Here is a 72,089-nt window from a genome sequence, read left to right as displayed (position 1 = left end):
AATATTCTGGAAGTTTTCGAATCTATGGATTTTTTTCCAACTAGTCGATCTATCACTGACAATCTTTCTCTTCTTAGTTCAGTGGCATAACTTTGAGTGGCATCGACACTTTCTTCGTATCCCATTCCTTTCTTTTTGCGAATTCGACGCTCTGTGCTGATTCCTATATCAGAGCAAATTTCTGTTGAGCACGCCAACACATTTTCTTTTATTTTTCTCGCAATTTTGAAGTAAAGAAACATTCAAGGCTGATAATTTAAAGGGACATTGTTGTAGGTCCAGTTCTATCGTTTCGAGGAACTTTTGAGTGACATTAATTTCACGAAGTATATCACTCCAAAGACCAAGAAATGTCACAAGAGAAAATGACAGCATCGCCTGAAGAATTAAACTGCATCACACCTCCTAGTTACGTTTTCTACATCTCTTATGAAACGTTCAATTGCAGAGATGACTTCCGGGAATTTGATGTGAATAACTTTCACTGCATCTGATCAACTACTCCATCTTGTTTCACATGCCCCTTTGATAGTTACACAAGTTATCTCAACCAAGATATACACCGAGGAGTTGAGGCTGAGAAAATGAACGGTCCAATGTGCCAAAAAATTTAATTTAATGTGCAAACACAAAAGCTGCATGCACAGCTGCTAAATTTAGAGAATGATTGTTGCATGGCACAAATACAATATTTGAGTTAACTTCCCTGATCCGTATTTGAACACCAGATCGATGACCTGCCATTATTGCAGCATTATTAAATGCTTGTCCACGACGTTAATGTCATCGTAAGAATCATTGATGTTATTTGCTCAGGATTTTTGCCTTTCATCTCAATAAAACGAAAAAAGGATTCTTATACTTTTACAACATTGTCAGTTATCTTAACATAACGTAACCCTGACTCGATTGGTCTATTTGAGAAATGTTTGGAGTACTATCAAAAATAATGCAGTAGTATTTACTCTTTTTCACTTCATCAATAACCTTTTTTTCTCATTTGATCTCCCCGGAGGTTCACAAATTATTTTGAATTAGTGGTGAGAGATAGGAAGATGCATATCTAGAAATTCTTACTTTAACCAAATGTTAACGCAGCACTGGGTAGTATTTTCCTATCAGTTGAACAAGCTCCAGAAAATTTCCTTTATTTCCATTTTCCTCCCCAACTCGAGCATGTTCTCTATGGCCTTGTAACGCTAGATTTTGCTAAGCAAAAAATATAATTATGTCCAATAATCTACTAAGAATTTGCTTCCATTTTTCTGTTGCATTTTTAACTAGAATTTGGTGTTTGGCATCCATTGTCTTGCCTTTGAAAAGGTGAATTTCTAGCTCTTTCCACTAAGTTAACGTATTCTCATGTACAAGACAAGATTCATGTACTCGAATCTTAGAGTTCAATTTCCACCAAGATTTGAAATCATCCGTAGATCAAAACTTGGAGTTTTCAATTTGAAAACAGCTTTCCACAAAAGCAATACACGGGTTTTTTCGATGGAGAGTATATCATCCAGGTTCTCAAGTTTTTTTCCGCTTTGTAAAGTTCGAACAAACATTTTCTTGAGAGGCTTCTAGTTCCCCCGTTCAGTTTTGATATTTGTCCTGTACATACAATTTCATTGAGTTCAAAGTCAATATTTTGCACAGGCCTTCGATCCTTGTATAAGCATTTCCCGAATACTGTAATTACCTATTAAAAGCCACATCCCAATATCTTTCAAATTAATATTAGAGGTTTTTTGTTTAGTAATTTGTTGTGAATCAGCTTCATCAACGTTATGATCATATTCTATCTTCTTTTCAAGTTGCACTTCACCAACTTCAACTCCATGAATTTCTTCAATATCATATTCACGAACTTCTGCAGTAATATTAGTTTCGTCTGCATGGGCAGGTCTGATAAATTTAAGTATGGCTCCTTTATTCCGCCTTTTTTGTTCTCTCGTTTTTCTCTTTCTTCGGAGTGCTGCACGGCTCTCCGTGTTAGTTCACTTCATCTGTGAAGGGGTAATAAGATATGCTCTAGTAATTTATTGGTGATAACTAAGAATAAATTTAATAAATACACGAAGTTTTATTAGATAAATAATTGAAAATACCTATAATTATTCAAATCTGTCAATTAACTATTGATTAAACAATAATAAAATAGGTTTAATAAGTAAATAGTTTAATATGATCAACAGTTGTACCTAACAAATATTCTTCGGCTGTCTGCCACCGTTGGTTAAATAAAAACCCCAACCTCAACTAATCTATTTTATAATCCCACACAATGATACACCGTTGATCCTGATCCTAGCTTAGTTATAGACGGAGAATTAATACGATTTACAATTTGTTGGTTAGAGGATAAAAGAAGACTAAATAAAAGAATAACTAAAAGGTATAGAATGAAGAACGTGAACAAGCTCACCAAAAGTATATAGCACCAAAAATATCGAATGTTTTTTTAGATGAAACTACAAATATAAACGTTTAAAGAATAAATATTCACGATGTACAAGGTATAATGATAGTGCATTGGAATTATTGACAATTAAATAATTACACAGTAGTTCAAATACCGAGATTTGAGAAATGCAAAAAAATAATGAAATACTAGAAAAATGAGAAAAAAATATATTATATAATAATACATTGGGTCCCCAAAATGCCACCACAAAAAAAATTGTGCCACCCAGTGTGACCCCCTCCCCCCAGTTGTGCTACTGGTCTCAGTATCTTTTATAATCAGTGTTACTTAATAACCAATTTTTATCAGGTTCAGTTAACCTTAAAAACTGCAGCTCCTAAGGACATTGTAACATTTTTAAATTAATATAAATTATAGTACTCACAGCAATAGATATGTTTATCATACTATCGCAATATTGAGAAAAAGTATTCCAGCTTGCTTTTATGTTATTTCCACACAATCTTATCGTATATCTATATACATATCAAATATATTTCATTTGTTCTCAAACTATCTGTTATGTCTACCAAAGAAGCCATATAAATATTTCTGGACAATGGATACTTCTGTAGTAATGCAGCTGTTTTTCAAGAATGCACATTGTAGCCAATCAAAATTTGTTAATTCCTTAACTGTAGATAGAGGGAAAAGTAACTCCTGTATTACAAGTCCAAATAGAGACCAAAGTCTTTGTGATTGAGTGAAACAAGTCATTACATACAAATCCAAGTTCTAAATTATATTTTATTCATAACAGTTCGAGTCTTCAGATGATTTCTTTTGAGATTGTTTCAAGTCTTTAATTATTTATTTGTTAAATTTGAGTTTGAAAGCTTTTCTGGAGTTATGGAGAGTAAAAATAGAAAATTACTGCTTAAGGTCAATTCAGGAATATATATCTGATGTGCAAACTTTTTAAACGTAGGGTTAAATTGATTAATATCAAATATACTTTGTAGTGATTTTTTTTCGGCCTTTACTTGTGGCAGTAATTTAATTTAAAAATACATTATGACAAACCTAAAAAATACATAAAAACCAAGGTTACTAGAAATACAAGCTTATACCATAACGCGTGAACCACTGATATTTGACTTCCACCACGTATTTAATATTGATGCATAATAGATGAGTGGTTGCGTATTTTGTCAAAATCAGTTTTTCATGCCCAACAGTCGGTACGATACATTAAATTGAAAATTCTGGCAATAGTGACATCATAAACTATGAGTGATAACATGTTTTGTCAATATCTGCCTGTCTTGCCCAGCAGTTGGTACAATGCATCAAATTGAAAATTCTAGCAAGCCCGATGACATGATAGTCTAACCTTTTATTTTTTTTTTACCCTTGATTAAAACATAATTATATAAAAAAATGACAAACAAAAGTTCAAAAGTTAGGGAAGCAAAAATTCATTACAAAAATACAGCATAAAATAATCTCAAATAAAATACCTCCAAATACTTAATAAAACACGAGTATAATGTTATGCAATAGATAATATTCCAGTAGTGTCCATTTTCCCTTGCATTCTCATAGTTTAAAACACATACTGGGTATTTGCAAAAATAGCAATGATCTTCCCATGACCTGTGGCATTAAAAAAAAGTTAAAAAATCTTCCTTATCTAGTTTACATTCGAAGGTATTCCTTGCAAAATTTTAACTCTCATATATACGTTATTTGAAATCAAACATTCCCAGAAAAAATGGACTGTGGTTTCTAATGTTCCGCATAAAAGGCACTCCCCTCTCTTGTCTCTATAAAATTTGGCTCCCACCTCAAAAGTTCCAGTAAGTTTTCTATATATGGACCATTTCTCTACAAACGTTAACAAAAAGTTTATAAGAGTATTGACACATACACAAATGTCCCTTTTGATTATCCACCGCTTCAAATATTCCTAAAAAACCTCTAAATTTGAAGTTTGGGAGCACTTTCTAAGGAAGGACACCGGTACTATTGAATTCTTCATTCTGAAGTGAACAATTCAGCACTCTGCACTTTTTTTCCCCACGGAAGATGGAGCAATAATAGCTTAGTGCAATTTTGATTAGTAAGAGTTGGATACATTGCAGTATCAGCAGTAATACCCAAACCTTTACTCTTCACATCCAGTGGATAAATACATTCAATTACTGGCATCTCCCACCCTAATTTTTTTTCAAAGTTTTTGATGATTTCCTTCGAGCCTTGACAAAATAAATTTTTTCTTGATGAATAGACTTAGTTTCTTCAAGTGTTTTGCCATTTCGACACAAGGATCCGTAAAGTAATGAGCACCCCACGCCATTAGAAATTTTCTGAAATGTTCACTCCATAAATGGCCTCTGGGCCAAAGTTGTTTGATCTAGTAAAGACTCTTCAAACACAGTCATAACGATGACTAAATGCCCACCATATTTTCTGGAATCATGTAGTCTTTTTTAAATACAGCCATAAGTATCTGAGTGAATAAGGGTTACACGTAATAGATGGACTACCTTTGAAATAATATAAGTATTCCATACTATTAATATATCCTACATATTTAATTGTAACGATTTCAAAAAGATGTTGGTTTTCTACAGTTTAGATAAAATGTCTTTCAGATTAATTTCAATATTATTCTCCCTAATCCATGAGCCAAGTAATTTTATTTTGGATGTCTTAAAACTAAGTCATTATTTCTTCAAAAGGATTCAGTAAAGATTTAAAACAATGGGAGCTAAGGGATCCTTAGAAAATTCAAAGGTGAAACCAGAGGGTACAGGTGCCTAATTTTATTGAATTTTTTATTTAATCTATGTTCATATGACATTCAATGATATCTTCTAAGCCTTTGTTTTTTCTAATTACATATGTTTCATCTGCAATACTGTCAAAGTTTTGATCTTTATTGCACCTTAGGATATCACAAAAGTTGGCATTTTGAGCACTACATCTTGTACATGTGTTTAATAGCGTACAATCAAAGCAATCGTAAATATTAAAATAAAAGGATTTTATTTCTTCAGTCATTTCTCCTGTTATTGTTAAAATTGATTTATTTGTAGTCTTCTTCTTTTTAAGAATCCATCATTATAGTCTTGATTTAGAAAGGTCATCAATTTAATTCATTTTGAGTGTTACTTAATTGAATAGGTCAGCTTCTCGGTACAATGGTTGAAGTTGATATTTTCTTTTGTATTCCTTTATATTTTCATTTTCGATATTTTCAAGGATATCAATCCTTTGAAGTTGTTATCCGGCCTGTTTGGCCCGAGCTTGCCCTAGACTCGTTTTATTCGTTCAAGCATATGTTGAACTTCAGTAAAAACGTTCCTTCTATTTTTGATCAGACATTTTGCTGTTTCGATTATGTCTATGATTTTTCAGTCAATTTCAGGTTGAATTCAGTTTCCATGGCCTTTTATTTTAACATTTTATAGAGAGACATATCCATATAAATCTATGAACCCCTATGATCAGAGAGTTTAGTGTCAATTATTTTATATAATTTAAGTGACACACCCGGAGAACCTATAAATAGAAACATATTTATTCAAAAGGACAAATGTCTAGATAGCTTATCGGTCGAGAAAAAGGTGTGTCTATTATCATTCATTGTTTCCATAGTGGGATAAAAATCATAGAAAGTTATTGAAGAAAGACATGCAGTTGCACGGGGGAAGAGGTTTTTTTTGTTCAGATGTTCGAGTCCCTACCAGGTTTCAGTTTTATGTTAAAATCACACTCAAAATTGTTGGTCTGTGTGCTATGAAAGGTAAATAGTTGTATTATCAAATTCAGAGTCATCTTTATTAGGCCCATTTATGCCTAGAACATCAAAAGGAGTGTCGAAAATGTTACACTTGCCCATGATAAGATTTCCGTCTAGATATCGATAGATATAAAACTTTGGTATTTAGCTCTTTGTAATTAACAATGAAACACCTCGTTTCGGGTTGAAGAAGTCCTTGTTGAACGAAAATAAGAATAAGTAGTAATCAGGTAAACATAAGTGTTTCTCTAAGCAGCATCTTGTGTCGGACAATATGATAATTTCAGGAAGATCAAGAAAACTCAGTAGCCTAGGCATCTTTTTTTTTTCTCCAGACTCAGTAACGAATTAAATTTTTAAAAATAAGAAGGATATCATGAATGTTTTGAGGGTTTTTTAAGTTAACCATCGCTGTCAGTTTCTATACGTATTTCAGAAGCAGGTCTTTTTGTATTAGATCCTGACCTAGAGCTTAATGGTAGTATGTTGTCCTTAGATATGTCGTAGGGAGATTTTTGGGATTATCTAGAGCTAGTGGACTACTATACTTGCTTTTAGCAGGTATCTACGCTAAACCAGCTTTCATCTGATCTTCAAAGACAGATTCACCCAATTTGTTAGGGGTAAATCTTTCCATTCTTGTTGATACTAAGGTCTTACTTTGGTTTACATACTCTTCATTTGGGTATTTGCATCTTTTACAGTGTTAATACTTTGATTTGCGTCAGAAGTCTCCTAGCCAACTTTTTTTTGCCATTGACTTTGCTTTAAATTATACTAAAATGATTCCCCTCTAGAGGCTCCACCGTTATCTTTGATTGGAAAGAGCCAGTAATCTGAGGAATGTCAGACTCTAGTTCGCCCTCTCTATCAGTCTAAGTTGTAATACTTACTTTATTAATACTCTTATTTTTAAAACTACAGTCCCAACAAGTTGATCATCACGCAAAGATGACAGCTTTTGCAGGAGAACGGATGATACTCAAAAATCTGGAGCCTTTTATTAGTACAATTACTTTGAGCGTGGCCGAACTAAAAACATCTTTGATATTGTTGGCGTACTCCATTAAACCTTAAGCTAACCAGGCAATCTCCCACAGATATTATTTGTGGTACATTTACAATTCACCTCGAAAGTGAAGTTGGACATCCTCCACAAAGACTTGTAATTCTCTAATTTATTTTCTGAATTATGTAAATATATTTATTATAAATATCTGTATTATTTATACTCGGGTATGTTTTAATAGATTTATATCAGAGAAATGTATGTCATTACTTTTATTGTATCTCCCAATCTTTCTTCTGAAAAGAAGCAGAAAAAAGGACCCAAAATAATTTTTTAGTTGGGCAATTCTTCCCAAGTATTGAATTATTATTCAATATATATATATATATATTGATAATTGATCTGTTCAAGGAAGTCTATAGCTAAGAGGAAGGGACCTGTTCATTATTCTTTTTTCCTTCAATCCCAATGCAGGGGAAAAATTGGCGTGATATTAATGCCCGTATTATGTTTTATACAATACATAAGCAGTGTTGCCAGCTTACCTGATTTCCAGCTAGATATAGCCAATTTTTGACTTGTCTACCTGAAAAAAATATAATCTACCTGATGGCTGGAAATCCTAGCTGATTTTTTATAATAATTTAGTCGATTTTCGGTCTACAAATAATCAAAAGAAGACGTTTCCGCATTTATGCATATTCTCTATGAATGTCATTTAGCACAGTTGGCTGTTTCGCACGTAAGTTCTAATACAATGCCCAGGAACCTAGAACTTCCGGTTAGCGAAACCTTTAACTCGTTTGCAACATCTTTCTCATAACAGCAGGCTTAAATGTTAATTTATTTAAACTAATAAATGATGGACATGAATCTCTGAAAATTGTGCAAGCAAGCCAGGCAAGATGTGTATCTATAGTTTCTGCTGTACAAAGAGTTAATGGTCAATGGATGGAGCAAAAAGCTAATTTTAGTAATATCAAATCAACGGAAAGGTGTTGCATATCGAAAATATTCAACTCTTTATACTGTGATGAATATAATAATGGTTATTTCTTATTTTTGAAATTTGTACGAATGATGTCGAAAGAGTCAACAAGATATTTGTGTCCAATGAGAGTGATCCTACAAAATTGCTTGAAGACTTGACTCTTTCGGTTGAGAATTTGGTAAATAGAGTTAGTTATACGTCCTTCCAACCAGCATTGCGTTGATCCTTTCACCTGTAATCTGGAAGAATAGCTTGTTTCTAAATTGTACTTCAGATATGAAGCTGAAAATTTCCTCTCTATTATGACCTCTTACTTGTCGGAGGATCGAGATATGAATACTTTGTCTGGCGTTAAAATGCAATAGTACCCTTATTAAATCCATTAGATATACCTTACGAGGACATAACAAAAATAGAAATACAATGGTATAATATAACCCTTATCAATAGGTTAGAAACTAAAGACACAGTAAAATTCTGGTCGTCTAATCTAGTAATCTATATCCTTTTGCTTAGCCTAACTCTGTTGTTTTAACAATACTGCGTTTGCCTAGTTCCAAATGCTGAAGTTGAAAGGGTATTCAGCCAAATGAATTTAATAATAACCAAGTTAAGGGATAAAATGGATCCAGAAACAGTAAATACACTCCTTCATATTATAAGATGTGATAATAGATTTATAACAAAATAAATGTTTTTTCTTGAATCCAGCTGATTTTAGAAGTACATCAAGCTGATTTCGCATAAACCGACCCAGCAACACTGTACATAAGAAGGGAGTTCTGTTTACATGATATATTCAATAAAATTAATGACCGTAATTTGGTCGTAGTTTTGTGACTATTTATAGGATACAATGGTAAATCATTGCTCTGTTGTTGGCTTCAAAAGGGGGCTACCTCCTATAAGGATCTCTTCTACTTGGAGACTTTGAATGTTATTCTTCTTTACATCGATTTTCCCAGAATAAGCTAACAAGAAATGTCTGGAGCAAGGCTGTTTCAATTAAAAAGTTAGACACTAACTACATATTCAAGGATTTGCTCTCTTGATTTTAGATCGGACGATTTCATTAATAGGAAAACAAACGATAGGGCTGGACTGGTGGTCATCCATAGAGAAGCGAATGTAATTAAGTACGGAATATACCATTTATATCAATCACCATTTATAGCAAACTTCAGTTGCTCCAAGGCAAACTTGTATTTGTCCTTGGATGCATATGCTTCATAATTACACATAAATTCAATTTTTGAAATATTATCCAGTGAGTCTTGGAGCAACTGAAGTTTGCTATGAATGGTGATTGATATAAATGGTATATTCCGTACTTAATTACTTTCGCTTCTCTATAGATGGCTACCAGTCCAGCTCTATCGTTTGTTTCAGGAGAGTTTTCTACCATAAGCTGGAACTGAAATTATTTATACATGAATATTGTATATCATTTAACTATTTCTAATCATTTTTTCAGACGCTGGAGGAAGTTTTCATTTAGTTTAACTGTGGAAGAAGGGTTTACTGAACATACAAAATTATTTTTAAAAGAGATAATTAAGAATCTATGCTCTAAAGATCGAATAACAAATCTCATATTTGATAAAGTATATAGTTATCGTCACTGTGAGTATTCAAATGGAAAGTTTTTCGGAAATGGACAAATACTGAGTTAAATGTCTTTTACACCGCTCTGAGATCGTAATTATCTCATTATTAACTTAATATACATACAAATATCCACCCACGAATCGATCTCCTGTCACGCATGCACATGGGTATTCAGACGGGTATAGCACGTACTTTTCAGAGTCAAATTCCCAATGTTTCGAGTCCAATATGAGTCCAAGTCATGATACCTCTGAGGCATGATAAAAAATAAGAAAATTACTAGGATGAAGTGATTTTAAGAAGTAAAATAGTATAAGAATCGACTTCTGAACTTCTCCTTTTTTGGTCTTGAGTAAAAAAAGATGACCCTTCCTCTAATATGGTATTACCTTGCTAACACAAAAATACCCTCGGAATTTTGTTGTCATCTGTCGAATCCCTCCTCTCGCTTGATACGTTTTGGATATGTATAATTTTGGATAAATAAACGAAGTAATCAGTTATTCTATACACATGCTCCGTTTCCAAAAGAACAGGAATACAATTCCTTGTTAATCCCTCGTCGTTAATAATATTGCAGTTAAAGTAAGAAATCCGTTATTATGGAAAATAACTAGCTAATGTGCATAATAATTGAAAAAGACCGTGTATGTGCATAATAACTAGATAATAGGCATAATAACTGAAAAAGACCGTTAATGTGCATAATAACTGAAAAAGATCGTTAATGTGCAAAATCATTATAATCATAAACTTCACATTATCTTCCAAAAGTTGATGCTCGGCTCATGAGATATGTAGCATGTCCACAGGGGTTGATTAAAAGTAAGCACTGTTCGTCAATTCATATATTATGATAAGGGACACCATCCACTGTATCCCCCGGTTGATATCCCGGCCGACGGGCTGTGTTGTGCGGCAACATGACTAACAAACGTGCTGTGATCTACCGCCAATTCATGTAATATAATCAGAAACGGCATCCACTATAGCCACAGTTTATATCCCGGCCCACAGATTGTGTTGCGTGGCAATGTAACTAACATACGGGCTGTAACCTACCGCCAACTCATTTAATATCATCAGAAGCGGCATCAACTATAGGTGCACTTCATATCCCGGCCCACGGGTTGTTTTGCATGCAAACGAGATAAACAAACGGGTTGTAACCCACCGCAAATTCATATAATTTCATCAAAAACGGCATCAACTATGGCCACAGTTCATATCCCAGCCCATGGGTTGTCTTGCATTCTAACGCAACTAACAAATGTGTTGTAACCCACAGCTAATTCATGTAATATCATCAGAAATGGCATCCACTATAGCCGGCTGATATTGCAAACCACGGGAGGTTTTGCGTGCCAGCACAACTAACAAACGGGCAGTAACACACCACCAAGTCCAAACGTGTTTATAACTGAAAACCTAAGTGACCATTTTTAAAGAATAATTCTCTGCTGATATCAACGGTTGAAATTGGAATATCGTGCAATTTGTAGAAAAAATGCTAAATTTGGACCATAGATATACTCGTAAAAAAAAAAACCTGTTCTTATGGTTTTGAACCGAGAACCGTTGATAGCCTAGTGTTATGAGGCAAGTACCAATCACTGGTAAAGTAAGATGGTAAGTAAATAAGTCCTTCTTTTTGTGGTATTTGGATACATCAAGGCTCAAATGCGATGATTGTTTCGGCCCCCTTGCATCTTCAAAAGATTTTCCTTCAGTTACTTTCACTGAATCTGGTTACAACAATTCCAAAGTCGAACTTCTTTACCAAATAAATAGAGGAGGTCTCTCTACTCTCTTAAGGTCTTCTGTTTTTCTTTAATAATAAAAATTTATATTGTGTCATCTTATAATGAAAAAACTGAAAAATCAAAATTGTAGTCTTTCCACTAACATTTAGGAATACTATTCTTAGTTATTTGTTCGGAAAAAATTACGTCTTCGATCATTACTGAGGTCATAATTGTCCATCTAATCATTCCTTTAAAAGCTTAGTTAATCACTGCTCCATTCAATTACTAAATATTATGGCTAAAAATTATTCAAGAAAACTTAATGATGATATCAATATTTAAAGGTCTGCTGTAAAATGCAAAAAAAAGATTGTACAAAAACTAAAAAATAATAAAACTATCTTCTAATCAATAAAGTTTATACTAATATAAAATACTTATTTATTTATGTTTATTGTTTTATTCTACAGAGGGAACGAAACAAATAATAATCATGTTAAATTACATAAAAGGTTGATTGTACTCATAAATAAATTATTGTTAACTTCTGAAAAAGAAAATATTTCACCCATCCTGTAACGTGAAAAAAAGCGTGATTCTTCCATGTGTCTAGAATTCTTTGGTGAAGCCTATCCTCTCCAGTGACATGACCTCTCGTTGTGAGGTGAATCATCAATTTTTTAACTTCTATGATTTGAATTATGTATCATCATTTATAATGTTAACCTTTGCAGGTGGATTTAACGATTATACATTTATTTTAAACTATCAGGACCATCTTACAAAATTTGTATGTCTACATCCATTGAAAAGGAAAACTGAAAAAGAAGTTGCCCACAATCTGGTAGATATACTCTGCGACAAAGGAGCTCCACGGATCTTGTAATCGGACAATGGGCGAAAATTTTCTAAAAAGTAAAATGTTATAAATATACTTTCTTTATTGCTACATTGAATCTCATTTCTATAGCTACTTAAGGAGATTCTGAAAAAGTACCCTGAGTGCATATTAGTCCATGGAAAACCTAGGTACTCATAGTTCCAAGGCTCAGTAGAAAGTATACAATGTATGGACAAAAGCCTCAAATGAGAATTGTGACTTCAAACTTGCCCAATGATGATCTAGAGTATATAGAAAACTGAGGAACAATTTGGTAAATCCCTAGGAATTGAAGTGATTGACAATGAAACAGAATAAATATTTACAATTTCTGTAAATGATCATGCATGTGTGATATGCACGGAGAGATGTGTAAATCTCGATTCAAGTCATATGTGCTTGAAACCTTATCATTCATCCGTCTTATGTTGAAATTTGGACGAAAGGGGTGAAATTATATGTCGTCTTTGCGATAGAAAATATTGTATACAGAGAACATGAAAGAATCTTTGAACAAACGCTTCAACCCTGCAGTTGTTGGTGACACAGTCATGGTACCAATTGATTTAGTTGACTACGGCAGATCCGAATTTAGTAATATTAAAGCGGTTGTAATGGAGGAAGACGTCAATGGTATCTACAAATTAGGCACAAAACACGGTGTACTTAAATCTTGCTTTACACAAAATAAATTTACTACCTGCGAGGATAAGTTTGATTCGTGCAATTTGTTACCTCTTGAAAAGGAAGGTTTTCAAATGCAATTGCTCTGGAAAATGCCACCAAAATCATTGTAACTGTAAAAAAATCTTACAATATGTAAGTCTCGATGTTAATGTTCTATTTCATGTGAAAATAATAATTAATCGGATTTTTTAAAATGTAAATTATAAATTTATACATCATTGTCCTAATATTAGTTATATTTTTGGAGATAAAAAAACCTTTAGCCCGATTGTTAGTCGTGCTGGCACGCAAAACATCCCATGGGTTGTGATATCAACCAGGGCTAAAGAGGATGCCGTTTCTGATTATATTACATTAATTGGTCGTGGGTTCCAACCCGTTTGTTACTCGTGCTGGCACGCAAGACAACCCGTGGGCCGAGATATTAACTGCAGCTATAGTTGATAGCGTCTCTGATGGTATTACATGAATTGGCGGTATATTACAACCCGTTTGTTAGTCTCGTTTGCACGCAACACAACCCGTGGGCCGTGATATGAACTGCAGCTTTAGTTGATGCCGTTTCCTTATGATACTACATGAGTATGCGGTAGATTACAGCCCCTTTATTAGTCACGTTGCAACATAGCCCATGGGCCGAGATATCAACCAGGGTTAAGGTGGATGGCGTCCCTTATCATAATAGATGAATTGACTAAGTTTTTTATGGTTAATCGAATCTCATAAGAATCGGTTATTTTGTAACATTGAAAATAAAAGATACTGAGAGGTCATGAAGCGAAAATTATTTTTAAAAAAGAGTGAATAAGTATTCAATTTGCGAAAATAACGAAAAGAAGCAAGGAATTAGCTGGTTATGAGCATGCCTCACCAACTGAAATAGATTATATTAATGATATCAAAATTCGATTTAAAGTTCAAATACCGTACGATCGAATTGCTTGAATTTGTATATAATATATTAATATAAAAATTTTAACAAATATCATTCATATTAATAACCTGTTGGACAGTTTTTCAGTGTTTTAATATTGTATTTGGTTTTTTTTTAAATCCATCTTTGAAGTAAAAAACTTATAGTGCGTTTTTCTCTCTTTCATTTACAAAATTTCAACCTTCTTTTATGTTATCGCCACAAATATAATATGTATATTTTAATATTACGCAATATATATATAATTTATTTTAATAAGTGTGAAGAAGTAATATGACGGTGAATTTCTAAGAGTAATAAGATATATATAGCAGTTGGTATGATTGACTTATTTGACTAACTACCATATGATTTTGGAATTTTTTTCTCTTTTCTTGCTAATTATAGACTTTTTTGATCTGTTATGTCATAATATATTCGCAAGACGTCGCTTTTCTATGACGTCACTCATTTATTTATTTTACGTAGTACATAGTATTAATAAGTTTGAATACGTGCATAATTTTTTCTTATCTTAAATATTTTATATTTATATATTATTATAAAGCAAATTTGAAACAAACTACTCCAAAATAATGGGTAATTGTAGTTTTCGAGAATGCAAAAATAGAATTGAGTCAAATTTCCAGGTAATAGGTTACTTCGTATAAAACATATTCGTATAAGGACAGTTCGTATATATTAATTTTTGTATAAGGACATTTCGTATAAAACCATTTCGTATAAATTTATGAGGAAACAGGACATAGACTTTATAAATTGTCATTTCATACCCCAAATGTTGGGTGTGCTTTCCGTTACCGGCGATACTTAAGTAACTACTAAGAGCTCCTTACAGCCCCCCAATTGTACCCCGAATGTTGCGGCTATTTTCGGGTACCGCTGTGTCCAGAAGGGGGCGTAACCCCCTGCTGATACTTGAACAAACTACTAAGACCCCCCCCCATTGTACCCCAAAGGTTAGGGGTGTTTTTGGGTACCGCCGGGTTCCAAAATGGGATGCAACCCACCGCTAAAACTTGAAGAAACTACTCAAAGCCTTTCACAACCTCCCCAATTGTACCCCCGAATGTTAGGGGTGTTTCAGGTACGCTGGGTCCCAAAACGGTATGCAACCCACCGCTGATACTTGAAGAAACTACTAAGAGCCCTTCACATTCCCCCCTGTCCAATTGTACCCCGAATATATAGGAGGAACATATAGCGGATTATAATTTAAAGCAAATAAGAACTCGAAAACACCACCAAACATTCGGGGTACAATTGGGGGATTGTAAGGGCGCATAATTGTTTTCAAGTTTTGGCGGTAAGTTGCATCCTGTTTTGGGATCCGGTGGTACCCGAAAACACATCTAACATTGTGCATTCTGATTGGCTGAGCAGAGTGAAGTCACTCAGATGTTGTATTCACTCAGAAGTGAAAACAATAACATTGATATAACAACGTGAGTTGAGAATTTATCAAGGTGATGGATGATATAACTCTCTTCAATATCATGGTCTGGTCATGGGATACCGACTCTCAAGGCAAGATCCCAAAAACAAGTGTTTCACTCGGAGAATCTCAGCTTCTTTAATAGAAAGATGGTTAATTGTGCAGACTTCTAATCTGATTAATAATTGTCCCTATACATATATTCCTTCAGATCTACCAAGAAATCATCGTGTACTTCTACATATAAGAACTAAGGAGTTCCATAAAACAACAGAATAATGGACAAGATACCCAGTGAGGAACAGAGAGAGTTCTTGTCCTTCACCCACAGCTTATTTTTTGAAATTATTAAAAGTCAACTTTACTTCGTCGCCTACTCTAAGAAAACTATTTTATTTAAGGGTCATACAGTGTCCTGGATGTATATAGAGCACTTATCTCCTTCACATTTATATCAATTCCATTTATAAGTTGGACTTCGTGATATACAGTCTATACGGATCATTACATAAGCTGGACACTTCAAGCACACACCTGATTGCTTTATTACTACTGAGTAACTTGTCATTGGAAAACAAGTGGAACATGACTCTAGACTGGTAAAGATAATGTGCTTCTCTTTTCTTGATATTTTGGTCTGCAAAGCATATTCTATTCTGCTATTACACATAAATAGTTATTCGGAACTGTTAAGTGATTATGTGTTTTACAAAATAAATAACAAACCTCTTAGCTTCTGTAGAATTATGTTGAAATATCTTAATTTTATTGAAATTCCCAAAATTATTGAGCTGGGAATCCTTCTTTTAACAGCCAAATTGCTTGCCAGTTGTCATTATATTAGAATATTACTCTGGTAATGATCTAGGATCTCAAAAAAAATAAATAGATTATTAAATGTTTTCCATACTAAATAATTTTAAGTTGTTTTCCTCAAAAGAATATTTAAAATATAGCAAAATAATAATACGATTTTTTAGTATTGATTGAAAAAATAATAAAGTGTCAACAACATTCTTCCAAATTTACATTCCCTATTTATGAGTTCTCCGTTATTTTATTTTTTTATCATATTGATTAATTCAGTTTTATTTTGGATATGCAAATGCTATTGTGTCATTGTGATTGTTGTCAGGCGAGTAGAAATTTCAAAATCCTTCCTACTATTAGTTGTATAACGATTATTCGTCTGTATTACAAACTATTGCAAGCAATATGAAAGTGGAAAATCTTTAGAAAATTTGATTTCCCGAGTATTATTAAAAATATTTACTACAATATGTCACTCTTTCTGGAGAGTAAAGGAACAATCACAAGGTAACAGAGGCTTATTCAATGCATCATCTTCAGTTCTATTAGCAAGATAAACTCTTTATCAGCATAAATAACAAATTAAGATCTAGTTGTAATTTTATTTTTTCACATAAATGTTTTAAATTGAAAAAAAATATTATCAACCTATTTTTAATATATAATTGATTTCCTTGCTTTAATGGTTGTTTTTTATTATTATTATCAAACTATACCTAACACTGCAATAATGGTATATATGCCCTATCTAAACAAAATATTCACAAATGATTAGATAAGGTTGTTCAAACTTAGAACTACATGGCAACTAATGGTAATAGCTGTCTACCGTATTAAATACTTAATCGTAGAACGATGTACTGTTCACCTATTTTTTCATTATTGATACTTACAAGGTCATAGGATAAACAAAAAATTTAATTTTCCCTTTATATATTGCCAAGCCCAGTTTGTAAGTAGCAAATATTACATTTTGAGTTATATTCCTTGTCATCTTTGAGCAACATATAAATCCGTCCAGCGTTTTCTACAAATATGTGAGTCATTAAAATGGGCTTGCTTCCTTCTGTCAAATTACAAAACTCGTGTGTAAAACACCTTTATTATCCACCACCTTTATTATTATGCCTGTCTGTTTTGGTTGAGAATAAATTTAAAAAAAATTATTATAATTGTTGTGAATTGTTCACAGGCTTACAAAAATTAATTAAAATTCAACCAATTAACGTTCAGAACACTTATTAGGGGAAATCAAATCTACATTTTTGTGTTATTGAGGGGAATGAGTCAAGGACTTGTATAAATAAATCATTTTTTTGGGGAAAAAAACTTTCATCTCTTAAAGTATCCTCAGGAGGAGAAATTACTGAAGACCCAATTAAAATTTCTAAAAAAGCTTGATACTTGATACTTTTATACGAAATTATATGGTTGTCACGACTGCTATAAAAAAAATTCTGTAGTTTTTGTCTATATTGGAGATTACTGAAAGATACGGAAGGGTGGATACCACTTCTGTCCTATATCAGTGTCCCTACAAATGAAAATATATCATAAAACTTAAGACTCGCCTAATATTAGACAAGAAATTTTAATGTTCTTCCGAAAGAATTTCAAATCTCCAGGACCACCAGGATTTTCCCTTGAGTTTTTCGAAATTTTCGACAAGAAACTGGCGCCAATCCTTGAACGAGTTTTTAGCCACATTTTTCGAAAAGTTTAAGTACCTGATGTTATAAGTTCCGGATCTATAACAATGATTCTTAAAAAAAATAGAAGTGGTGATGATATTAAAAATCATCGTCCAATTTCTCTACTTAAAACATCTTATAAGATTCTTACGGCATAGTTAACCAGAGAGTGGTTACGACCTAAATTAAACATTTTACATGGTGGCCTCCTGGGTGTGATAAAGAAAAGTTTAAGGTCTCAGCAAGTCCACAATGAACAAAATGCTAACTCGGAAAAGGTGTTCTAGAAATTCCTCAATTTTTGTACGCAAGTTTCAATCATTCGGACTGACCAGAAGATCTTCACCGTGGAGCTTGCTTAAAACAGTCACAACGACGGGTTGCTGGGTCGGAGCATCGATAACATACTTATGTATAAAAAGCCGGACCTTCTAAGAAGACGCCCTGGAACTTTATTCCGGAGGGTGTGAAGGTCAATCCCCCTGTATAGCTGGACATGTTACAGTCCCGAGTACCTCCCCAGATCCACGAACTGCAATGGGAAGGGTTTTACTGTTTCCAGCAGGACGGAGCACCTGTTCTTCACATACTGCAAAGTATGTGTAATAGTGAAGCCAAACCACTTGTGAGCATTTTTGGAGCAAGGACATGTTCTCCCTTCTTCCTGAGGTGTTAACGTAATGGACTTCTCCATATAATCCATTCTTGAGAGGGAAGTTAGTGTTACTTTCTACTGCAACGTCGAGGACTTGCAAGCGACCATAGAGTCTGCATGGGATAACTTGTCGGAGGAGGTCATTGGTACGGCGTGTAAAACAGTTCTGAAGCCTCTGAGAGCTTTAGTTACCGCAAATGATGGCCATGTGGAATGAACTGGCACTCATTTTAGAGGAAATTTAATGGTAATTGCAACGAAGCAAAAATATGTTTTCGAGACATAAATATTAGTGTACTTTCTTGGCAGTTCAAGTTGTTCTAAGACATATGATTCACCCTATATATTGATCCGTCTAATAATATCCAAGGTAATGAAAGTGAACAAAGGTCCACTGAGTTTTATAGTCTTAGCGAAACAAAAAAGGTCAGAGGTGATGAAAGAGTTCGCCATTGAGTTTTTCGTAGAAGTGTGCACAGTTACCATTTTTGGATACGTTCGGACTAACTTGCATTGTAGACAACCTGGTGTAATACATATCTTTCCCATGATTATATAGTAAAATAAACCAAACACTTTATTTAAGTTAAAATATCACGCTTCCTACTTAAAGCTGTGTTACTTATTATAATTTAGTATTTAGATGTTCATATATTGTTACTTGTATTTTGAATCTCTTTGAGTAATTGAGGGAGGAGAGTTTGCGATATTCTTAGTTGTTAATATATCACTGATAAATTATATTTTCTTTTCTAGGGACGACTGAGTATCGAATCTTCACATATTGAGGTAAAGAGAAAAAAAAATCCCGAACGCGTTGTTCAACGAGTTACATTGCTCCTAGTATTTTTTTACCCCTCATAATTAAAAGAACACATTTTATACAATTCTCCTCATATAAGGTATAGTAAAAAGAATACCATTATTTTTTTATTTTTGTCATTAATTTGAATGTTCCTTGGTATTCAAAACAGTGCTGACCTGACGTGACGGTCGGACTCGTCGATTTCCATGAATTTATCCCCTTTCTCTAAAAAGTGGTGCATCTTTGACATCAAAATTACCGTAACATAATGGAATACACCTCCCTACCAAGTGAGTATTAAGAATAAATATATGTATATTTAATTTATGTAGATAAATATTAAATTACTAAATAAATGAAATTGGTTGAATAATATAATTAATAGATTGTAACACAGATACAGCTTTATATAAAATAATAATCAATGAAGTAAAAAATAATTTGGTATAATAAAAAATGTTACTTGCTTAACAACATTCGTATAATATCTGATACTACAATGAATACTAGGATTCCTCCTCTGCTCGATATAGTGAAAATATTTGGGAGTCGTTTTTCAAAATTAGTTTTTCATGGAGTTCTTTGCTTTCATAAATGGTGTCATCCTCCAATCCTCGTTTGAGAAGTGCATAGATGTTGATTTTATAGACAACATTAATTTCAAAGTCGAAATTGAATTTATATTTAAGGGGCTCTTCTTCAGAAATCTCGATGATTCCTTCCATTGCTGCACCTTCCTCTCCTTTCCATTTGATTTTATATTTAGCCACATTTTCTGTCAGGGATGGATCGAAAAATATGGTCAATTTTTCATTTGAGGATATTCGAATGTTTGTAGGAGGGAGAGGTCTCGTGACAAAGGAAATTGTCGCTTTTGAACTTGTCACATCTTGATTAGATCTACTTGAAGTTATTACAGATGCTATAGCCGCAGTATACTGTCGACCGGTTCCAGTAATTTCAGGTAACTTACTGGCGTTGTATTGTAAGCGATCTCCAGGCATATCCGTAACAAAATGATAATTTATTTCTTCACAATCAATCCAGAGTCGGAATTTGATTGTATTTGGAGGAGATTCCCATTTCAAAACTGCAGATGTTGTTCCTGGCAAGGAATCAGTATGAAGATCCTTAGGGGGATTTGGAAGAGTTGTTAGCCATGCCTCATTTGATGCAGACTCTGTTTTTAAGTTTTCATACGAACAAAGTGCTTCTATTCGAAGTGTATAATCTAAACTTGGTGTTAGCCTAGCTATTTTAAATAATTTTTCACTTCTTTTCACTACTAATACACGGACAACTTTAGAATCAGAGAATCTCTCCAATGTTATTTGATAACCCTTTAGATGTGAGTGTCCTTCCTCAGAATGAACCCAACTTACTAAACAGGAATCCTCGTCAACGTTAGATACTAGCATCCCTTCAACTGATTGTGGCTTCGTGAGCAACGTGTCTTGAATATATTGCCGTGTATTAACATTACCAGTTTTAGTTCCTAACTCAATTCGATACAATTCTCCTGGATCCAACCCAAGAATAGTATAAGACGTTAATTTAAAGCTAAGATTTTCAATTTTACGCGTAGATCTCTGGAAATTTAACTGTCCAGAAGTATTTTCGTCAAATATTTGTCCTGGCAAGGGAGGGATATTCGGTTTTAACCAAGTAGCTCCAACGTAAATATCCTCGAGCTTTTCTTTGTCAATTCTTTCTAAAGCCAGTGTATACTTGGTAAATTCCCCTTTTGGTGGATCCCAAAATATTTCTGCTTGATCAGTGGATACACTTTTTACCATACCTGAGCGTGGCATTTCAGGTCCATATGGAGAAAGATTAGTAACAACTTTTTCACCCTTCATTCTGGACTTTCCAACCATGCATGCTATTGTCACAACATACTCGGTACGTCCTCCAGAAAGATCATAAAACCAAATGGAGTAGAAAACATCATCATTCGTTTCACTGTCATATGTGTTTGCCGGAATAGTACATGTATTTTGTACAGTCTCTGCTGGATAAATCGTAACTTCATAGCTTTCTATGTTGATTACTGAACTTCTTCTAAACAGCTTTTCTATGTCTGCCGATCGCCAAACGATTTTGAGTTTATCCTCTTCTAAAGTTAAGTCTGTGGTTGTGTCGATTTTAGGACGACAAGTTTCATAAAAATTCTCATCAGAATGAGTAAGAACACGAAGAGTGGATTCAATCCCACACGTATGTGCTAGGAAGTCGAATAAAAACAGAAAATCATTTCCGTTCTGATATCCATAAAATTCATTATTTCCGCCGCGATAACGTTTCTTTTTTTGAATGTTCAAATCATCAACACTTATCTTTCTTAATAAGCTCGATATACTTCTAAATCCGAGATACCAGATGACTGCTCCTAATGAACACACTCCATGAAGACCCAGAAGAACTACTTGAGCATATATTCCTATTATGAAAAACTTCATTTTTTTCCCTCGGCATTGAAAAAAAAATATTATGATCCGTTTCAACTAGGCCATTTATACCATCAACGCCTTTGAATAAGACAGAACAAGTCCTTGGAAGATCATCATCCGTGTATAATAAATAGAAAATATTGATAGATAAAAAAGCTATATCTAAGATGATTTCACAAAGATTTTTTGCTACATACACACGTCCAATGATTTTGCTTCTTTTTAAGGAGACACAAATTTCATTTCTTTGTCGTCTTCGAGAAATAACTTCAGTTGATGTTTTTGGATCGGTCAAATCTTCGGATACGTCAGGATCCTTGCCAAAAAGAGATTCTTCAACTATATTTATATAGAAACGCTCCACTTTTTGAGCAATCCTTGGTATTTTAAAAGAAAATTTTTCAACAATCACTAATATTAATGTTTGAATTAGTAGTATATAGGGCATATACTCCATGAATTTAGAATATACGGTTCGAATACATTTTTCATCATTGGAAACATAGGATAAAAGTCCCGCTGTACCTCCAGATGGATAAGGATCTATTCCTCCTAATGTCCCATTTTCAACACCAAGTATAACACAATTTAAATCCCCTGTTCCGAGAGTAGATAATAATCTCACAGATAAAAATATGGTACCCACAGTTATGAGAGCGTAGCTTATGTAGTCTTCTATTACATCAAATGTATGCTTAAACACTTTTTGCCATGGGGGATCCGTTAGCCACGATTGGGCAACACTTCCAAGGGATGCCATTTTTAATACAGATTCCGTTCACCTCTATCTGAAATAAGAATTACAAAAAAATAGATAAATATTTATTAAACCCTTAGTTATTATTACGAGTAAAATGACTATAAATCATACGAACTTATTTGTATTAATCAGATCCAGTTTCAGTGCAAACTCACTGTTTCGTCTATAACATTTGAGCATGTAAGGAACTTATCACATATACGGTAGTAATAGAAAAGTATTTGGTTTTATAGTAGTTCTTCACTCCTGAAGGGAAAAAATTATAATATAAATTTTTCTTATAACATGTTGTTTCATTTTTTTTTTTATACTTTTACAAAATATCTCCACCTGGTTAAACTTCTATCGTTTGATTTGATTTAATTTTTTTCAAAAAATAAAACTACTTATTGAAAAAAAATCTTTCATTTGTCGAAAAAAGAAATTAATAAAAGGCAAGGCCAAATTTATCTTTGCCATAGCCCTAGTTCTCGATTGAGGGCTCACCCCGGGTTTTTCAAAATTTAACAATATGTACTGGAAAGAAAAGGCTTTATTTCCATTTCCAAAGAGGAAAAAATAATACAAATAATTGAACTTCTCTAAAAAAATATTATTTAAAAAAGTTATTCAATAAAATATGTATATATCAGTTATTTAAAAGACTATTTGAAAAAATAAGAAGAGTAAATACAATAAATAATAATAATAATGAATAGGGTTCAGCACATTTATCTTTGCCCTAGTAATCATTTTATACATTTCCAAAAAAGTGTAAGATTGGTCCGAATATTGTCCATTTTAGATGAAGAGAGGGGTGTTGTTAATATTTTGATTAGCGATGGGACGATTAATTATTATCAGAATCAGAGAATTGAGTGCTTTTTCGGAAATCGGAATCGGTAAAATAATTTATTTTGTCCGATTCTTATGTATTATCGTTTATTACTGATATTTTTCTATTTTTTACTTTTTTAACAACCATTAGAATTTATGACTTAAGCCATATGATTTTATAAAATATCGTAATAAAATAATTTATGATAAAAAATGCTCAAAAACTGAGAAGAAACACACAAACTGAACTTGAAGAAACGTGTTCAAAATACATGTGAGTCTGTTCAGAAAATTTTATTTGAAGCGAATAAGTTTTGTAAATTTAATGCTTGTTGTCTCATAGAATGCAGGAAAGCTTGCCTTTGGAAAATATACATTGTAATTTTTTGGTGTAAGATTACTTGCCTTAGAATACACTCACCGAACATAGGATTTGCAATTTATTGTATGAATTGTTATTCTTAGAAATTTATGACAAAATGTTATTATGTAACTGTTATTCAAAATATTAAAGAATCGGGAGTTTTTACTAGAATCATATAAGGATTGGAGTTTTTTTAAATCGTCCCATCACTTATTTTGTTTTTGACAATAATGGGGATAAAATATGAATAAATTGGGATTTTTTGATCAAGTTTTTTTCGTAGTAGGAATGTAGATATTCAATAAAACAACATTCCATAAAAAATTCTAACAGTTGATTGATATCTAGTCATTAAAAATTGACAATTTTTTTACTATTCATTCAAATGTCGACTTGTTAGTATACAAATGCTTATTTGTTTTTTTGTTTATGGTTATTTATAGTTTATTTTGATTCAAAGCATCATCTGATTAATCATTAAATAACTTTTGTTTCTCATAATTTGTTGCCTTCATCGTATCTCGTAACCTTTTTTTAAAAAAAGAAACAGAAGAAAAGGATCAGATGATAGTGGAATCATTTCAAATATAAAATTATTGATGAAAAGTGTTCTCATCTTAACAAGAGATAATTTGAATTCTACCAATCAACGTTCAAAACACTGATGGGGAAAAGATGTAAAAAAATAAACAGCTCATGAGAAAAACCGATGTATATTTTTAAGTTATTCAACTAACACCGTGCTCAGTCATGGAGCACGTCGTGACCTTTATTTTATCCTTCAATCTTTCTTAAAAAAGGCCTAAAATCATCAGGTACTTTGCTAAATACGTTAGTCATACTATCTGATATTTATCTCTTAAGTCTTCCCAGACTATCTTTGTCATATTATTTATCCAGAATTTTATCAATGAGTTATATGTTTTTTTATAATATTACATGAAAAGTATATCTTTACATTTGTATTTGGATATGATAGCCAAAATTTCTTTATTGTAATAATGTGATGGCCAATATATATACGACTAGGGATTAATAAGAAATTGTATTCATGTTCTTTCATGAACAGAGGATAAGTAGGTATAATACAGCTTATTACTTCGTTTATTTTTCAAAAAGAATAAATTATGAAATGGCTCTGACGTATCAATTGCAATAAGTGAATCGACAGCTGAGAAAAAAATACATAGGGCATTTTTGCGTTAGCAAGGTAACTCTGAGAGAACTCTAGATACCTGGAAGAAAGACCGTATTTCTCCTTTCCCAAGTTTTCTTTCATGATATATAGAAATGTGCCACAAGCAAAACTCGTAAATTAGTACTCAAGTTTTATCAAGTACACAAAAAAGACAGCGAAAACTCGGCTTGTGGCTCTAAAATGCGAGTATTTACTCGTAACTCGTCAAGAATTATGTTTCTGCCCTGCTTCTTTTTTTGAGAATATTAAAGCATGTAAATCCTCAAAACATGTCTTTTTATTCAGATTCCAAAAGTTTCCCGTCCACAAAAGGAAGAAATTACTTCATCCGAGTTGGTTAAGAATGCCAAGCCTATTCTTTCTTATGAGAAAAGGCAAAAACAATTTTCAAATGAAAAATTTACTATAATCACATAAAAACTATGATATTATTCACTGCAGAATTGGTTAGCCTGCTAAAAGTGTTAGTTAGTGTCATGGGTGTCCGCAGGGGATGGACTGGAGGGACTTTAGTCCCCCTCAATCAATGATTTTTTTGTCTTTATCATTCGTAATGATGAAAATCTAGTGTAGAGTGGGCTTGTTAAAAAAAAAAGAAACCCGAAAATCAAAATGGTAACCCTGAAAATTTGAAGAATGTTTTGAAGGAGAGAAATAATAATGTTCATGACGTTTCATTAGATCAGCTACAGTCACCTGTTACCAGGGAGAGAAGGATATAAACAAACGCATTTGATAGAATTACTCCAATGGCGATCTCCATCTTTTATGGGCACACTCGAATGTTAAATCAAGTTTTAAATATAATTGAATCTATTTAGAAAAGGATGTTCACTACTCAAGAGTTAAATAATCATGACAACTGTTAAGAAAAAAGAAATTAATTCCTCAGAATAACAATTCCAAAAAAACGGACCAGCTAAAAAATACATTGGATTTTCATCACTGGTAATGAGTATTCAAACGTTTAACGAGTATTCAAGGGAGTAGCAATTATAGCTCGTATTTCCTCGAGTAGTTTTTTTATAAACTCGAAAATACTCGAGCAGTGAAATTCAGTTTGCGGCAGATCACTAGTTATTTAAAATAACATAAAAGAAGTTTCAATAAAGATTGGTCTTCTTTCCATTATATGTAACAAATTTAAATTTGAATAAATATTTTTGACAAAAATGTTATGTAAAAAATAGATGACTTACCACGGATATCGTTAAATATGTTAATTTCCAAGGAATTACCAAGGATAAATGTATCTCAATACTAAATATGCACTGGGAGCTGTAATTGTATAAAGAATAAATAAGAAGCAGGATGTATGATGCAAGTGGAAAAGAAGGAAAACAAAATTAAGTATTTAGACTTCCATGGCACGGTAAAGTAATTATGCAGAGTTACATTGGTTCTTAAAGTTTTTTTTTTCAAAATGTACCTTTGAAGTTGTTATTCCCTTAATTTTGAGGGAACAAAGTACAATGAATACATACAAATAGTATACCTAAAGGCGGGTTATCACATCGTATGTGCGTGTATACGTCTATGTGTATACATAGCCAGGTATATATAATATATATATACATTTGAATTATATCGATTAATAACAAAACACGAACATAAGTTCGAGGAGAGACAATGGTCTAGCGTTTTAACATTTCTTCGTAAGATGTCACTTTTCATATGACGTCACTCAGTTATTTTTCTCTTTTTTTATTAATTGTTATTATAATGATAAATGTTTAATTTAAGATATAATATTTAATTATTGTCCGAGGTGGGAACATGGACTCGAGATTTGTTTTGGCCTCTATAGCTAAGTTTGTCTTCCAGACCTTGAAGAAGTATCTCCTAGAAAGTAAAATATATTACATAACATACAAATAATATCTCCAAATAATAACTAAAAAGTACCTCTACCGAACAAAAAAAATTCCATGCACCTATATATTTTTGACCTATAGATCACGTTTCGCTACTTGCCTTAAAGCTTTGATTGAGAGAACAGTTACACTCACAAAATATCAAATATATATATGTGTTAGGGGCAATGTACAAAATCCCCGTTAAAGTGGGCAATCTATATAATTTCCAATGGAGTGGTTATTTTACATTCATATACATTCTCAGGTAAAATGATTGCAGGTAAAACGATTGCAGGTAATTTGATTGTTAAACACTTAGATAATCATGTGCACTTTTATTGAAATTTATATTGTATTTGGAAAATAAAACTATTGTATGATATTGTATTGACATTGTCACAAGAGGCACCTTTTTATTTTGCAAAATATACATAGGGCAAGATGTTATGCAGTTGGACAGATGGTCTCTAAGAGGGATCAACACCTATCGACGCCGCTATCTTGAGTTTCTAGGGATCCTTCAAATATACTATAATGCACCATCGCCCACAGGTTATGCAAGTAAATTGCTTGTACCAAAAGTGGGACATTACCCACCGCCACTGCATCATTGAGCATTAAGGACCCCTTCTAATAGTCTATAGTACACCTCAGCACAAAGTGTTTGTGCAAGGGAACTGCTGGTCCAAACCCTGGGTCAAACCCTACCTCCACGGTTTCCCTGACCAGCAAGAACCCTCGTGATACTACAAAAACTCAAGGGGTTGAACTATTTTTGGTATTATACTTAGAGGGCTCTGTAAAGGTATGTAAAACTTTGATGGTGGTTAATGATCTCCATTTGGCACCTCTGTATTTATTACTAAAATGTATGTCGAACAGGTGAGTAATTTGAATGAACTGATAAAATGTGGGTATATCAGAATGACTACAGCAACAATTAATGATATTATCGTTGATCCTATTTAATGATATGTAAACTAAACGGTTGTATATTTCATCGTGAACGATAAATTTGTCACTAATATTTTAGGCCCTTACATTTTTAACGTTGGTTATTTTTCCTAGAGAAAATTTTGATATCTTCGCCGCCTTTATATATTTTAAATTATCGGTTCGAACTTTACTGTTGTATATATCTCGATCAGATAAATTGAGTAACTATAGGAGAAGAAGAAAAAAAGGAAAGTAGTGATGAAATAATTAATAAATAATGATAAAGAAGTAATCTGTAATCTTGTATTGTTTATACTTTACAAGGAAAAGGAGTAAGGAATCACAGATCTGGGATGATGAGTCTATTTTGTTGAAAGTAAAAGTATATCCGGTAGATAAATAAGAGGTTACCCACCATCTTCGGACAAACACAATGATTCATCAATAAATATTCCTTTCTTTCTATCGATGGAGCTTCTTCCATTTCTTCTAGCCTTAACTGGGGACACGACTATTATTACTTAACGTACCACAAGTCAGTGAGTCCTTTTGAGATAGACTCATCACCCCAAATCTGTGATTCCGTACTCTTTCTCCTTGGGGCATGAGTAATGATACAAATCGTGAGTATTTTTAGCTGTCCGCCTTTTTTAGAATTCATAATCTGAAGAATGAATTTTCTTTTCCTCGGCTGTTATTTAACTCTTGAGTAGTTAACTTATTTTCGTACTATATTCAATCTTATTCAAAACCTGATGGAACATTCGTAACCTTGAGGATTTATTGTGGAGTTATAAGGGGTAGTCCTTGTTGGAATCCGAGTAGAATTGAGGATTGACATTGGAGACATTCTTGCCATTGTCATACTTTATTTCCTTCTCATCCTCCTACCGTGTCACAGCTGGTTGTAGCTGATCTAATGAAACATAATGTTAGATAAGCTACTCCACTCCAAAATATCGGGGTTACAATGTTGATTTTCAGTTTCTTTTTATTTAACATAGTCAAAATACGCACGGTTTTACAATCCTAGGCATATGTCTTGTTTACTTATATTACATGCAAAGCGATATAGAGTGGCGCCATCTTGCAGTAAAATGATACAACTCTCCTAATGATTATATTATTTTAGTAGCATAGGTGGGCACTACAAGCATTCTTCTCATCATAACTTATTTTTTAAAAACAACCAGCTACAAACTCGCACACCACCTTGCGGATAATATATATATTTTTAGTTTGCTCATACCTTACTAATTTGGAAGATATCTTCAAATGCATTGAAAAGTTGATTTTTATGGAATAAATATGTTTATTTTTATCTATGAATGTATAGATGGATTTGATATTAGTTTTATTTCATTGCATGTTTGTAGAAAGGATGCTGATACAAATATACAGAAAAAGAAAACACTGATTGTATAGAACAAAAAACCAAGTTATGTCTGTAATTTCGTTGTAGCAAAAATTCTTATTTATAACTCATGAGCCTGGCTTTGAGTATACCGGGCAAACGTCCTTACGACTAACTGCCAAAAGCTTTGACTAGTGTTGTGTTAGTTTTTATTTAGGTCTGAAGACTACAATTCAGTTTTCCCGGTGACATCCATAAGGTCAGAAGACACGGATTCGAAGGGCCTTGACCCTGAAGATTGCTACAGTAATTCCATAGTTCAGAGGTAATGACCAGCCTAGTTCTTGGCATGAATTACATCTACATATCCATTACAGAAAGTTCCACCCTGTTCAGTTTCACCCTGGGAAGTTCTACCCTGGGAAATTTTGCCCTCGGAAGTTTTTGCTCTCATACATATATTATAGGATAAATGTATCTTCCACATATAATTTAAGGCCTTCCTTTACTTCAAGCTGAAGTCCTTTGAAATTAATTATGAAATTATGACATTTTAGTAATGAATATGAAATAATTGTTGTTTTTTGTTATAATGAATTCGAACCGTTTTTTTACCGGTGTACTTAAGCTGAGGGAAAAAAGGAAGAAAGAACACAAATATATAATTTTGAATGAACATGGTATTCGTAAGTGTTTTTACAGGGAGGGCTCTAATTTTACATCTTCTTAGTCTTTTACTCAAGAAGTTGTTCTACTTTTTAACATATATCGTGAGTATTTGTAATACTTTATTGATTGTTAATAACTTTTTAAGGAAAGAGTTTTTACAATATTAACCAAAATTATTCATTCTATTCACAACTAAGACTAAGATTTTTGTACTGGGACGAAAAATACCTCGTTAGAATATAAAATAAATAAAAAATCACATATTTTATGTTTTTTTTTGTATAATCTTTGAAAATGAGCTATCACTACAGGATTGAAACGTACGACCATATCAAAAAGACCAAGGTAAAAATAATATTATTCAATTAAATCATTTGGATCAATTCTAAATTCAAGTATTAATATACAAAAGCATGGAAAGATTCAGCAATGACTTACCATTTTTAATATGAAGGTATTATTGATATTTTAATCTATTTTATTTTGTTTTTATCAGTTCAGCACTTCAAACTTTAAATTTTGAGTAACATTTCAAACTACATAGTTAATGATATCTAGTAATTCATGGTTATACCAGGGAGCACTCTAGAGAAGGAGATAGTAATATGTATATTTATTCATGTAATTAAACTTTGATAAATTATCCATCAATGCGTATTATATTAAAAATCATTTTTAAAATTATGGGATAAAATATTTAAATTCGATACAGTGCATATTTTCAAAAATTTATATAATGATTTTTTATGCCTTCGTAATTTCGTCTTCCCATCTTTTGAAAATAACAAAATTACTTTTACAGCAAAATTCAACGGCATTAAATATAACTTTGAAAAGGAAATAAGCATTCTAAAAATAATAATTAGCAATTGGCAACAAGAAAAATACAGACGACCAGCTCCCATATGTTTTGTTTTTTTAATTTTCCTTTCGGGTTTGACAGTCAAGGGAGAGAGTGGATAAAAAAGTAAGCTGTGCTTAACTCCGTAGTTTTTCTTCATCTCGTCCTTATTTTTGATTGTTTTAGGTAATTAACAAATAATATCTACAGGAGAAAAAGAAAGACCCATTTTATCAAAAAGAAAGATATATTAAAGTGTTTAAGTAAAAACAGCGTCTCAGAAGGATTATATTCTATCATCGGCTTCCGAAAATTGTAGATAACTGACACGAGTCAATAATTAATAAATAGCAAGTGATAATAATTGATTAAATTGGAATCACTACAATATCCCAATAAAAAATTTAATCAGGAATCCTTTTTTTTCTTGTAGTATGACCTTAATTATTACAATCTGTAGATCTCATTAACAGAGCTTTTGTGGGGTACAGTGCACATTTTCAAAAATATCTATAATAACTATTTTGCCGTTGTAGTTTCGTCTTCCCATCTTGCGGAAATAAATAAATACTTTTACTTCAAAATTCGACGGCATTAAATATATAGGTATTTGAAAGGAAATAAGCATGCGCATCAATTACGGCCATAAATGAACTAAACAAGTAATTATCATAAACCATTATGGTAAAAATAACGAAGAATTGCAAAATTACATCATAACATTTTCATATAAAATTAAGGCAAGGCAGTAGAAAACCTATTTATATCGATCAAAAAATACAAATATACATAGTATCTAATTTCATTTGGAGAATAGTTATTGAAATTGAAAACAATATCTGGTCAGCGCAACAGTTTATCCAATGAAACATTTCAAACTGCAATTCACACAGATAAGACTTATATCCTACATATAAAGCACGCTAAGTTTGTATTACTCATAAAAATAAATTATGATCCCTTTAAAAGGATATTCAGATGGTATCGTCAACTTGATGGTAATTTCTTTTTGAGTTGCAGACATTTTTTAGAGAGTGAAAAAAAAATTAGATCCTTATTGAAAATGAACAATAGGTCCTTAAGTGAATTAAAAGAAATTTTCCCATTCAACTCTTGTTTACAAAACGTTGAAGAGGATTCATAAAATTTTTGTCCATGATTTATCATATAGATATCACATACTTATATGAAATTAACAGAATATAAAATGTAATTTATTACATCATTGAATTTATATCCTTTAGCATAATGAAATGTTTTCAACAAAAAATGTTATGTTAAATTGGACTGTGCATCAGAAAGTTATCTTATTAATGTTGATGAAACTGGGATAAATTATATCTTAAATTCATTTTTGGATGCCATGGATAGAGGTGGACTCAAAAGACCAACAGATGCCATGTACTTGACTATAATTCATTTTTATCAAATAATACAAAAAAAAGTTAAATTACCTATTATAAGAAACACATTATTGGCATTTAAGAATTCAAGGCATGCATTTGCTGTTACTGTAAATAATTTAATTAAAAAATAACATTTGTATTGGATAATGACAGCAAAATGTCAAATATTCCCAAATTTGATAACGTTTTAGACAAAAATATCTTGTACAATATGTTCGTAATTTTTATTCTTATGAAATGAACAGCCCCAATCATTCTGTTAAAAAAAGACAGAATTTATCCGATAAAAGTAAGTCTGCTAAATAAATTAATAAGATTCGATCATTGAATTCATAAATTTCGAATGAGTTCCTTTTCATAAATAAATAAATATGCCAAGTAAAGTTGTAAAAAATCTATTTTTTTACTTTTATTTTTTCTACCAGTTTCATATGAATCATACAATTTAATAAATCATGTAACTATTAAAAATATTCATAGTTATGTGTTCCGATTGATTTCAATTAGATTTGTGGATTTTATAAATATTCAGAAGTTGATGATTGAATTACATCCATATTCAATTAATCTCTTAGTTTCTAAAATGGAAACAGTTTTTTTAAGATTAAATACTAAAAGTAATACAATCCCACACTCCTTGACATCGTCATGGATAGATAATCATAATCTGGACGCAGCTCAAACATGATCCAATGACCTTTGAAAGTTAAAAATTATGGTGTTGACGTTAATCCGTCTCTGTTAAGTCTTATATTTAATAAGCAATTATAAATTATGATAATAATTGAAAAACGACCTATGGAGGAGAACATAAGTATATATCCGCTTGCCGATTTTGTTAGTTTGCCCACTGACAGAAAAGAACCATTTTTAATTTCAATCGTAGGGTTATTTTAACAGTGAGGGACATTTGATTATATGAACAAAACAACAGTGTTTGGAGGAAGAAATATCCACATCGTCAAGTATGGGATTGGAAACGTTATGTATTGGGCGTGTTTCTCTGTGAAGGGAGGATGGACTATCCTCGTGGAAATTTTGGGTTAAAAATGTATCTCCTAGCACGGTAATAACCCAGAACTTACGACCATGGCAACAAAGGAGTGACTATAAAAGAATAAGCACATGAAGGTTATGGAGTAGCCTGCCGAGTCTCCAGGCCTTCAATCTCATCGAAAAACTTACAAAATCGACAAGAGATCTTATTATATTTTATTTTTCTACACTGTAGATTTATATTAATAGTCATGGTAACTACGACCTCTTCTATTCAATCATAAAATGTTAAGGAAGGAGTTTTCTTACCAGTTGTGTGTTAAAATGATTCTCGTTGAAAGTAATATTATATTTGTTTTAAATTTTTATGGCAAAATTTTATGACCTGACAATAAATTAAGAATTATTCTCACACAAATAAAAAAGTACTTACACTAACTAAAAATGTGTAACACAACTTTTTAAGGCGTGTAAAATATGGGAGCATAATTATAAATACAATTAAAGTACACAAAACTAGTTTATAATTTTATTTATAAATGGCGCCCTCTGCTTTGTTTACATACATACTTATATGTTATTAAGATTTCAATTAATGGATATTTATAATGACTTTTGAATTGTTGCTTTTATATATATATATATGTTTTTTTTTATCTCTAGTACCCCTTGAGTGACTCTAAGTACCCATAGGGGTATGTGTACCCCCATTTGAGAACCACTGGTCTAGACAATTGGGTTGCCCTTTGACACTCTTCATAATATATAATGAGAATGTTTCCAATTACAACTTTGTAGTCAAGTGATAACTTATTCGACTATTTAATGTTATTAACGATATTGCTAATTGTGTATACTATATCTAGAAAATCAAGGAAGATTCCTTGATAAAATTGTGTTCATGACTTGCAATCTAGGTGGTATGAAGCAGTTCTTTGATCAATAAGATCCACTTCCCCATTCCTTAGCTGTAGAGTTATACAATTGTAAGACAAAAAAATTGTGAACCTTAAGTTCAGATAGACTATCAGCGGTTTAACTTTATTTGCTTTGTCACTCATATTATCTTTGGGATAATCGTATAAGTGAAACTTTCAAAGTATCATACATTACGACGTGAATGTTGGTTTCAAGAGTTAATGAAGGATGTTATGCATTCGTTTCTGTGATAATTCTTCATCAGTTATAAATTAACTATACAAATAAATTAATAAATTGTCAATGTCATCTTCATCAGCACTGTTTACTTTGTCTAAAATCCTCTAAATTTGGTTATTTTTTTTCTTCCTTTCTTTCTTTCATCCCAATGTAAATGCTCCTAAAAAAACAGTAAAAATATAATATGCATCTAGATAAAGATCATTATAAGAGAGGAAATATTGATAGAGGTGTTTGCACTTCCTCATTTGGATGATCATCTCATTGTTAACCTTTTTATGCCTAGGAAAGCCTGTGCATTAATCCGTGCTTGCAAACAGTCCATTTTAGTTATGGACAATGATTCAATGATAAATTATTCATAAAAAAATATATGTATGTAGTATGTTTTATTTTGCATGTTTTCCCTCTAAACAAGAAAATAACCATCAAACGTCCCAAAAAATGGTCCTTCATGGACTTGTTTTGATTTGAGATTCTGTAAAATGTCGAAAAAAGTACATTTTGATGCTTTTTCTTTAGAATTATAGATTTGAATCAAGTTATAGGATTTTAGTAAAATTAAATATTATAGATAAAACATATATTTTTCAACAAGAATTTCACAACTTTTCTTTAACTTGCCTCATTACTTGAGTATTTTAGCTCCAAACATACTGTTAATAAGTCAATATTGACTTTTGGTACCGTGTATTATTACCGTATTTATTTTAATGTTTTTCTTAATTTTAACAAATCAAATCTAGTTTTTTGATACCAAGTGTCAAATCTTTATTATGAAATATACTTTTAATCTTCATTTATCCCAATTAAAACATCCCATTGTACCAATTTATAATTTTAGACTACGAAAACACTCTTATGTAACTCTTAATACGACCTTTAATGATCTAGATATATGTGATTGATGTCAGTTTTTCAATCACTATTATTGATTGTTCATTAACATAAATAATAACTTTTAAATAATATTGCAATTAACTTTAAAACCTTTGTAATATAAATAAAGGATTAACCGGTAAACATTTAAAAAAAGTAGTCATGTAAGATGGAATGAGACAAAGAAAAACATAGAACATTTGAGTTTTTAGAAGTATTGAAACATGACGACTAAAAAGTGCTACACATCTTCCAGTTTAAATACCTTGGCCCTTCTTCTGAATTGTCAAAATCAGATTTGCCAACTCTTCGGGACATATTGAAATACTCTCAGCTACTTCAAGACGTTATGTAGGACTTTAAATAAATACAATACTGCATCCATGATGGCTGCCGTTCTTCCACTTTTACTTGCTACATAGAAGCAAGCTAATATTAACTTTTTCATGATCCCTATCCGAATAACTGACTCTTTAATCATTGGAAGATTTAAAAAAAAAAAGGAATACTCTTAAAAAAATCATTTATCAAAAAAGGTAAAATTTTATCAAAAGTTGTGAAACATTTTGAGCATGGACTTGACAGATTATTCGACATTCATATATGTAATTTTCCTTATTGATCCTGTACAAATGCAAAATTGTACATCAATTCATATATTATGTCTCTGTAATATAGAATCTAAGATTCTAATGGTTAAATTGGTTTTTATCAAAGATCAAAGAGAAAAGATTGGAAGAAAAGGAACCTTACAAATAGGAAATCAGGAAGGTACCAAACTAATTCGTGAATCAAAAACAACGAAATATAACAAGCAAGAGAAAAGTAAAGAAATTTAGTTTTTTGAATTCCAACATAATGAAGATGAACAAAATGTAAAAATGGATCAATGTGCAAAAGAAGAAGATAGAAAATATAGAGATCCTTTATAGATAGATGATCGTATACAACAAAGATTTCGCTAAGAAAATACTTTGCAAAATTGGACTCAATTTCCTACCATAGCTCAACAAGTCATTAGATATGACATTTCTGTACGAGCTGTTGCTGCCATTGCTACAAGTGTTTTAGTTGATTATAAAGTTATACCACGATACCAAAAAAGTAGAGTAATATGAAAAGGTAAAATTGCTAGAGAAATTTTAAAACATATTGAAGAAAATCAGGAGCTTAAATTAAATTCAAATATGCCAATTGAGTGTATTTTTTATGGCCGATTAGATATAAAAAATGTCATTGTATTTGGTAATAATGGCAAAACATATCTTTTGAAAGAGAAAGAAGAGCATGTAACTTTAACATCCTAACCAGGAGGCTCCTATATTGTTAATCTTGCTCCCGAAGGAAAAGATACCAAATCAACTGCTAGTTCAATATTTTCATTTTTATCCGGACATGGAATTGATAAAAAATTACGCTTTATTGGAGGAAACTCGGTTGTTGTAAACACAGGGGCTCATGGTGGTATCATGCAATTAATAGAGAACCTTTTGGGCCATAAAATTGTTCGAATAGTGTGTGAACTTCATACCAATGAATTGCCACTATGCCCATGATAACTGAGCTCGATGGTCCCAAAAATGGAGCTAACTCGTTTTCGAGTATGCTAGATTATATGAATAATATATATTGGATAATGGATATATCAGAGCAAAATTAAAATGCGTTTGATTTTCCCAATCAATGAAACAAAAAAACAATTAGAAACTAAAATTCATTCATGGTGAATAGTGAAAAATGTGACAGTTTTCATAGTCCAAAATGATAAATTAGTACAATAGGATGTTTTAATTGGAATAAATAAATACTAAAAATATATTTAATAATAATATATTTGACACTTGGTATCAAAAACGAGATTTGAGTTGTAAAAATGAAGAAAAACATCAAAATAAATGCGCGTAATACGTGATACCAAAAGACAATATTGAGTTATTAGTAGTATGTTTGGAACTAAAATACTCATATAATCAGGCAAGTTACAGAAAAGTTGCTAAATTACTTTTGAAAAATATATTTTTTATCTCTAATACTTAATAACATTTAAATCCTGTGACTTGATTCAAATCGACAATTTTAAAGAAAGAACATCAAAATTTCTTTTTTTCTGCATTGTACAGATTTTTAAATCAAAACGAATCCATGAAGGACGTTTCAAGGTTATTTTCTTGTTTAGAGTGGGAAATGCAAAATAAAAAAATATCAGGCGATACCAAATTCCTAACATGCGTTATTACAGTTCACCCTAATATATATGCTTTACTTGCTAACATGTCCGCTAATAAATAATACTTTAATATGAATACTGTAAAATAACTAAACCCAAAGATTCCCGTCTAATCCTGAACAATTTTTAAATTTAATATAAAAAACCTGACGTAACTTTTGCCTTTTTCGTCAAAACATAGCCAAATTTTCAACAATGATTCCTTGTCTTCACAAATTTTAAATAAGCAATACAAAATTTTAAGTTATCTGTAGACTTATATAGCAGAAACAAAAAGATTTTTTTTATTAATTTTAGAATCTACTATTACTCTTTTTAATAATTTAAAGATATCTTAAATATCATAAAAATTAATGCAATGATGAATTAATGAAAATATGGGACACCAGTGGTCCATCGATGCCAAAGGGTTAAGAAAAAAAGACAGCAAATAATCGATCAGTTCTTTACTTTTCCTAAGTGAATGTTCTCTATTTTGGGGGATATTAGTAGCTATTAGCCAGTCCCTATCTTGTTAGCCAGAGATTACTTTAGCGATATAAAGCTCCTGTATTTTAAAGTGCTCGATTATAAAAACAAACAAAATTTATTATGACATACCAGCGTTTATATTTTATTAAAATCTTCAAATATACTGAAAAGGATCACATACATAATTGAATTATATCATAAATACCATTTAAAAAATACAGTACACGCCTCCAATATCTCATTAATACGGCTACATTCTTATTTCTTAGATCAAAATATGTTTATTATACACACAACAGAGAACTTTATTCAGTTCACCCGGTGACTTGTCATATACTAAGACAGATATACATATAAACTTTGCTATATTAGTATAGATATCCTATAACATAAGGAAAAATGCTATTTTTTACCATATCCTTAGGAGCAAAATGTTGTTCCATTTTTATATATAAATCGTTACTTAATTATACAGAATTTACAAATAAAAGTTGCAAATTTATTTTCAAATTAATACAAAATTAAATAAATATATATTTGATAGCTGAAGCTTCTACAATTCATATAAAATGAAATACCTACTTCAAGAATATTTTTCAATATTCTTTAATACATTTTATAATTTACAAAACAATTTTTTTTTACATAAGTTTAACTGTGATTGTCAATTTCCCAATTAGATTTTATATCTAAGAATTTGATATGATAATAATAGTTGATAATAAATAACTATTCGACAATTTTTTTGCAAAGTGTATAAGATATTTAAAGATTATGATTGAATAACTATTTTTAAATTTATAAAAATGACCAATTTACAATATATTCTTGTTATATTTTGAATGAAATAGTACATAAATATCATATTTGTATTAAAATATAATCATAAATCTTGCATATTAATTATGTTTTTGATGGAAAACATATTTTGTAGATAAGGAAAAGGGTGCGTGATATCAACGCAACTTTTTGTGTACCAATTTATAAATCTGTTACGGGAATGCAGAAAATCAGGCATTTTGGAAATGCCCTGCCAATCTATAAAGGTCCCAATAGAGTGGTCATTTTACATTAATTTACATTGGCAGTTAAAATAACTGTGGGTAATTTGATTGCTAAACAATTCAATGCAAGCAATTTAATCATTAAGAATTTGATTATGATGCAATTTGAATGCAAGAAATTTGATGATCATGTGCTCTTAGATTGAAATTTTGAACCTGAGTATAAAGCCTGGCAGTGGTAATTTGACTGAAACATACATGTAGTCTAGTCGACTCATTGTAACTTGATCGTCATATTATCAGAAAAATGTCGGCTTGTAATTATCTGTAACATCTGCCAGATCATTCATAACATTATTTTTCTTCTATATCTTCTATTTCCAAGATCTTCATATTTCCATCTTGGTCCATAAATATGTCCTAAGGGTCCATTTCTTTGGGTTTCAGATTGCCACCCCTATACCAGAGTATCTCTTGCTCTAGGCTTCGCATCTGATTTGTATTTTTTATAATTTCTTGAGACAAACAACGAATCCTCGTCCACATGTTCATATGAACGATACGAAGCTTCTTCATATTGTTTAAATTTTAATTCATCGGAAACTTGGTGCATCTTCAGAGCGACAATTTCCTTTGGATCTCGTTTCCATTGACTCTTCCCCGGGCTTGATGTTCTTTATGGTATCTTTTTGTTTAGTAGTCTTGGACTTGGGGTAGGCTTCTGGACCTCCTCTTTTCAATTTCTCAATACTGTTTTCCAGTCATCTCTAAGACGCATAACGTATGTAGACTTCGAAAAGGAATCAGTTGCTTCCTCTTGTATACCCTTTAACCCTTCTTCTTTGATGATACCTTTTATGCTTCTTGATACTTCTTCAACGGTTTATACCTAGCATCCTAGTTCTACTTTCTTGTGGTAATCTCTTGAATACTCTCAACACTCTCCTTCCGAGTGGGCACCTCATACGACATTGTAACCTTGGGAGTCTCAGTCTCTTTTGCATCTTAATTCACATCAGTGGTTGTCTTACTGGGAATGAGTCGCGCTTTAATCTATATTTAGGATCCTTTCATATACAAAAGATTGTACACCTCTCGCGTTACAAGCTAGTTTGTTATGCTTCAGATAAAGCATTGATGACACTGCTTTTTAACACTATCAAATTTTAGTATATATATTGTTATACATGAATGTAATAAAATAGGTATGATTATAGTCCTTCACCATACAATTATTGCACATTTTCTCGTTTCTATGAACAATGAATATTATAAACAACTACGACGAAACAATGACGATGTCTGACGAAGAAAATATTATGACACTGACGAAACTCTGACAGAAACTAATGCCTTTTGATTACAAAGACAAAAAAGACGAATGCTATTAATGAGTGTTCGTGCAACATGCTCCTATGGTCTTAAAAACAACTCATAACACAAAAAATTTCTTAAAACGTATACAATTTAACAGATTTTGAATATTTTACTTTCTAACTTCGATAAATGCTATTTTGCAATTTATAGTTATGGCTCATAATATAAGCCATAACCCCCTCCTTCCCCCCCATTCTGGATGCGGACCACCTTTGCAAACATAGTAGGAAATCAAATGGATCATAAAAAAAAATGTAGTTCCACACTAGAGGTCATAACAGAAAACATTTAATTGGCGTTTGGGTATGAGCCCACTACGTGCCCCAATACTGATATTTTGCCGAACCTGTGAGCAGAAAAAGTAAATAAAGTCTCGAGTTAGGTTGTTTTTCCTGATTACAATAATTTGGCAGTGGGCTATGAACCTACTCTGGGCCATACTGACATATTTTTCGTACTTTAATACCCTATTTGTAAAGCATAATTAATTTGAAAGAAAATATAAATTGAAGAAATACAATTGTTTCCAAAGCAGAAGAAGTTCTGACAAAGACGAAACTCTGACACACGAAGCTTAGAAAAGACAAAAATCTGACAAAAATCATAACAAAGACGAAACTTTGACGAATACGTAACACTGACTAAGACTAAATTCCGCCGAAGACGAGACGAATACGAAATAGAAAATAACTATGACAAAATAATGATGATGTCTGACGGAAACAATATTATAACGTAGATGAAACTGTGACGAAGATGAAAGTTGACCAAATGATTACAAAGACTAATTAATTACTTTAAAAAAAAAAACTATTGCCTGACAAAGATGAAACGAAACTGAAAATATCTGAAGAAGTTAACAATGGTTACAAAATGCCAATTTACAGAGAAAAAACTTGCAGGAGGCGTGCATAAATTAATTTTTTTTGAGAAAAAAATCAAACACGACTTATTAAATAATGAATAAAAGAGAAAAAAGATCACGCGCATCAACCATTTTTGCCTTTCTAAGGAGTCTAAAAGTGTTTTGGGGATCCTCATGGAAATGCTGAATTTCCATTATTCAAAAAGGGGAAATCAATTTCACGTCATTTGGATTTTATGTGGATAAATTTGTGTTCATTTCCCCTGCTTAATTTTTTTTTCAATCGGTTGGTTTGTTTAATCACACCATTTGATGGAAAATAAGTCATCTCAAAATAGTCTTTAATATGACAAATACGGTGTAATAAATCAAATATAAGGTATAATGGGCGTTAAACATTTGTTTATATAGTACCTAATAAAGTTTTTAACTTAAGTGTCTATGGAAGGTACATTGATTTTAACCCAACATTAGCACCATCAATCGTTATAACTGCGCAAAACGAATGTACTTTGTCTTAATTTTTAATATTTTTTTTTTCTTTTTGAATAAAAAATCATTTATTGTCTGGAAAATGTAAGAAGATATACATATACTCGAATTTCATATTATACAATTCATTTGCAGGTATTTAAATATTTTGCACAATACTGTAATTCATGAAAATTTCATTCAATTTTCTTGATGTTAAAGAAAGTTGTGTTGCTTTATTGGAATATCATATTTTATTAGATAACTGATAATCAGATTAGATTATTTGTGTTTATACTTATGTATTGAAAACGAACTAAAAGGTTACTGTTCAAGTGAATATAACAAATTTGTTAAAATAACAAATATACTAAACGCAATATATTTATGCAAAAATGCATTTAAATTTATGGGAAATTTATACTATAAACTTATAAATCTACTGTATATTATATTTAACATAAAATCGTCATATTAAAACCACTAATATATTTCAGGCCTCAAGAAATACCTTCAGGATCTCAATTAACGTAGAGTTTCTTTGAGAACCTTACAGCACCTCCAACCCTCCAGCTGTTAGGCTAATTTTGCTCACCAACCCCCCATTTGTTATGTAATAGCAACCTATCAATGATATTCATCAGCTGCAACTAGTGTAAATATATACCAGGAAAGGCTCAAGCAAGGGCATAGAGATAACACCGGATGATGACAATAAATGTCTATTTGGTCAACAATCTGTATCTGGAGAACAAAAGTGTTCCATCAAAAAAATGTAGCTTCAAGAGGTGGGTCATTATCCACCGCAACCGCTTCCCCAAATATCATGCACCCTTTTTAATAAGGAAATTACAACTTTTGTGCTGGTTAATGACCGTCATTAGGCTCCCTTGCAACCGGTGCAGTCAAAATATTTTTAGTACTGAAATGAATGCCAAAAAAGTGATCCATATCAATGAACGCAATACAATGTGGGATATCAGGATGAATACAGCATAGTGTAATGATGTAATAAAAATAACATTATAATCTTTGATCCTATTTAATAATTTTCGAACAACGCGATTGTATATTTCACATAAATTTTATTAGTTTCTTCAAAATAGGCGAGAAAAAAAACTTATAAAAAAATATTTTTCAACATTAAATGTAATATATATAATAATTTCCAAAAATTATCTTTTAGAACAAATATAACATACCTATGTAATTTTACTTAATTTTTACCTAAATATTTTTACTAAATATATTCTAAACATAAGCACATTAATCGCCAGTGAGTAGTGCCACATTGCAGAAAAATAATAAATCTCCTTGAATAATAATTATGATTATTCCGCCAAAAAATAATAGCTACTAGCTGGAGAAATCTAGACTAAGTTGATTCGCCTTTTTGAGAAAAGTCTTTTAATTTTAATACAAATTATTATTTGAGACTTGATGAAAAGGATTTTAATTTTTATTAAGTGATAACTAAATAAAAAGTATTCTCGACTCAATGTGGTTCTTGCAAAAATGAGTTGGACAACCCAAGAAGTTAATTTCAAGAATTTACTCTTTTCAAAAAATATGAAACGTATGAAGTCCTTGTCGCTAGTAGTCCTTGAATTACAATTTGGATTTAAATCCATTATAACTAATCCATCTATTAGGCAATGTTACTATTACAAGGTTAGGCAAGAAGAAAATGGCCTTTTTTTGTCTTTAGAAAGAGTTTCTAGATGAGAATAGAATGACTTTCTTCATTTTGATGATAATGTCAACTAAGTTCAATCATTGGAATCTGTTTCTTTAGTGAGTAAGGAGTGACTCAACAAGATAAGGAATCGCTACCATCCTTTTGATTAATGATATTTCAAGATAATATGAATATAGTGCTTCATGAATTACTCATTCTCATGAAGTTGAGGAAAGGGGCAAACATTTCCAGACCGTCAAGAATTTTCAGACTAAGTTGCTGAAAAACAAAATCAAAGTGTGGTACAAGGTACAATCACTTACAAAATCCCTCAATCTGTATAAGAAGGCAATGTAAGATTCAAGTCAAAGAAGAGTATTAAACAACTCGTGAGAAAAGAACTTCTTAAACGGTTCACACCTTCTCAAACAAACATGAGCATAGCTAAGGAAAAATCTAAGACACGGTGGGAAAAGGAAGACATTATTAATGGCCTTGCTTTAAATAGCCTCTCAAGCAGGACTTATAAGTACATCAGGGACAAGAAGTTATTTCCTTTACCGAGTGTGACACCCCTCAAAAGGTGGATTAAAGATTTTGAAACACTTCTTCGATTACAAAGAGATATCTTAAAAGTTATTGAAAAACAAGTTGAAGTCAGTAAGGAGCCATGCTAAAAATATGGTGTGTTTTGATGAAATGTCATTATCCAAAGGAATGACTATTTGTCAAAGAAATTAGCAAATATTTGGTATCAAAGTAGAGTGCCTAGTACTCCATTATTTTATTAAATGAAAACAGCAAATTTATTAATCATTGCAGATTTTTTTAACTATACAGCTTACCTATTTTATCATGATAACAGCCACCATTTTAATATTACTACAGCCATATAAACAATAGAATAAGGTAATAATACATTTTTTATTGTATTTTGTATTTCCTTATCTTCTCTTCTTTTCAACTATTTTCTATTCAATTAGCTCCTTTTGCAAAACTTTTATTGTATTGAATTATGATATTTTGTTTGTTTCATCTTTTAGGTCATTATAGTTCGAGGTTCGATTTCATCCTGGAGACAAGCGATTTTTTGTGATTGCGATAAAGCGATCATCAAAGATTTATTGTTCGAAATTATTTCCAAGTTAGAAAAAATAAGAATTAAAATATACGCAATGGTTTCTGACTTGGGAACGAAAAATTAAAGATTGTTGAAACAGTTAGGGATAACGGTTGATCAAATGTCATTCGTAAATCCAGCAGATTCCAGTCGTTCAATTCACGTTTTTGCAGATGTTTCTCATTTAATCAAGCTATTAAGAAATCACTTCATCGATGATGGTTTCAAACTACGATATGGTGCAATCATAAAACCAGACTCACAGAAAAGAATTATAGAAATTGACAATAATAAGTTACGAATGAATTATAAATTGACCCCTAAACAGTTCAATGGCGTGAAAAATGAAAGACAACACGTCCATTTAGCTACACAACTGTTTGGTAAGAGCTCTGCTATGAGTCTTCGTTTATTATTTCCCCATGAAGAAGATTCTCAAAATGTTGCTAATTTTGACGATTTAATCAATTCTTGGTTTGATGTTATGAACAGTCATGGTCCTTATAATTCCAAGAATGACGTTAGAAGCGGATTTGAAAAGCAAAAAAGGTTCTCGTGGACACCATCAAGATCATATCATCCATGAGACAACTTCCAGTTACGAGCAACAAGAAAATCAAATTAAAACCGTATCAAAAAGGAATTATCATATCATCCAAGTCTGTTATGAATTTGCATGGTGATCTTACTTCTCAAAATACCACCATTGAATATATTTTGTCGACTCGATATCATTGAATTTTTTTTCCATGTATCTGAGGAATTGGTCGATTTCACCAGCATCCTAACTCTGTGGAATTTATGAATCGATTTCGTATTCTAGTTATATCCCATTCATCACAATCTGCTGTTTCAACTGTCTTTGTTAAATGTCAATTAGAAACTGCATCATATGATTCCTCTATTTTGGATCAAATAAAAAGTACCCTTGATGAAATTTCTCTGGTAGATGAACAAGAAGAAAATAACTATGATGAAGATCATATTGACATACGAAATAAAATACAATTGCTGCTGGAAGAAGGTGAAATGATAGCTGAAGACCCTAATACTTATGTGTATGAAAATTGTAACCATGAATATGAAGATAAGGAGATTGATGATATTTTAGAAGATGAGGGTAACAAAATCAAAGATGATGAACTATTGGATCCATCAAAGGAATGTGAAAAAGAAGCATTCACTTATATCACTAGATTTTTCGCAAATAAACTTCATAAAGCATTTCCAAGTCTCGGTACAAAGACACAATATTTAGATTCTTATCAACTCGTACAGGCAAGTCCATGGATTGTTTCTAGATCTCAAGGAGGTCTCATGCAGCCCTCAGGAGAACTCTTGGAATTTTGTAAAGAAATGGAAAGTTACTTTTTAAAATTTCAAAATGCTAGAGTTGACTGTGATCCTTTTTTAATAAAAAGACTGACTGACTTAATGTCCACAAAATACCCCACCCCCCCAAAAAAAAAAAAAAAAATGTCAAAATCATTAAGAAATTTGTCAGAACAAGAACATTTCATCGTATAAAGTACTTAAACTTTCTCAAAAAAACTAAAGACTGCAAGATTAAAGGAAGAAACAAAAGGAAATTTACTCATTACTAAGTCATACTCATATATTATTTAATTAACTCTCCTCTCAGCACATAACTAAATCTGACAAGTCATTTATTGTATGTAATTGTCCATACTATTATACCATTATATGTCTACTATTTTGTTGTAACTCTGATGTTTTTAATAAAGTAATGAACAGTGTTAAACCTTTAAAATTTAATCGTTTTGTCCTCATTGTTTTATTTTTTTTAAATAGGTATATTATATTAAATGATCGAAATTTGCCGTTTCGATGACGTCATAAAACACTTTTTTGCGTTTCAAACGCTGCGAGAAGAGGATGATCCATCATTGTTATATTATTATTGAGAAGGAGGGTTCCTTAAGATGACAAGCTCATATTGATATAAAAAATATCGTAAGTCTTTCCCTCCCAATGCTCACTCAACCTCCCAAATCACTGATCTTAAGATGGTCAGTTATAACACTGTGTTTACTAAAGATCTTGAAATACTTTATCACTCACTCAGATACTTGTATCTTACGCTAAACAATTTTGATCAAGAACGCAGAAATTCATATGTTCTTACATCAAAACAATAATACAATCTATAAGGGAATAAATAAAGGTTTCATCAACACTCTACAGCTGATATATAGTTATTATTCTCTCATGATTGAAAATTGTTATTTTGTATGAAATAATTGTTAATATTTGTTTTGTTATCTTTAATAAGAATTTAATCAAAAAAAAGTTCTTTAAAAATAAATATAAGTTGAAGGAGAACGGAATTTACTTTTTAATATAAAATACATAAGTAAATTTTATAATCTAAACTTAAATAATATTATAAGGAAATAATACATTCTAATGATTAATTATAATTAAATGTGGCCACTAATCAAGACATGTGCTGTACAATTTCATGTATATTTTCACTTTTACTAGCCCAAACATTGTTCCTCATTCCTCCTTTCTCTGTTTATCTCTTTTGAGAAAGTTTTGAGTGCATCTTAACAAGAACTTGGCCTTATTTTCAAATAATTTATTTCTTCACTGTATGAAAATCGGTTCGGTATATCATTTTTGTTTCTGTTTCAATTAGGTCTTACATGATTTTGATTATATTTCTTAAATTATTAAATTCTAAGGTTGCAAAATCGTTTGTCGACTATAATGAATATATTATTGAAGGCTTACTTGATACAACATTATAAAATTGTCGAGTATAATCTATAAGATTAACTAGTTTTTAATATGGGCCAATATTACTAGTGTCCAAAATAACAAAAAATAAAACTAAAGAATTAATAGTGTTTTTAATTTTCGGCGCATTTTATTAAATGAACTAGTTTTTCTAGTTTTTTCAACGACATTATTTTCATTAACTTTTTTGTTTTTGAAAATGAAGATAATTTGTGGTCCAGCTTACTTACTTAACCAGATTGATATAGTGTGAAAAGTAATTTTTTCGAATTTATACAAATAATTCTTATTATCATTTTAAGCTCTTATTTGCATTTTACCCAGCTCTTTTTTCATAAAAAAATATTCAGTTATAACAGTAAAGGGAGAATGTGAGTATTGGTAGGAGGAAGAGAAGAAGAAGAAGAAAAGGGAAAGGATGAATTCATTGGTTCCATGAATTAGAAAGGGAAAAGTACTCAGATATTCAAAAATATATTATATCCATACATGTAAATCCGGTGTGTTTTTTAGCTGGCCCGTTAATTTGTCTTTGGTAGTATAAAGAAAGAATTTTATTTTCCTTAACAGTTATAATTATTATTTAATTCCTGCGTAGTGAACAACCTTTTCTAAATATATTCAAAACCTAATTGAACGTTCGTGTGTGCTCATAAAAGACGGAGTGTAACCCTGAGGATTTGTTGCAGAGTTATAATTGTAAGTCATTGTAGGACCTTGTAGGAATTGGGGATAGACATCGGAGTAATTCTAGTAAATGTCCTTGTTTATATCTTTTTTTCCTTCCTCTCTTGTCAGAGCTGATTGTAGCTGAACTAATGAAACGTCATGAGCAGTATTCTTTCTCTACTCCAAAACATTCTTCAAATTGTTGGGGTTACCATGTTGATTTTTGGTTGTTGTTTTTTTTTAACATGCCCATTCCACACCGGATTAACACTTTTGATTATATCCATCTTGCCACCAAAGCTATTTAAAAAAATGTATCTATAATTATAAACGGGTATCCAGTAGAATTTCTTTTCAATATATTTACATTCATTCAAAGTGAAACCCCATCTTTTTAAATTAACCATGCCTAACATAGTGGACCCCTCAATTCTCATTAAGGAGCTCGGTGGCACCAGGATTTGTACTCATGTGCCCAACACAAAGAATTTGATATGTAAGCTTTACTACTTCTGTGCTAAAGCTAACAGAAAGTGTGTCCTAGAACAGCATGGACAGTGCACCAAGCATTAAAAGAATGTAGATTTCAACAACAAGGGAGATAAAGCTACACAGATTGTACTCAACGTCATCCCCTTCAATAGTTACAATGGTATCTGCTAATATTCCTCTTGACAAGATCAACAACGAGGAGTTCAAAGACTTTTTGAAGAAGTACTCTAAGAAGACGATGCTTTAGCCGCACCACCATGACCAGGACAATGGAGAAAAAAAAAGTAGGTAGTGGGCAAAATCAAGGAGAAACTTAAGGATAAGTTATTTTTTATCCCTATTGATGAAACCACGTCAGCCTGAGTAGGGCGATATGTGTAGTACTGGTAGGACCTTTGGACGGTGAATACCTGGAGACTTGGACTAGTTTTGAGGGGGTAAAACCACTTTTTTGAAAGTTGATAAATGGCTAGTGATATATGGTTGATTCTTACTATTGAAAAACATTATGCAAAATTTCAGGCCTAAAAAACAATGTTTTTAGATGCCCAAACTCGATTAAAAACTTTCATGTTTTAATTTTGCTAAAATGCTTACTTTAATTATGTCAAAAAAAAAAAATTATACATATAGATTAGTTATATTTTTATGGGTTATTGCTAATTATATTCATAAGTAAATTCTTATAAAATAGCATTTATTTGATTAACAAATAAAATCCAGAACGATAATGGGTTTAAACCCAAATTTGTTAAAAAAACAAATAATTTCAGACTTTATATAGTAATATCCATATTTGTTTTGATCAGCAGCATTTTAATGCTTTTTAACAACAATTACAACAGGTTTTATAAGTTTATCATAAGGATTTGTTGAAATGCAATGGAATTAAAATAATATAAAATTAGGTTATTTAGTATATATATTTTGCGTTTTATTCCTTTAAACAAAAAAATAAACATCAACCGTCCAAAAAAAATGGTTTTTCATGGACGTGTTTTGATTTGAAAATATGTAAAATGTCGAAAAAACAGAGGAAATTTTGATGTTGTATCACTAAAATTATCGATTTCAATCAAGTTACAGAATTTTTACGTTGTTAAGTATTATAGATAAAACATCTATTTGGAAAAAATATTTTTAACAATGTTTCTCTAACTTGCCTCATGATATGAGTATTTTAGTTCCAAACATGTTACCAAATGAATATATATTCTCCTTTGGTACCTCGTATTACGCGCATTTATTTTGATGTTTCTCTTAATTTTTATTATTAAAATCTCATTTTTTGATACAAAAGTGTACCATATATTATTATCAAATATACTTTCGTTGTTCATTTATGCCTAATAAGACTACATATTTGAAATTTTGACGCCCAAAAACTATTAATTGAACTAACCTACTGGGAATACATGGAGAGGTATATAAATAGAAAATTGTTCCTTATCAAATATCTTTAACAACAACATAACCATAAATGAAAAAGTAAATTCCTAATCGCTTAATTTCAATTATTCTATCTTGTTCTTTATTTATTGTTGGGGTTAAACAAGTATGTAAAACCAATTTTAATTGTCTATAGTCCAGAAATTCTTGAATGGGTGTTCGTAAATAGTTTTAATCATTCTTATACATGGTAGAAAATTATTTTTATTGGAGGAAGGGGGGGGGATATCTTGGAACTAATTCAGTGAAGGAATCTTTCTAGTCAAGTGGTTTAGTTCAGTAAAAAGAGTCACGATTCACAGCACTAGTTCACGTCATGAGTATTTCTTTGTGTCAACGTTTCATACGTCGAATAAACATTGAAAGCAAAAAGTATGGGTGATTTTTAAGTAAAATATATTTATAAAAGTACCTATAATGTATTGATTTCTGAAGATAGTAAATAGTTATTCTTTATATCTTTACTTTAACTTACAAGAGGGGAAACTCATTAAGATAATTTTTGATTCATTTCCGCCCGACTTTTTTATATGGATGGTTACCAACAGCATATGGGCTATTTTTGGATTTTTTTATATTTTGTAATTCCAAAGAAAAATAAAACTTGAATGAATCATATTTTATTACCAATTCTGGGATATTTATAACGGCAATAAAATTGCCTTCTAATTTATTTTTGCAGAAAATGTCATGGAGGAGTTTGTAAGTGAAAGATGCCGACTTTTTATGATTTACCCCACACATATGAAGACAAAAGGTATCAATGAACTCCGTTATCATCTGGCCTAATGTGACTTATTATAAACACTAATTTATTAGTGATACCTGAACCATAAAGTATACTTTAATCAAGAAATTAGTGGTCCTTAAAAGGACCTGGTATTGCATTTGTACTTTCGTTATAAATCCCCAAGAATTGTGAATCTATTTGGAGGATGTGTATTTGGTCACAGCCTTGGTGCCTTCAGAGACAGCGTGCTTGGCCAACTCTCCGGGGAGGAGGAGACGGACAGCGGTTTGGATTTCTCTGGAGGTGATGGTGGATCTCTTGTTGTAGTGAGCGAGACGTGAGGACTCTGCGGCAATTCTCTCAAAGATGTCATTGACGAAAGAATTCATGATGCTCATGGCCTTGGAGGATACACCAGTGTCGGGGTGGACCTGTTTCAAGACCTTGTAGATGTAGATAGCATAGGATTCTTTCCTCTTGTGGGACCTTTTCTTTCCAGCAGGCTTGGTGATGTCCTTTTGGGCTTTTCCTGCCTTCTTGGCGGCCTTTCCTGTAGACTTGGGTGGCATGATTGTTATTAGTTCAGTGAATGAAGATAAACTGGATGATCTACCTCTTCACCGGCCGGTATTTATATTAAAAGGTAGGGGATTGAGGAGTTAAATTTCCTGCGTGCGCGCTCTGTAATAAGAAAATGCGCGGGAAAATATCTTCATGTCTGTATATATAATCTTTTTTGTTGACATATGTCAATTTTAGAAACCATATACATTTTTGCCTCAAAATATAGTAAATTAAAAAAACAAATAAAAAACATTTGAAAATCGAATACTGCCGAGTTTAAATATTAGATGACCCTAGTGATCAAATTTTGCCCTTGAATGAAGGATGTGTGTTCCTGATTACTTTTACCTCAAGAAACAAGAACATTACTATTATAACTAAGAAATTATATTTTTTTTGGGCTACATAAAGTAATATTAATATACTAACAATAAAGCATAATATATATACAAAATCTTAAAAAACTTTTAAAGAATTGATTTTTTTAAAGATACTCTTTTATTATGGAATGAAGTTGTACGTCTTTAAATTTTGAAAAACTATGATTTATGCTGTTGTGATTAAAGATGAGGAATTTATTAAACTTCTATGTATAGGTTAAACTTTTTCTCTTTTTTTATGCTCTTTTTAGAAAATTTTTCTAGTAAAAATATTACAGAAGTAATCAAAATATTTTTTGAATCGAAAAAAATGTATCGAAAAACTATATTTCATAAATTAATATCTTTCTAGGCGTAAAGCTAATACTAAATAATGTTCAAATATGTTAAAGAAAATAATTGCGAAAAAATCATCTACTAGGTCAAAACAAAGCTAAAATTTTGTGTTATGAAGGTCATATAAAATGTTTCTTGGGTTAAATTGAATTAGTAACGGATATGCTATACTTTTTTTATACCCACAAATCTGAGAGACAAGATACCCTCATCCCTGGTCCCAAAAGCCCTTAACTTTATCCAAGCTGATACCCTTGGGGAAATTCCTTTTGACTTCTCGTCGAATCTTCACTCCACAAAACGGAATAAACTTGAGAAAGGCCAGACAAAAAAACAAATAAAAAATTGGAAATGATTTAACAAAAATCCATGGAACTATTGGTTATTATCTTCTTACTTGATCAAATTGAAATGATTTATAGGATAATTATATGTCTATGTCCCTTGTATTTTTGTGTCTTAATAATGGGGGTCCAACTGTATCAAACTTTTTTGAATTCTTACCATATCTATTAACTATTCATTTTTTTATATAGCTAGATATTTATATTTAAATGAAAATTTAGCTTATGTATTGAAATATAAAGTCAACTTACAATTAAAAAAAAAGTAGTTACGGATCCTATCAATCAAAGGGTGAAATTCAAAGGAAATGGTTTGGACTCTGATTTGTAATTTAGTGTCTTAAAATACAATTTAAGTTAATACATATTCAATTATCACAACCTTTCAATATATAAGCAGTACCTTCAGTACGTTAAACATAGGGATGCGAAGGGGTCTCGACTTTTTCGAGTTATTCACTTAATCAGCACTTCTAAGGGTCACATAAGTAAATGGTCTCATTGTGCCAAAGAAGTTGTGAATTTAGCTATTATGGAGTATTTGGAACAGGGGGGGGGGAGTTTTCTTGGTAGTTCATCCGTTGACTGAGGGATGTGGCTGGAGGTATATAATATCTAATTATGTAAGGCAATACAACTTTTCTTATATCTACATGAATCATGACAGTTGAATTACTTTCATGAATACTTTGCACGGGAGTCGTAGTTTGCAGATTCCTACTGGCATTTTTCTTCTTGGACATCAATTAACTCAGATAAGAGATAATTCAAAGCCTAATTGAAGTATTTTTACCCTTACTTTATAGGCTATAATCCTGGTTCTTATTTCAATTTTTTTTGTTTCGTAATAATAAGTCTTAATATTATATTACATTATTTATCATTTGATTTTGCTATGATTTTATCGATCCTAATTGTTGAAATAAGTTTAAAGGTAGGAGTATACAATCATAAAAGTTTTACTGTATATATCTATACCTAATAACAATACAATAACAGTAAATAAGCAATAATAAACAGGTCTATAATTAATCATGTAATTTAAATTAAGTTTCTTATTTAAAAGATATGAACAAATCAAATTTAATCATATTGACGCTTAATTTACAATCTATAATTATGTCCCCTTTTCAAACTTAATTATTTGTTTGCTACCTATATGAAGTTTTTATATATGGTATAATTAAGTATGCCTGAATTGTGTTATAATCCAATCGATTACAATTGTTTGAATAAGTCCGTGAGATTAGCCCATTTTTAGAATTCGTATTGTATTTTTATTTCTATGTTCGTAGCTTTTTTAGACATATCTCAACGACTATATGTGGAGGAATTGTCTCAAGTATATTAGTCTGATTTATTGAATTATTGACAATATTATGAGCTAATAGCCGTTATGATGTTCTTTTATATTTTTCATTTATTTTTTAAAGTCCGCTTATGCTCCACTTTTTTCTGTTTCAAGATGTGGCCCCTTTTGTACAATCTGACAAATCTGGCCAAATGACTATTTATGTATGCTCAAACATTTATATAAATATTCATTTTTGTCAGGTACATTTCCTTTGGTAGCCACAAATATTATAGTGCCGTTTTAGATGAAAAATTTGAAATTTGAGAGCTATATAAGATTTTGGCCATTTTTAAAGGCAGTTTATTCGTGTGAAGTAAACAAATATACAACAACAAAAACTTTGTCCCAGAAAACATATGATCATTAAAAAAGACATAAAAATTTAATTGTAGCAAATTACTCAAGATCAAAATTGAATTAAAACTTTCAAAGTCTGATTTCATGAATTAGTTTATAGAGTATTCAAAGGTTTAAAAACTATATATGTTTATGCTCATTTGTATTTTGTTCTTGAAAACCCATTTTAGGATCTATGAAAATTCTGAATTAATAGCGAACACACTAGTGACCAACAGAGTGTAGAAGCCACGGTTATGATGGTTTGGGCGGCTTGACTGAGACAGGGAAGTCCCCCTTGGTGTTTGTGCCGGCCAGGGTGAAGATCAACACCAAGGAGTACATCAGCACCATCATGGAGAAAAGACTTATTCCTTGGGACCAACAACACTCCAGTATGAGACATATGACCTTCCCACAGGATTGTGTCTCCTTCCACACATCCAGAGAGACGCTGCGGCGGTATGAGGCTTCATTGAGTGGCTTCTGGGACAAGACAGTCTGGTACTCCTCCAGTCTAAACTTCATGGATTAATCTATGTTCTCCATTCTTGAAAACTCTGCCTGTGTAACCCCCAGCAAGAATTTGGACGACCTAAAGGCCAAACCCGTGGCTGCCGGGACTCCATCCCAGTAGACAGGGTTATTTCACATGGTTTTGGAACTTGTGACTACCTATGTCTATAATTATATGCAAATTATGTATTTAGTTATATCATCAGTACTTTGATAAACATTTAACAGAACTTTCCGGGGACCTTTTATAATCCTGTAGACGCCTCTGATTCATAACTATTGATTAATTATAACCAATCAGGCCAATAGGTAATATATATTCAATATATTCGATTACAGGAATATTAAATATAAAGATGAGTTCGTTCAAATATTTGTTAAGAATATGTATTATCTGTAATTTACATTTTTAGGAACTTATATTAATCATATTTCTGATTACTTTTTAGATGCGCATTCTTCAAACATTTTTCATAATTTAGAAGGGATAAACATAAAGTTATATGGAAAAATATAGAAATAGAAAATTATTTGTTTCTTCTTTCATTAAGTGTGAATTCGTGCTAAAGCGTCAAAATGTAACAATGGCTTCCATATACTCGTCCGTATATCTAAAAACTAGTATCTGCGTTATTTTCCCGCGCATTTTCCTTTAGAAAGAGCGCGCCGGAGATTCAAATCTTCAATCCCTCTTTTTTCATATAAATAGCAGCCGGTTAAGAGGGAGATCATCCAGTTTATCTCCATTCACTGAACTAATAACAATCATGCCACCTAAGTCTACAGGAAAAGCCGCCAAGAAGGCAGGAAAAGCCCAGAAGGACATCACCAAGCCTGCAGGAAAGAAAAGGTCCCACAAGAGGAAAGAATCTTATGCCATCTATATCTACAAGGTCTTGAAACAGGTCCACCCCGACACTGGTGTATCCTCCAAGGCCATGAGCATCATGAATTCTTTCGTCAATGACATCTTTGAGAGAATTGCCGCAGAGTCCTCACGTCTCGCTCACTACAACAAGAGATCCACCATCACCTCCAGAGAAATCCAAACTGCTGTCCGTCTCCTCCTCCCCGGAGAGTTGGCCAAGCACGCTGTCTCTGAAGGCACCAAGGCTGTGACCAAATACACATCCTCCAAATAAATTCACCATTCTTGGGGATTTATAACGAAAGTACAAATGTAATACCAGGTCCTTTTAAGGACCACCATTTACTTCACTTAAGTATGCCTAAAGCTGATGTGTTGTTCATGAATTATTATGATTAGATAAATTTTTCCTTGAGGTACTAAAAAGTCGCCTGATAAATATCATTTTTTTTTTGGATGAGTCGTAATTATTTGCCATGTTTGTTGAACAAATTTTCCATTTACTACATCCATTACCCGGTACTCTACGATAGGGGATGTGGTCATGATCACTCCTCTTTTTGACAATTTATGATCATAATAAATATAGAAGCAAAGAAATTTATACATTTTACAAATTACTCTTATTGGTCTTGTCACATTCAAAATCAGTATGCAGAGTATGATTTCCGGCCCAATAAGTAAAAAGGAAAAATTATTGCAGCAATAAATATTTATTTTTGTTTTGAATTTTTTTTATGCAAGATAAGTTTGAATTTCCTCCTTGATAACAATCAAAAGAAAAATATTAACAAAATACTATAAATAGCCACATTAATAAATTTATTAATGGATATCATATTTTCATTTGGTAGCTATTGGTGTACAATAAAAGGCCAAAAAATAATAATTTCTCCTATTAAAAACTTTTTTTTAAGCTTCAGATAATCGAATAATTATTTTACGAACAAAGAACTACATTTATATTTTTGCTATGTTATATTATTTTTTATTTTTTTTTCAAATAATATAACATCTACTTATAAGTGTTTTCATTATCAACAAAGAATCTCCCGCTGTGATCTTGTTTCATGAAAAATTATGTACACTCATGACTTGTGATATGGGATAAGGAAATGAATTTAATAAATAAACTTAACAAAATGAATGGAAACTTATAATTAATTAAGGTGTGAAAATTTATCAAAATATTTTATTTTTATATGGGTACCCTGTACATGTTTGCCCGCACGTCATACTTTCGACATTTTGAATTTTTACAAAAAAAAAATATTGTCATTTTAAGCCCTTTTTTACTCTAATTTCTTGAAAAAAGCTTGAAATTGCATTATTTCTTTGCTCAAATGCCTTTATACGTTCCAAAGTGCTATATTTAATGATTAAAAGACGAATTTATTTTTATCACAAAATTAAAGAGAGCGGCAACAAAACCTCCTAATTTAACTATCCCAACCTTTCAATAAATAAAAAATACCTTTCGTGCATCAAGTTTAGGGACACGAACGGAAGCGAAGAATATATTGACAGTGGAAGATCTTCACTTTTTCGAGTTATTTGGTTAATTACTACTTCAAAGACTCACGAAAGTAAATGGAAGGTCTAAGACTCCCGTACAGAGTATTCCTCAAAGTAATTCTACTGTCTTGATTCATGGTAGATATAAGAAAAAGTTGTATTGTCTTACATAATTAGATATGATCTCCTCCTGCCTCAAGCCTCAAGGAACAGATGGACTCTAAGATAACTCACCCCCTCCTCTAATTACTCTATAAGAGCCAAATTCACAACTTCTTCAACAGAATGAGACCTTCCATCTCCTTCTGTGACCCAAAAAATGCTAATTAACCGAATAACTCGAAAAAGTCGAGATCTTTGTCCTGTTCCTCCGTCAATATTCACTTCACATCCCTACTATTTATTGAAAGGTTAGGATAATTGAGTTAGAAGGTTCCGCTGTCGCCGTTTCTAATTTTGATATCAAAAGAGGAAGTGTAACGTGCGGACAAACTTGTAAAGGATAACCGTTACGTATATAATTTTGTAAAGGTCCAATAGATCTTTTATCTGTCAGAAATGTGGAAGTTATAATCTTCAAACCTCGACTATTATCTGTTTTAAAATAAATGATTTAAATTGTATATTATCTGGGGAGAGAAAATACTAAGATAAATTAAGTTTTGGAAGCACAAAACTGATTAACATGGTATTTATCTACCGCAAACAATAATCTTTTTATATCACGCAACCTTTTCATTTGGAAAAGATAATTGTTAAGGTTTAAAGATTTTAAAATGCATGCAAAGTTCTGGGAATTAATTTGTCTATTGGTACATGTGGTAGCAGACCTTAATTGTTGACTTTGTACTTAATAATAGGTAAATCATTCCAATGGGTAAAGGCAGGGGCATCTGCAGGATTAAATATATATTTGGGGGGGGGGGGATTTTTTTGAAACTTTAAAAATTAAAATTTTTGTTTCACAACATAATTTGAGTTTTTACAAAAATTCTTCAAATCTTTTCTCATCGTATTTTTTTTTAAATTTTCATAATCGTTGAAAAAAATCCTGATTTGGGGGAGGTGGCTACAGTCCCTTCAGCCATAAACGTACTGGAAATCTGTCATTAGGGACGTCACAGCCCAGCCTATTTTAACCCCGACAATACATATACTGTGTGATAAAAGAAACAAGTTTTGAATCACCCGCTATACGTGTGTGAGTATGTCTTCAAATTACAAAAATAATAACCCACTTAAACATGAATCAGCTTTATTTTTGATAAAATCAAAAACAAAAATCCTATGATCTTTTACACATTTTTGAAGCAATACTAAATTATGCAATCTTTCAATCTGACTCTCTCTTTTTCTTCTTATTTATCCCTCGTTTTCTTCTTCTTTAATTTCTTTCCTTTTCCTCACCTTTTTTCTCTTTTGAAAATGAGACTACGTCATTTTAAGACCAACGCTAGGGAAGCCATGTGAGATCCTTGATACCCTTTCCGGTATGTCTATGCCTTCAGTCCTGCAGTTGGCTTCCCTGATATGAGTATGAGAAAGGAGGGTTGAGAATGAGGAAATTGTCCTTATAACCTAGCATTAATCAAGCAATTCGGTCTTTTATATACCTATATTGAAGTTGCTACCCCAAAAATAATTATTTCCTACTCTTATGCCAAGGAGACATTGAAATGTTTATTTTTGAATTTCTTCTGTAAGATATTTGTCGTGGAATAAACATGTACTCATGGGAATAAGATTTTAAATATTTTATTAAAAAAGAAGGACTGTTTTATTATTACTTTTGCCAACAAAGTTGATCGGAGGTTATGCTTCTGGCTTTATTTGTTGTTAGTTTGAATGTTTGTTAGTCCCTGGGATTAGGCAAAAGTTACAAATCGATTTTAATTAAACTTGGTACAAAGATTACACAGGGGAACACTCATTTTGTACCAATGAATTCAAACCAAAAAAATAACTTATTGAGCGCAGAATCTAATGCTGATCTGAGTTTTTCTCTCATTCATCTGAATTCTGAAATATCTGGGATTATAGTAATTCGGGACTATAATCGTTCAGTCATTTTTTAGCCTTAAAACAATTCCTAAATAAATGATTGGATTAATAAAACTTATGTAAAATTGTTTTATTGATTCTGTATCTTGTACTGAATTCGAAATATTTCCATCCTTATGCTGAAAAATGTTTAAATAAATATCTATTTAAAAAATAAAAAAACATCTCCATGGATTTTTTTTAAAGGTCTTTATTTATATTCTTGATATATTTACAAAATAAATACAAAGATACAAATCAAATTGTTAGGAAGAATTGCGTTGCTAAAAACATAAATACACACAATAGTATGAAATTAAACTACCTAACCAAAAAACAAACATCAACTGAAATATAAAAATAAAACTAACTAAATAAAATTCAACACGGATAAAATAATGTAACAACAACACAGTAATATGAAAATACAAATCCAATCTGGGACTTCATTTTGTTTCTGAAAAGTTAATATTACTGGACGATCCTCCTCAATGTTGAATGGTAAAGAAGGGAATCAGATATCCGATATCGTATTAGATCCAGGTCATAGTCCCAGGAGCTACCTACCATGTTAGAAATTTTGAGGGAAAAAGCAGCATATCTCGAACATATAGATATAATTATTGCCCTCAGATCTTGCCTGCAAACAGGTTCATTATTGATAAGCCTTGAAGCGATGAAAAGCTTTGCCACTAAACAGGGCAAAATGTATTACTTGACTTTCCTGTGACCGTTGTCTCAAAAAGCCAAATAAAATTGAGGCTATAATTTCTCCATTATTGTGTTATATTTACTTTCAAAGACAAAAACTTTTGAAGTTTTGCCACAAAAGGGCTCTCCACAAATGAATGAAGACCACTATAAAAATCTTTCCATAGTCTTTACAGGGACTATTAAAAAATAAGGAGCACGTGGATATCTGGAATTGTGATGTGAATTTACTTCCTTCCACTACTCTACGGAGGGATTCCCTTATTCTTATTAGCCAAGTGTCCCGCAACTTTGAAGATTTTACACTATTTTTGCACACCTTGGATGCCTCTCCATTACATGAACACGAAACTCTCATTTTCAAGTACCCTATGGGCTGGGATATTAATGATTGCTTCCGGATTAACGAAATTTTCCTTGATTTAATCAAGAGTCAGAGCTCTGATGACGTTCATGCAGAGTGAAAATTTTCCACTCCATTGCTTCTTTTTCTAAACCTTTGTGATTTCTAGCCCTTCGAAAAAAACTCTCTCTGAAGAGTTATGTCTAATTATATCCAACGTTGAAGTCGAGTCATATATGTATAGGTTTACCATACTATATTATCTTTTTTACCGCATCCCATGAGGGAGAGAGTGAGCTCAAGTACTTGTTGGAGAGGTCTAGGCTGATCAGTAACCATGATATATACGTTAGTTAGAGACTACTGATCTCTATTCGAGTTCATGTCTAGTCAATAAGAACCTTGTTATAAATTTTGTTAAACTTTTAAACAAAAGAACTAACCCTCTGCCCAGATCCTTTCTCGACCTTTTGAGAGGTGGAATATAACTTTTATAGAAAAGACACAGAAGTAACTTCTCTTCCTCTTTGATTGCAAAGTCTACTAGCTATGCAAAGTTGAAGCCTTACTTAATACCAAGGGAATAATGAACTTATTATAACGTCAACCCGTGCCTAAAGATTCAACTGCCTCCATAGTGTAATTTTTTTATAGGCCATAGCCTGCAGTGAACACCAATTTTCACTAGATTCCCCATATTTTCGGTACACTATACCCAATAAAAAGCTCGTTCTTTACATAACATCCTGCAACTTTAGTACTGTATATCGGACTACACTCCCCCACTTGTAAAATAAATGTTTTCCTTTAATTCTTTTCCAGGCCAGATGTCGCTCTAAATTTACCAAAAAAAGACAAAATTTCTTCAATTCTCTTGATAAGCTGTGCCTCAGAGTTGGCTTCTATACATAAAGTAACATCATCTGCATAAAAATCTATAATGTGTTTCTGATGTTTGTATAAAACTATATTTCCTTTTAATTGCTAAAGCTAACTCCTCAATTGCCACAACAGAAAGTAGAGAAACAACCCGACAACTTTGACCACAGCTTTTTATAAGGAAAATTGAATCACTTTCTATTCAATTTAATGTGATTCTTCATTGAGTAAAAGTGCTCTAATTGGGTTAGAAAGTTGTTTTGGTAAATACTTTCTTGTTGTTCGCAATATGTGGTCATGGGAAATGGAGTCAAAAGCTTTACTAAAGTCCACTGCAATAACGGCACCAAAATGTTTTTGTATCATTCAATATAGTTATTGGCCACAAATGACTTACGTTAGTGCCATCTCCCTTTTTCGGTATCAAAACTATCTTGCCTTTTGTAACTTCCTTCCATGATTCTCCATAGATCTTCCTAAGCACAGTAGGAATGACACTATTTCTTCACTAAACGAGGAAAATATTTTCCCTCCAAATTCATTGGGTCCAAACGCTTTATTATATATAAAATTATCCTTGATATACTTGGTTAATAACTGGTTAAAAAAAAAAGCCCTGTGGAAGGCTTCCTATGTTTTTTTAGGAAAGTTGACTCTTGCTTCCCCTACAGTGGATTGAAAGTCCTGGTGGAAACAGGACAATATTTATTCATCTTTGATCGAGACTCTACCATTAAATATATATTTTTTGATTTTGGGAACTTTGAGTTTAGTCACCCAATTTCAAATTTTTTAATCGAAGGGATGTGTAGTTCTCTAAAACAGCTCTTTTTTTTTGTTTCCTGCTCAACTCTATATGCTATCTTAAAATAATTGATTGCGTCTTATGTGAAAGTTTGCCAAAATAAAGATCAATTCTTCTAGATTTCTTAGTCTTCTTTTGAAATATATTACCATTCATCTTATGTAATCTCTTGAAGAATCTCGGAGGCTATGTCTAAGAGAACAAACAGTACTAGGAGCCGAAAATAAAGCATAAAAACTATGCTTCAACTTAGAAAGAAGGATTCCTTTCTAATTATTGGCCTTCAGAATCGTATTCGGGAGCCGAAATGGTTCTGGAGGTGATTTATTAGAAATCTCTAGTTCAATGATCTTATGATCTGAGGACGGCTCAGGACAATACTTTGTTTTTTTGAATCTGAGAAAATAGTACATGAGAGATATTAATCTTAGAGGATTGAACACCTCTTCTCCGAGATACACAATCCCTCCTCGGATTCAAGACACTCAAGGTGTCAATTAGATTTAGATGCAGTATCAACTTTTCAAGAAGAGGTCCATTTACATATTTTTTTATTATCAAGATCAACGTTAAGTTACCAATTAACAATGACGGGGCCGAATTCCTTATATGATCATTAATAATTGCTTGAAAATACCTAGACGATTTTTCATTCCGACCATACGTTTTAATTAAGTAAAACTTAAAATTCCAGGACGTCAATAAAGTTTTATGCAACTCACTAACACCAATACACTCTTTAATGCAAATAGGATTATCAACTTTTTTTGATATGAAGGTTATGATTCCTTTTGAAGTTCCAGATCCAGTAAAAAAAATGAGAAAATGAATGTGGAAGTAACATGAACAAAATAATTCACAAAACGAAGATACCACCGATCTTATATCTTGTAGGCAAATTATATCTACTATTTAAAATAATAAATGTTTTATCAAACCATGTCTAGAACTCCGATCTCTTCCTCCTCCGACATTTAATGTAATGATTCTTCTTACTTCTAGATTCAAATGACGAATAGAATTGTTTTCAGGTCTGCCTGGGAAGAAATCTACAATCTGCAATTGCAATTTCGTTCCACTGTTAATATTAATATTTTGTGTAGAGATGACAACCAAAAACTCCTCTCTTTGTGAAAACTTTACTCCTGCAAGATCTGCAAACACCTCTGACGGTTGCGGAAGTGGATAAAGTTTAGTACATATCATGGAAAAAATAGTATGAATGAAGTCAGCACAAATCCTGAGTTTCCCATCTGGCTTCAGTATTGACAAAATAGGAAGCGCCATTCAGCTGATTCTACACGACTTAATGTACCCCAGCGACCATGCCAACAGTATTTTTCCCACACAGAGAGTCTTTTGACCAGGCTGTGCCTAATATTTGGAGTGTATCACCTACAAACACCCGTAAGGAACCAGGGCTCTCTTCTAAGTGATCCAATTTTACAAATGTATTAGAAAGTATGTTGACATTGGCACCCAAATCCAAGATAAACTTTATTTTTTTACCATCAACTACAAAATAACAATAGGACATATCCTCGAGACCGTTAGCTACATGAAAAATTATGGCTGAAGTTTACTTGACCGATGATTTACAGCACACATTAAAATTTCCCATTATGCCACAATTCGAACATTTTTGGGTACTCGCCAGTCAATCATTTTTCAACAAGATTTGGTTACGGTTGCAAAATAAACATTTATTTTTAGGAGGAAGATACTTTGGCTAGGGGATCCAATTCTTGGAGGTCTTTTTTATTAAAGATTTTTGCCTTTGTACTCTGATAGAAATAAATTGTCTTTTCACTCCGTCTCACAAGCATTGGGGACAAAGGCTCCACAGATCTTGCCAATTGAATCACCTTCTCTAGATAGGAAAATCATGACTGCTCGACACTAATTAAGACTGAAGGTATGTCTCTGAGTAGAAGCCAAAATAATTTCGTCCTCGAAAGATGAGGAACAAGAAGCCAGTTTAAATTTTCCTAATTTCGTGTAAGAATATCATTATTAGCCTCACCTTAGGGGTTGCTTCAATTCCGATAGCATATATATACATACATATACATGTACATACCTTTCGAATAGTGCAGACTTCTTGGGAGAAAAAGCCTCTGAGATACATCTGATGACGTTTTGAAAATTAGCTTCCGCTTCCTTCTTGTTAAGTTTAAATGTCTTAAACCATTGCTGTACTTCGCTTCCAGTGCAATGTAAGAGTTAGCCTTCTTTTTTTCTGCCATCACCTCCCCAAACAATAAAGTGGACAACAAAAATGTATCCAACCCACCTATTACGGCAATGGCTCCCACTGAGGACGAAAGGACTGGGCTGACTCACCCCTAATGCACTCGTAGATGACGAGGTCGACACCTTTACAAGAATTTGATAATTAGTAGAAAAATCATGTGTCTTGGAATCACTCCCACAGGCAATTAGGTACTCCCGAACTATTGTGTCTACTTTGTACTTTTTTCTTACCCTCCAGTTTTCTACTCCGTCCACGAGCTCCAACTCCAGACAGTGGTCATACAGCTCAGCGAGCTTAAGGGCATTCAATGTCTTCACCATCCTCGACATCACATGTTATGTATTTAGGTGTAACTCGAGCTCGTCACCGATTTTGTAATAAATAGGAGTCGTGAAGGATTTTGTAGAGATAGGGTATATTCTCGAGATAAGAAATTCAGTACTAAAACATAAAAAGATTATGTACGTATAAAAAGGATAAAACTAAATTTATTTATAAAACAAGAATAATCTAAAACTTGGATAATTATCCCAACCATTTAATCAGGGTAACGCAGTGCCATTCAGAATCGTTGCAATCAGGATCATTAATATTATATTGTTGTTTATAGTTTTCTTGTATTAATTCTATTTGTGTACCTATATTATCTATTTAATTTCAGTAATACGAGAATGTATGTCTATAATTTTATATTAGTAATGATTTTATGTAATTGTATGATACGGTACGGGTTATCGTTGAGTGAGAGGTTTTTGTATCATCATGTAGAACAGAAGTCTCAAACTTAAATTGACAAGAGGGCCACATGATGACCTTTACAGTTACCCTGGGCCGCATTATGACGATGATTAAAAATAGACCTAAATAAAAAATATAATAAGAGTTTTTTTATAAATTTAATTCAATCGAACTAAAACAGTAACAAACATAATAGGAAAAAATTTAATTTAGTATTTTAGTTAATGCATTTATTAATTGAGACCTGTAATTAAATAATATCAAAAGGAGGCTTAATGAAAAAAAATACATAATAAACCAGTTTATTTTATTATTGCTATTCAATAGAACGAATACTGTAAGAACCATAATGAGAAAAAATTAAGTTAAGTATTTTATAGATAATCTATTTATTGAGCCTTTAATTTAATAAGTGTAATCACTATCAGTCAAATTCTGTTTTGACTACTCATTTGGCAATTTTTTGCATCAACAAGGTCATCAATATTAGGCTTCAATTTATTAGCAGAAACTAATCTCAGCGATGCTTGAAAATGCTCATCAGTAAGCCGTTATCTTAGTACAGACTTGTTAATCTTCATGGATGAGAAAAATCGTTCAAATACATATGTACTTCTAACCATTGCAAAAATCCTCACAGAAGCAGAAAATAATAAAGGAAACTTTTATATATTATTTAAAAAAATACAAGTAACATTGTAGTAGGCTTTTCCACGATTTTAATTCGCTTGAATAGAAAAGGACACTACAGTAATAAATAAAATACATGCCACTTACTAATTAATTAATGAAAATCGACTGATTGAAATTAATTTATATTTCTCAACAATTAGTTACGAAATAAAATAAGCCTGAGTTCTTTAGCTTACGTACAAGTCGATAAAATGACACTTTAACTTGATTTACGAATTTCCATTCCCGCAAAACAAGCAGTTGGGCATGTCCAGGACCACCGTTTACGCCATCAGCAAGTCCAAAACTTCAGAAAAGAAAAAAGGCTCTGTCAAAAAGGCCAAACTGGCCGGGAGGAGCTAAAGAAAACATACTAGGTGAATCCCTTCAAGTCCATGAGGGCCCATGCAAGAAATTTCGGGGTACTGTCTATAGAGCTATAAAAAAAACGTGGTGATTTATAAATTAGGAATTATTATCTATATTATAAACTTAATATGTTTTTCTCCATCTGTGATGTACGCCACATGTGCTTATTTTAATATATTCAGTCTTTGTATACACTCTATCCTGATACAACGGCATCCTATCGAGTTAAAAACATGGATATGAGGATTTGATCCAAGGAAGAACTTTGGTGTCCAGAATGTTGACGTACTCATCAACCTTCAGCCTCTACCCTAAAGAGAACCACACGGAATTCATGGCCTTCCCGTCGGATACAACCAAGCCTAACGGCATCATAGAAGCATGGTGTTAGGTGGTAACAATTTAAAAAAAAAAAAATCAAGTTCTATCAATTTTTTTAAGGAAATGATATTTCGGTCATTTATTTTTATTGCAGTCTATTTTTTGAATTTCTGTACACGGTTTCAAATTTGGTCAACAATCTGGACAGAAATATTGGTGGATATCGGTTTAGAAAAAGTTCCTTACGACCAAATGGAAAAAAGGCCATTTAAAAAAAAATGAAAATACCAGCATTTTATTCTAATGAAAATTAAAAAAATATATATATTTTTAATTTAGAATTGAGGACTCAAATAATTTCTAATGTTGCCTTGAGGCATATTCAGTTACTAGGGCGTATTATTTACCGAAATCAATGAATTTATCATTTTGAATAATGTGTTTGCATTTATGACGTACTCTTGCTTTTCCTATTTCATTTTTTCAATTTAAAGTATACGGGTTGCTATTAAATATACCCTGTTGTTATATATCAGACTCAACTTCATCAAAATTAATCCATAGATTTTGGGCCCAAAAAATTTCCTTATAATAATTACTTTTTCATATGAGTTTTTATCGAAAATTAAACTAAGCCGTGTATTTACTATAATAGCCAGAATTTTAATGAAAAATTATGATTAGTTTAAAAAAATAAATTGTTACTAAGTATTTTAACTACAGATCTACTGAAAATAAGATTTTTAGGAGATTTCAATTACATCTTTATCAACAATTTTGATACTGATTTTTGGATATTTATTAAGGAATTACATACAAAAATAAAAAAATGGTTTACTTTTTTCGATACTTAAAAAAGTCAATTTGTTCTTGGTTGGCTAATACCTTTATGCCACACTACTGGATAGTATTTCACTTTCTTTGAATGAAGGTGGGCATGATACATATTTATATAACATTTTCCTAGCAACTCTTTTGTGAATATGGTTTTTATAAGTCAGAATTATCTTTCCATCGTAAATTGAATAATGAATACTATTCTGTATGCATTTAAATAAATGAATTGTATTCAAGAAGATATATTTTTATTGATATGGATACGACCAGGGCTTCTGCCTTGGAGTAATTGATGGTTAGTTTTTTCTCAGATAGATGAAGCCAGAATTGTATGGCAGGCCTTCAAATTTGGAGCTTGCGTGGGAATTGGAGATATTATATCAATTTACTACATAAAAAATGAGAAAGTCGTTTTTTCAGAGAGGAAATTTGTCTGTATCTAAAACTAAATGGGTTAGACCTGAGAGCTGTGATGTTGGAAACTACTGGTGCAAGGGATCATTCATAATTCATAGGGATCTTTTTTCATATAAATTTGATCTCCTTATAGAGGCAGTCACGTAGAACCACAAAAAATATGTTGAGAGAGGTTTTTACAGGCCTCACAATTATAAATTTATCTATGCGTAAGATTTGTGTGTCCATATGATATTAATCTACGTATATATATATTTTAATTTTATGTATCACTAATATCACTCTTAATTAACTAATGGAGAATAATACAATATATACTATCAATAATAAACACAAGCTATCAATTAATTAACGTTCGTTAAAACAATTAAAAACTACACTAGTAAAAATAAAATATTTGTAAATACAATTCATAGACTCGAGGTTTTGTCGGTTTCTAAAAAAATGTTCCGAGAAAGTAATTGGGTAAAATGATTTAACTATAAATAATTGTATAAATAAACAAAAGCAAACTTATAAAACCAAACTCTGCATAAATATCAGGGATGCCCTCTTCACCACTATCGTCTGGAGCTTTCCCACTGTATGAACGTTATCCTCAATTCCACATTTTGGCTGTCTGACCAATCTGTTGCTCTACTAACATTTTGTGAATACCCTCCATCAGGACTCCCACTGCTTTCTCTTGAACTCCCGGAAGTAGTGTTCCAATGTCCACGTCTCATTACAGTAACTGCAGAAGCTCTGCTCATCATGAAATACTGTTGACGTGAAGTAGAGATCCGATGCTATTCTGTATTTCATAAATCTTTGTTTCGCTGTTAGTATAGGGTTAGTATATATTGTTTTTAATAAGGAAAAACAAAATCTATATATGTGAATATTTTTATAAATCTTTGAATTACTTTAATGTGATTGATCAATCGTTATTAAATTTAATTTCGTCTATACGGATCTTTCACGGCATAATGTGACTTTGAAGTATAGAAATACCCTACTAAATGTATTTTTTTTTTAAAAAGACTCCAAAGATCTGTTGAAAGTTTTAAATACAATTTTTGCATTTTACGACTTACAACAAAAATTATAAATTTGATTTAAGACGAAGGAGATGTCATTACCTGAATTATGGTCTACAAGTCCATTATTACAGGTCACAGTTTAAAATATATACTAAAGAATACATAATTTTTTCCTGAGGGCAAAGTTTAAACATAGGTCACTCTTTACAATGATCCTCACCTCCTTTTATTTTTGACCATTGGAAATAATGAGATTAAAAATAAAATTAATTTTTTACTAAATTATCTATATAAATAAGTATTCATAGGTATAGGTGGAATCGGCAATTATAAGCCCATTCTAATAACTTAAAATGACGATTATTGCTGATTCCAATACCAATTTTGATGCATCGATGTATCTTGTAATCAAATTTGTTAAATATTTGGAGTAATATTTTACCCTAGTTTATTAATACATTAACTAACAGAGGGTTAATTGAGTATTATATTAATAGGGTAAATCTACAAAGAAAGAAAAAATTCCATACATCACGAAAAAAGATAATGAAGTAAAGTTATGCACGTTAAAAAGTAATTCCTCTTATCTTGAAAGTTGCATATTGATAAAAGGAGCTTTTGCAGATAAATGATATTTTCCGAGACAAAGTTATTGCTACTTCTGTGTGATGGAAAACTTTTTGGTATAAAGAAAAAAAAAGTATAAAGAAACATTATTAATCATACCAAAATAAATAAATAAATATTTATAATTTTTGTTGTTGCTTTATTAACCTGGCTTCTATGGAGCAATATTGGCATCCCCCTTCCATATCACTTTATTGTTTTACATGGACGGCGCGTGCAAAGGTAGATTTTTAATAGAAATAATAGTTAATTCAACTATTGGTCTTTTTGATACATCATTTTAGATATCCTTTACTATTGGTCCCTCATAAGATCCTGGTCCTTTCTGTGGTCCATCTAAGTATTGAAAAATTTCTCTGAATGGTAATTCGTTCATATGTACTAGGCATATGAACCATTGTACTGGTCTTCCAATCGAGAGCTCCAATCTTCTTATGATTTCAGGTAAAGTCCCAACGTTTGTATTGAAACCATCACATACAACTGCAATGAATGACTATAAGCTGTCGTGTTCTTCTACTACTGAAAGTTGCTATATTGAATCCTGATTGATCTTCAGCTTCTTCATTTTTTGGTGGAACATGGGCAATGCATATATGGTCGGGCTCTTGAAAGGTAGACTCTCAAGACTGGCTTTAAAATAATAAAATAAAACAATTATTCTTTGATATTTTTAACTCTTGAGAAAAATTATACTTGATGAAATCCTCTCAGTCTACCTGTAATAACAACATGTTCTTCTTTTTCAGTACAGAATACATTTCTTGGTGTTTGAACGACTCTAATTTCTTTTTAACACACATTTATAGATTTAATTACTTTTGTTAATTCAATCCTTGAATCGAAGCCGATACATTGAATTTGTAAGAAACTGTCGTTGGAAGATTTCTCATGAATACATTGAGTACATTGGTAATTAACAACAGTAAATACTACTACGAATCTACATGACTCAAATAAGGGGTGATTAAATAAAAAAGGTTTAATATAATTAATTGTAAAAACATGCAAATATAACAACTACTACTAGTAATAAATATTGCTAAATACATGATGCTATGTTGGACTTGCTTGTATGGAAGAACATACCTAAATATATGCTTATAACAGGACGTACCAAAAAATTCTGTGAATAATTTTCATTGATGTAGAAAATGAAATTCCTTAATATACAGGTTGCGCCAACTTAATATTACTTTTTTGATAGCTCTCTGGACAGTTGTGTGAATGCAAGATCTCTTGCATGGACCCTCACGAACATAAAGAAATTGACCTTAATCGATTTCTTTAACCATTCTGGGTCCAATTTGACCTTATGTATAGAGCCCTTCCTCCTCTCCAATGTTTCAGACTTGCTGCCGGCGTATCAAGTGCTCTTGGAGACGCCAACTGATTGGAGTGAGCGAATGGAAAGATGTCGATCACGTTCAAGTTGTATTTTCTCGACTTCTACGTAAGCTAGAGAGGTCGGGTTTGTTTTGTTTTGTATGTAACTGTTTATCCTTTAATATATCGAAATATGAATTAGTTTCAACTGCACAAGCTTAATAAATTATTGAATTAGTAAGTTTTCAGATTTTAATGGACCAACGGGTCCAAAGTTATGTAAAAAGATTGCACAAAAGTGTTCGCGAGTCAATTTCATTTTTTTACTGCAAAGAATATTTCAAGTCACTATAATTTACTCTAATCACGTGAAAATAAAAAAACATTATTATAAAGTAAATACCAAGCTATCAACTAGATACAACAGATTGAGCTTACAACGTATAGTTTCTATGAGGTTATAAATACAGGAAGCAACGTATAACCATGTAGAACAAATAAAATACCCAAATATTAATAATTGAATTTATTCATATTAAATTATAAATCATGCTTTTTGTATTTTTTTTAATTAAAAAAGGGGTAAAATTTAATTACATTTCTAACTTTTTTCAAAACACTCAATATTATCTTCAAATAAATACTGTAATCTCTCTTTCATGTAGCAAATATAATTTCCAGGATAAAGTACAGTTTGATTACAAATTGTATGATTTTTGCATTATAATAAGATAAATAAATAATTTAATAACTAATTATTTAAATCCACTTACATTCCCATATATAATTCATGTCAGAAGAATCCGTATAAATTGAGTGCTGACTGATAAACACTCAATTTATGAGAATAGTACTTATTTAAATCATTTTAGTCCTATTCTCATAAATTGAGTATTTATCAATCAACTAAAGTTGTTCATTTTATAGGTGAAGGCCAAACAGTTTTTCGAATCCTGACATATGATTGCACACACCATCAGTATCATATCTTCATATATTTGGTATGCAGATAAGCACCCACACCTCATATTTCAAAATATATCTTAGTAAAACCTTGATTCATTCTTTAAAACCAGGAAAAAAGAGCAGGCTAAAGAGACTGAAAAATTCCGAATTAGTTAATTTACAATTTGGTAGGGTCTTATACTCATATTTACTACATGTTATTCTTTCTGTTGAGGTCTCTATTTATAAGCAACAAAATGAATGTTTGTTTTGTAGAGTACGTGGGATTAAACAAAATGATATGACAACGACATTTGGTTCCAGGGTGACACAAAGAGGACGGGGATTTCATTCCATTTTCTACTATTTACCCATTTTAACAAACAAAGTATTGAAGTCCATGGCAGGATCCTGGATGAATTAGGAAACAAGTTTATTAGCTATGTTTTAGTCCATGTATTTCTCAAAAACTTAGAGTCGTAAGTAAGAAGACTGAACAAATAATGAGGTCGATCTGGTAAAATACAATTAAACCATATACATGATGACCAACAAATTGAAGAATATCAACTTATTACTGGAGAATACTTTTTTGAAAAGTTTCCTTCAAAAAGTGGATAAGGAAATGACTTTTTTTTTTATGAATAGACAGTGTTAGCTTCGTCAAGCCTGACGGGACAAAATCATTTCGTTAACGAAATTTTATTTCATGACGAAGACAAGACTATGACGAAAATCTAACAAAAATCCTGACGAAGAATAATGTTGACAAAAATCATGACGAAACGGTATCCCTTTGAGGAAGTGAAAACATGTCAAATATTTCAAATTCATTTTTGTTCTTTTTGGATAATGTTTTTAACGATTTTTATTAATTGAAAAGTATATTACCCATACAGATAAAATCAAGGTTATGCCCGTTTCAGGTTGAGCTGTTATATCGGTCCCGGTATGGGTTCTTTCATTTCAACAGGTTCGTTCTCAGTCTCAGTTAAGTAATATTGTTCTCGAACCCGATCTCGGTTCTTTTTTATACGGGCTCAGTTTGGTAAATAAGGGGCTTCACTAGAAAAATCGCCACAGGAAATTATATTAGATACAAACAGAGCCACAGC

At 31.7% G+C, this 72,089-nt stretch overlaps 3 protein-coding genes across 4 annotated transcripts; 1 reads left to right on the top strand and 2 right to left on the bottom strand.

Annotated features, from left to right (window-relative positions):
• Positions 1–19,812: 19,812 nt before the first annotated feature.
• On the bottom strand, positions 19,813–26,566 carry LOC121121495 (uncharacterized). Of its 2 annotated transcripts, none has more exons than XM_040716445.2 (3): positions 26,244–26,566; positions 22,782–22,912; positions 19,813–22,694 (listed from the first exon to the last, which is right to left on the bottom strand). In XM_040716445.2, the coding sequence occupies exon 3, from the start codon at positions 21,913–21,915 to the stop codon at positions 19,963–19,965; it is 1,953 nt and encodes a 650-aa protein (XP_040572379.1). In that variant the 5' UTR covers positions 21,916–22,694; positions 22,782–22,912; positions 26,244–26,566; the 3' UTR covers positions 19,813–19,962. The 2 variants fall into 2 exon arrangements, with proteins under 2 accessions (XP_040572379.1, XP_040572380.1); XM_040716446.2 differs by having other exon boundaries at positions 22,754–22,912; positions 26,244–26,555.
• A 23,763-nt stretch (positions 26,567–50,329) lies between these two features.
• On the bottom strand, positions 50,330–51,053 carry LOC121122149 (histone H2B-like). Its single transcript, XM_040717155.2, has one exon. The coding sequence runs from the start codon at positions 51,022–51,024 to the stop codon at positions 50,650–50,652; it is 375 nt and encodes a 124-aa protein (XP_040573089.1). The 5' UTR covers positions 51,025–51,053; the 3' UTR covers positions 50,330–50,649.
• Positions 51,054–55,008: 3,955 nt separating this feature from the next.
• LOC121122096 (histone H2B) lies at positions 55,009–55,540 on the top strand. Its single transcript, XM_040717107.2, has one exon. It carries the CDS (start codon positions 55,053–55,055, stop codon positions 55,425–55,427), a length of 375 nt encoding a protein of 124 aa, XP_040573041.1. The 5' UTR covers positions 55,009–55,052; the 3' UTR covers positions 55,428–55,540.
• Positions 55,541–72,089: the final 16,549 nt, after the last annotated feature.

This window comes from Lepeophtheirus salmonis, chromosome 7 (assembly GCF_016086655.4).
Source record: "Lepeophtheirus salmonis chromosome 7, UVic_Lsal_1.4, whole genome shotgun sequence".
Classification (NCBI taxonomy): domain Eukaryota; kingdom Metazoa; phylum Arthropoda; class Copepoda; order Siphonostomatoida; family Caligidae; genus Lepeophtheirus; species Lepeophtheirus salmonis.
This window is presented reverse-complemented; position numbering and strand designations above follow the sequence as displayed.

What these genes read in the sequence shown, in the direction of transcription:
- LOC121121495 (XM_040716445.2), bottom strand. Translation starts at nt 21,915, where the DNA reads ATGAAGTTTTTCATAATAGGAATATATGCTCAAGTAGTTCTTCTGGGT.
- LOC121122149 (XM_040717155.2), bottom strand. Translation starts at nt 51,024, where the DNA reads ATGCCACCCAAGTCTACAGGAAAGGCCGCCAAGAAGGCAGGAAAAGCC.
- LOC121122096 (XM_040717107.2), top strand. Translation starts at nt 55,053, where the DNA reads ATGCCACCTAAGTCTACAGGAAAAGCCGCCAAGAAGGCAGGAAAAGCC.